General features: G+C 42.8%; 5 protein-coding genes across 6 annotated transcripts in view; 3 read left to right on the forward strand and 2 right to left on the reverse strand.

Annotated features, from left to right (window-relative positions):
* m6pr (mannose-6-phosphate receptor (cation dependent)) overlaps positions 1-8,379 on the reverse strand; it is an 8,544-nt gene extending 165 nt beyond the window's left edge. Inside the window, exons 1-7 of one of the 2 annotated variants that reach the window (XM_080768137.1) lie at positions 8,053-8,379; positions 5,889-6,061; positions 5,137-5,306; positions 4,391-4,500; positions 3,786-3,916; positions 3,209-3,335; positions 1-2,215 (exon numbers count right to left, since the gene is read on the reverse strand). The exon at positions 1-2,215 is cut by the window's left edge and continues 165 nt beyond it. In XM_080768137.1, coding sequence (XP_080624263.1) covers positions 2,093-2,215; positions 3,209-3,335; positions 3,786-3,916; positions 4,391-4,500; positions 5,137-5,306; positions 5,889-6,061; positions 8,053-8,058 — 840 coding nt within the window. In that variant the 5' untranslated portion in view covers positions 8,059-8,379 and the 3' untranslated portion in view covers positions 1-2,092. Of the gene's footprint in view, positions 2,216-3,208; positions 3,336-3,785; positions 3,917-4,390; positions 4,501-5,136; positions 5,307-5,888; positions 6,065-8,052 lie in introns of both variants that reach the window. The other variant, XM_080768136.1, reaches the window with a different exon arrangement.
* Positions 8,380-13,582: 5,203 nt separating this feature from the next.
* On the forward strand, positions 13,583-32,734 carry arhgef5 (Rho guanine nucleotide exchange factor (GEF) 5). The gene is made up of 15 exons (XM_080768111.1): positions 13,583-14,208; positions 16,504-19,550; positions 21,185-21,230; positions 21,735-21,784; positions 23,103-23,506; positions 24,722-24,882; positions 25,712-25,864; positions 26,466-26,595; positions 26,717-26,791; positions 26,930-27,019; positions 27,353-27,495; positions 27,877-28,020; positions 28,323-28,393; positions 28,631-28,735; positions 31,918-32,734. The coding sequence occupies exons 2-15, from the start codon at positions 16,526-16,528 to the stop codon at positions 32,058-32,060; spliced, it is 4,740 nt and encodes a 1,579-aa protein (XP_080624237.1). The 5' UTR covers positions 13,583-14,208; positions 16,504-16,525; the 3' UTR covers positions 32,061-32,734.
* A 1,194-nt stretch (positions 32,735-33,928) lies between these two features.
* On the forward strand, positions 33,929-40,086 carry LOC308318543 (gamma-aminobutyric acid receptor-associated protein-like 1). Its single transcript, XM_080768141.1, has 5 exons — positions 33,929-34,131; positions 36,329-36,418; positions 36,742-36,820; positions 38,224-38,342; positions 39,572-40,086. Exons 2-5 carry the CDS (start codon positions 36,329-36,331, stop codon positions 39,635-39,637), a joined length of 354 nt encoding a protein of 117 aa, XP_080624267.1. The 5' UTR covers positions 33,929-34,131; the 3' UTR covers positions 39,638-40,086.
* A 2,997-nt stretch (positions 40,087-43,083) lies between these two features.
* LOC308318541 (C-type lectin domain family 17, member A) lies at positions 43,084-48,280 on the forward strand. Its single transcript, XM_080768138.1, has 6 exons — positions 43,084-43,207; positions 43,742-43,843; positions 44,114-44,218; positions 45,087-45,244; positions 45,510-45,607; positions 47,239-48,280. The coding sequence occupies exons 1-6, from the start codon at positions 43,099-43,101 to the stop codon at positions 47,366-47,368; spliced, it is 702 nt and encodes a 233-aa protein (XP_080624264.1). The 5' UTR covers positions 43,084-43,098; the 3' UTR covers positions 47,369-48,280.
* A 43-nt stretch (positions 48,281-48,323) lies between these two features.
* trpv6 (transient receptor potential cation channel, subfamily V, member 6) lies at positions 48,324-60,639 on the reverse strand. Its single transcript, XM_080768124.1, has 17 exons — positions 60,395-60,639; positions 59,410-59,615; positions 57,984-58,081; positions 57,538-57,660; positions 56,518-56,658; positions 56,071-56,169; positions 55,129-55,304; positions 54,437-54,583; positions 53,790-53,869; positions 53,188-53,323; positions 52,877-52,963; positions 52,471-52,547; positions 51,695-51,860; positions 51,144-51,210; positions 50,411-50,679; positions 49,573-49,679; positions 48,324-49,109 (listed from the first exon to the last, which is right to left on the reverse strand). The coding sequence occupies exons 2-17, from the start codon at positions 59,538-59,540 to the stop codon at positions 48,848-48,850; spliced, it is 2,166 nt and encodes a 721-aa protein (XP_080624250.1). The 5' UTR covers positions 59,541-59,615; positions 60,395-60,639; the 3' UTR covers positions 48,324-48,847.
* Between the last annotated feature and the right edge of the window lie 690 nt (positions 60,640-61,329).

Here is a 61,329-nt window from a genome sequence, read left to right on the forward strand (position 1 = left end):
AGCAAGATCTGGGTGTAACAAGTGCAGTTTGTCATATTATTTGAACTGACCATAATAAATGCCAACATTTAAAATATATACCACAAAGAAGCAAATAAAGAGCCATTAAACAAACCAAAAATTAATTTTGTAATATAATCTTAGTAAGGTTACAGATTTTACTGTCCAAAAAGCTTACTTATTCCTAAGAAATCACAGCATTAATAATAACGTATAACTTAACATTGAGGTCAGCATCAAAGCATATTCTTACCATGTGGTTTAGGGCTGCACAATTTATCTTTATAAATTACTTTAGTTTCCTCAATGCCATGTCAATTAATTTAGAATGCCCATTGCAATTTAACCATCAATGTTTATATAATGCACAAAGAGTGTACTAAAAACCTTTGTGCTCAAAATAATTCATATGCACTTGTGAAAATGTATTGTGATCAAATATAACCAGGATTAACATTAATTCAATTGATCACCAGATTCACACATTAGCCAAGATGGAGTTTCCCCCAAGTACGACCTAAGAGCAAAATGGCCACCTTTATTGTAAATCTGGCCAATTGTGCAGCCCAACCAAGGCAAGGGTCAATTTAAGAGGCATATGGAAAACAAACTACTTCCCAAGTTCCCACAACTCTCTACAATCCTCAACAAGTAGCAGATAAGATTGTCACCTACTTTTGGTCAGAGCTCAGTCCAAATCGTACCCTATCCTACGCTAAGCATGGTGTGCGTGTGTGCACGCACGCACACCTAGCAGTGCACCCGTTATCTGGGTCAGTAATACATCAGTGTTAAGGACAGATACAGATCAGGGTTTTACCCATGTTTTTTATAATAGCCCGATTTATGAAAAGAAAAAAAAGAAAAAAGAAACAGCACATGTACGAGCTCAACGCATTGCACCGCAACACATTGTGAGCTTGGAGATCTGCCATTTCTGTGGCACGCCGACACCCATGCGCAACTAAGTATAACTGTTTTACGGATAGTGCGTGAGAGGTTATGAGTGTCTGTGATTTGGTAACGTTTGTGTATTCCGTTTACTAAAATACAACTACATACAAGACACAGAGTATATACGTACGCAGCATTCATTGAGATCACCTGAACAGATGCACAGACTATGTGTCACTGTGCATTAAGCATACATCACATAAGTGACATAAAAGGGAGGAAAACGACTAACTACGGTACTTCAACTTCTTAAGACACATTGTCCTGCTAGGTAGTGGACATGTTTGAACCCCAACCCTTCCTGAAAATGGTGTATGCATGTACGTTTCTGATAAAGGTAATTAACCAACTATGGTTAAAATAATTGTGTTATGGTATGCCACTATTGTAGTAAGGCTGAAATTACAGTCACAATAAAAGTACAACCTTTACAAAATGACCTCATATCAATGCACTGGCCTCTGCATTAAGCCAAGTATTGTAGACTCAGAGTGAAGCACGATAAACCAAATTCAATGGCTTTTCATGACATAGTACTTTAGAAGTATTATTGTTCACTTACAGTACTTTTCTACAGGTCAATACATTGAAATATGGCCACTGTAAAAGGTTGAGTGTTGCACTGTCTGCAATTGCTTAGTTAATGCACACTTTCGTTACATTAAGTCAAACTGGAATGACATCCGTATTACACAATATGATTCAACGGAAGTACCAGTGTTTCAAAATGTCTGTCTGTGTACTGTAAGGTGGTGTCCATCACTACGTCTCTCTTTTGTGCCAGAAATGTCACTTGTGTGTGTGTTCACTTTGTAATTTAGGACGAATCCATCGCCATGGAATTATATCACTGAATTACGGTTTAAGTGATGGACGGGTGGAGGGAGGTGGGGTCAGAGAATTCATCAACATGTCCTGGGCAGTAACAATTCAGCACAGAAGTTGCCTTTAGGCACCGGTCTAGGCTATGCATGTGTCGACAGGTCCAGACCTAAACCAGTAGGGAAGAACTGACCGTAGGCCGGTGTCTAGTGGCAACTTCATCGAATCTGGGACTTGGGCTGAAAACAGCGTCACACAGTGCAAAACTCTCTCTCTCTCTCTCCTCCACTTCTGGAGGGAGGGGGGGTCACCCAGATCACATGGGTAGTAGGTGGTCATCCCTCTCCTCTGGCCCCTCGTCCAGGGGCTCTGTAGGTGCACTCCTGTAGGCCGGTGCTTCCTCTCGACTCCGCGACCGGCACACAAAGTCACACCCATCCTGTGCGATAACCAGGGAGGACAATGTTACTTTAGGAATGAAAAGTCGAATGGATTAGTCTGTTACACTACAAATACTGTATGTTGTCTTACAAACAGAAAGGTGGATTTCTGGTTTACCCGGTCAGTGCATGGGGTTAAACCGGTTTGATTTCATGTGAACCAGCTGAACCGGTGTAAGTCATTATGAGAAGAACTATTTTTTAATAGCCAACACTAAAACCTAAAATGACACTGATGCTTTCCCCAGATTGAGTGGGTTAAAAATATCCTACAACAGCAACATGTTTGACAGCATCATATTTATATACGGATTGTGCTAAATCCGTCCAAGTGGAGCCATGCACTTGTGTAGATTGTAAAAGCTGGTGTACGTAGCAGTTTATCACGGATCATGTACTTTTTCTCTTTTTACTATTAAAAGCTCTCTCTCTCTCTGTGCACTGCTGGCCTAGCGGTTAAGCCACATACCACATATAGGCCATCAAATATCAACACGATTTACACCCAAAAGAATCAGGCAGGGAGGCGAGCGGGAGTCGGGGGAAACTCTTTCTATATTGACTTTCCTTCATATTATATAACTCTATGCTTTCTATACGTTGTTTGGTGGTATTCCGGTTATTCATGTCAAAGAATCGGGGCGTTTCGCGAATATTTTAAGGGTGCGTTATTTAAATGACGCTCGGTTTCACCCGTGACATTTATCAAAGCTCTGGCCAAATTGATGCTAGGATCGAATATTTAGGATCACACCAAAACCCACGCTCTAAGTTAAGGCAGAATTTACGCTCCATTGATAAATGAGGGCCATAGGCTCTATGACAGAAAGGTCCATGTTCGATCCCAGAGCCGAAGACCCTTGCTGCGTGTCACTCTTTGTCCCTCATCATGTTTCCTCTCTCTCACTACCGCAATCTAATAATACATTTATCTGCTATTTTCGGCACATGACATGGCGCAAACCTAGGTTTAAATCAGGCTAAAGCCTCACCGCTGACAGGTTGCCGACCTCCGCCCAGAAGGTGTAGTTTGGGAACTGCTCCATCCCTTTGGCTCCGACCACCAACCGCTGGTAGAGGAATCCTCCGATGAGATACACAGCAATGACACAGACTCCGCTGAAAGATACAAATCATGTCGAGTTATCATTTGCATATTATGTTTTAGACATTTAGCCAACACTCCCATCCAGAGCCAAGTGCAAAGGTCATTGTAGAAAAATGCAGAGAAGACAAGGAGTAAAATGCCTAAATGAGTGTTTTGGAAGAAAGGCATGATGGTGTACACAGTACACTAGACCTCTGTAGTGAACAATCCTGATTCTGGGGATAACAATCCTTGATAGCTTGATAGTTATATTCCGGACATTAAAAACAGCCTAAAGCTACAGTTTGTGTCCGGACCACGACGATATCTACAACAGTTCTCCGTCATGCTGCTTGTTTTTGGCACCGTGCCTTGAAATCAGCAGCAATTTCTGCGATTGCCTTCTGGGGGGTCTATTCAAACATAAGTGTGTGTAGAGAGGGGCTGCTTGGATATTGTTTTAACTGAGAGCCATTACGCACATTATGAGTAGAATGGAACCGGCGCCGAGATGTGACTCCACAGCTGGACATACAGCGCTCGAGTCCACCTCAAACAGGTAGAAACAGTCCTGTTGCCTATCCCTGTCCTCTAGTACGACCTCCAATGGTCCCTGGGGAAAGAGAGAGAGAGAGACAATGAGAGAGAGCAAGAGAGAGGGAAGAAGATAGAGTGAGAGAATGAGACAACAAGAGATGGACAGAAAGGTTTGAGAGACATAAAAGGATGGTAGGAGGAGGGGTGGGGGTACAAAGAGGACAAATTAGCGCTAGTGAGAGAGGGATAGGATACTAACAAACTTGATTTTGTTTTAAGAAAAGGGTCCCAAAGTGCTTTGTAAAACCAAGATAAACATAGTAAAAGTAAAAAAATAAAAGGCTACAGTGAATATCAAATAAACACAAAATGGAAAGCATCAATGGAGATGGGTATGGAGAGGTGGGGTGAGGGAGAAATGACATGCAAGTAACATCCAGTCATAGCGTTTAAAGAGGATAGTTTCAAGAAAAAGAGGCGAGAGAAGCTCAATGTGTCTTCCTCATCACACACATAAATCTTAGTGGGTCAAACCTGCCAAATGTCTTACCGGGTTTGCATTCCTGTCGCAAGAGATCATAATAATGGCTTTCCTCAGCTCTTTGTTACAGTGTTCATCGTATTTCTCACCGTTTTTGTAGATCAGCATAACCCAGTCACCTGCAGGGGGCAGCAGAGTGTCAGAGATAATGGCCAAAAGAAGGAACAAGCTGAATTCGGTTTGAAAATGAAACGGCTGATCCACTCTGGAGGTTTTTCTCCTGAGAAATAGATGGAATGCAATAGCATGCCTTGAGCTCACTGTACTCTGTGTGTCATTCAGCGGATGGAAAAACAACTTTGAAGTAGTTTCACGATAGTTTAACTGCTCAATGAACTGAACCAGATGTAGATATTTTAGGGCTCTATAACATGTTTTACATTTAAAAGGCCAGTCCACTCCACACCAATGCAACTAGTCACAACTCTGTGTAACATAACCGTTTTAACTTAAGGCCAGTCCACACCACTGTAACTCCTTGCAACATGCACCTACAACGAGTTGCATCAGTGTGCACTGGCTTTAAAACAGTTTTGTTGCAAGGAGTTGCGACTGCCATTGGGGATAGTTGCAACTAGTGGCATTGGTGCGGTCTGGCCTAGTCAGACCGCAAGGAGGTTGTTGCAAGGAGTTGCACCTTCACATTGGTGCGTGGACTTCCCTTAAGGTCAGAGAACATTATAAAACATAAAGGAACTTCAAATGACAATGCCGTAAATCAGAATGTGATCATTTGGCAAAAGGAAAATACTTACTTCCGCCAATGGCCTGTGTTGAGTTATACAAGCCAACTATGGTTGTCTTCTTCCCCTTTGCTTTGTTGTCCACCTGAATAACCCCAGCTCCCGGGACGCCCCCTGCATCACCACATATCTGCAGTGTGTAGGTGTAGCTCTCTTTGGCATCCGTCTTTTCTACGGTGAAGCTGTCAACCAGAAAACCAGGGCTGCTTAATAGGTTAAAAATCCATGTCGCCAGGCTGGCATAGCCGCCTGGGCACCTAGGCCGAAAATCCAGCCTGACAGTGTGTCGCAGGTTCGACTGCCGATCCCGGCGACTTTTGCTACATGTCACCCCCCCTCCATCTCTCTCTCTCTCTCATTTCATGTCAACCTACTGTAAATCTATCAATAAAAGGCATAATTTGCTATTCGCTGTGTGAAGTAATAGAAGTATATAGGGGCTTAAAGGAGAATTCCATACTAGAAGGCTTTCTTACCTTTATTTGTAGTCGTTATGTTCCCACCAAAGAGGTCAGGTGTTATTTTGTGCAAAAGCGCATTATTGGCTATTTCCCCTACCGTAAACCCTCAATGAATTGCATTGAATTGAATGGGGCTATGGGGTGTTGTGCTAATTCGCTTATTTCATTGCTCAAAAAACATTTTTCTTTTGTATATATCCTCTCACAAAATAACACCTGGAAAGCCTTCTAGTATGGAATTCTCCTTTAAGTGGTTAAGTTCCTGGATATCAAACAGGCCAGAACAGTGAATCAGGTTCTTACTTCCGATTGGTAAGTGGCTCCAGCCGACTGAGGACTTTGCGTTCTGACAGAGTTTCAACGGACAGTTTGCAGTTGCTGGTGACGTCGGTGGCATGTCCTCCACAGCTCAACAGCACCACGTGAACTGCCAGGATCAGCAGCAGTGAAGCCATTCTGCTGGGTCTGTATGATACCTGCTAAAGAACGTTAGTAAAATGAGGAACACATAAAAAAAAGACACGTGTACTACAGTAGGAGACTTTCAGTTATTTATAATCCTACAGTACAGTCATCAGACACATTTACAACTATCCCCATTTATTGCATTTTATGTCCATCCATCCATCTTCAACCGCTTATTCGGGGGACAACAGCAAATTGATTGATTGAAGTATTTATGTATTAACACTTAACAGTTTGCAGAATTACAGTACATTTCAAGCACAACTCAATACAAAAAACTGTTAGCGGTGAGTGGACGACCCAATAAAGCATTACACTTGTTTACAACTTACAAGAGGGTCCACCTTGTTCAACTCATCATAACATTTAGAGACATACAAATATACACTTCTATTATCCAAAACACCGAAAATCATCATCATAAAGGAGGTAAAAAGGGAAAAGAAAACATATACAGTGAGGGGGGAAAGGGGTGGGTGGGTGATTTAGATTTTTTTCCCCAGGTGTAAAGATAGTTTGTTGTCAGCGAGCCAGGTGCAGATTATACCGAGTTCAGAGCTGAGGGCCTTTTCAACCTGCAGTTTGTTCCTGTCCAAGACCAGCAGTGCTGAGTCATCTGCGAACAGGAACAAGTTGCAGTCACAAGCTGTGATATATCACAGCATATCGTTTACATATATTAGGAACAGTAAAGTCCCTGTATGCTTCCTTGTGGAACGCCACAGCTCACTGGGAGGGGGGACAGTGTTCCGTTCACCTCCACCATCTGCTCTCTCCCCTCCAGGTAGGATTGCGTCCAGCTCACTGATGTGCTATCAAAACAAATTGCTTTTAGCTTGTTAACGAGATAACTCCAGACTTTATTTATAGGTGAGGTGATGGTTAACCACTTCAACACTGGTGTCCCGATTCTGGGCATGACATTATAGGCGGAAATCTAAAAATGTCCAAATTCGAAACAATTTCAAGTTCACTTTAGATGCAAATGCAGCAAAGTATTGAAAACTGTGTGCTGTAATGATGGCTGACTGGATAGTTGTAATTAAAAAAAAGTTCGTAGCACTGCCAATGCCAAATTTTTATTGTGGACACGGAGACAAGACCAACATTTCGGACAGAAAAGCTGCCTTCGGGGTAGAAAGCAGTTTATTACAAGTGTTTATTGTTGACTGGCACCTCACAAGGACCAGTGTGCTGTGCACCTTTTGATAACCGTACGTGTTTGACTGGATACACCTAATCCTGTCTCCTCTCTGCCCTCAGTTTCCTGTCTCTTCCAACTTATCTCCTCTAATACAAATATAACCTAACCATCTTTTCAGACTGTATAATAACTTTTTTCGGAAGGAGAATGACATTTGCATATACGAAAGTAAAAGTCACTGTCAGACTAAAAGTCGAGAAAATACATCTATGATAGTCTTCATCCAAGTGTGTGTGTGTGTGTGTGTGTGTGTGTGTGTGTGTGTGTGTGTACAAAGGGAAAACAATCATTAAAAACGTATTGATTTTAGGTAATGATAAAAATAAATGTATAATGGCTCAATGAAAACAAGTCATGCAACATGCACACAATCGAGACTAAAGCAGGAAGTTGGAAGTAGCATCATGCAAAACCACAAGCCGTGTGCCAGAGAAGATCTCCACTACAGTATATACAAAACGCCTCACACAATGAAAATATGAAAACAATTAGACGATAGACTATAAGATAATAAATATTATGCGCGAAAAGAACTACAAGCTCCGCTTATACCATACGATCGATCGAGGTACAGTGGTGTCGCGCGGTTAAAAAAAGATCTACAAGCTCACAAGTGGTAGCAGCGGGAAGACTAGTGAGCTTGCGAATCTACTATTTTAGAAAAATAAATCATCATATGAACTTTTTTTAATGTTTGAAATGACATGCCCAGGTTGGAAAGAGGTTAAAACAATGTTAAAGTATAAATTAAAAGGCTTTTATATGTCGAAAGTTTGAATAACGTCACATTGGCCCTACCTTCATGAGTCCAGACACAAGAAGGGATGTTATTTAGATAACAGAACAGCATTCAGGACGAAGTTCGATGATGATAATGATGGACCACCTGACAACTGTTAGCTTATCTTGTCTGCTGACTTTAGCTGTAGTCCAGTGAGAGTGAGAGCAATGCTAGCGACAACGAACAGGGCCAGTGCGACTCCTACCGTAATAATGTACATACAACAGTGCAGCGATTTCTGGTGAAATATCCAATAAATGTGGGCTGCTGCGCTCAATTATGAAAAAACAGTTATCCTTAGATAATTGCATCCAGTGTGTTAGCAGATGCAGCTAGGAGGGCAGTTACTCAATGCGGAAGTGAAACTAAACACACACAAACCCACGTGACTGGCGTCCAAACGGATGGATCCTATGGATGTATCCCATAGCCCGGGGGGACGGGCTACAGTTGTTTTAATATGAGCCTGGCTGCCCTACAACACATTTGCATATTTCAATTGCCATGCTATTTTGATTAAAAATAATAATTTACTAATTACCAACTCAACATCCAAATGTGTTATTATCTCTAAACAAACAAACGTGACAAACAAACGTGTCCACAGTAATCTAATATTGTTAAAGTGCTGTGTAGTACGTGTTTGATCTGTAACCCATGGCAATGACATTGTCAGTGGAATTGCGTTGCCAGGGAACATGCAGCTTGGGTCCACCCGAACCTACTGATGTTCATGTTCATAAACACGACCTTTTTTTCCCTGCAAACTGTAAATAAAGTATTCAATCAATCAATTAATCAATCAAGTTCATTTGATCAAAATAGGCAAATGTTGCAGATAATTATAATAATAATTGTTATTGTTATTATTATTTTATTATTATGAGATTGTTTATGAGATTGTTGTTGTGTTGTTGCGTAATAATAATAATAATAATAATAATGATAATAATAATAATAATAATAATAATAATAATAATAATAATAATAATAATAGTAATAATAATAATTATTTTATTACAGGACAACCCTACACCAGCCAATCACAGATCAATGGTCTTGTCCTTCCAGGGTATGGGACTACATTTCACATTTCACTTTTCACACATGCTTCACAGCCGTTGTGTCAAAAATGAGGAATGACTGGAGAAGTGGAGTCTGTCTGAAGAAGAGAAATACGACCAGAAGTGTTTTCAGACCGCTTGTCTTCTTGAATCTTGAGGTATCATTTGGAAGTGGAACTCATCAGTGCATAATTTGTTCACAGTTTAAACTAAAGCATTCAATTCAGAGAGGGCAGTTGGACCCTGGACCCTGAGAGAGACACTGATATTTCAAAGTGCTGGAAAAGAAAATGAGAAAAGTATTTAATCTGATATTTGAATTATCTTGAAGTGCAGTGTGTGTGTGTGACAAAACTTGTTTTGGATTTGTGGACACAGGTTTTTAGTATAGACTTAAAACATGCAAATCAGTAAAGCCACTAAGCCAGTAACCCACCCTACCCACACCCACCCTTGAGCCGACTATTACTACTAAGGAGAAAGAGTAGTCAGAGTAACTGAGTAACTTAATAATGGGCGGTTTGGGGCACAACTTAATTAATATGACAAATTGCATTATGTTATTTCATGAAGACCACCAGAACCCCTGACTACAGTAGGCCTATGCCAATTACGCTTTAGATTATATATTTTTTTTTAAACCGTGAATAATGCTGATATCATATTACATTAAGTTTGAATCACTACAACTGGATTCAATCCTAGTCCCTGAAATGTATTTTTTTGTATTTTGTTTTTTTCTTCAAAACTTCTCTATTGTGTTTATAGTCAGATCACAAAGAGATGGCTATGGCTGACCGGAAAGCAACATATTCTGGGGTCATTTTGTATTTTACTTATCTGTTATTTATGTAATTGCAGCTTATAACTCTACAATAATATTTTGTTTATAAAGATCTTCATTTATGTGAACACAAAGGATTATCTTCGTGCCACCCAGCCATAACACTAACAGGCAGGCCAAAAGGTGCGTTTCGGGATCAGGACATGTACTGTAACAAAAAGAAGACAATGAATGTACTGGTCTGGAGCAGTTCTTTATTCTTCAGCCTCAGACTAACCTTTCAATTAGTACATCTTAATCAGAATCAAACAGACAGAACATTATATTTATACTAAGGCTGTTGTTAATCACCTACAGCTATGTCTGTGTTATCCACCAATAATCAATGTGGTTGGCACAATGCCACACACCACCACAATAGTGCAGCCATATAGAAAACACATTTATACACTGCAACATAAACATATACTGTGTACAGTGTACATACATACATAAAACATGGCAATGTTGCAACTCAAAACTTTAGACAAGAGGGCGTGTATTGTGGATCCTGTATGCTTCTATGCATAGTATTTTATCACATCCTCAAGGGAACAAAAATATATATCTGGAGATGAGAGATTATGTTAGATAGATAGATCTTTATTTGTCATTGCAACGTGTACAACGAAATTAAAAGTGCCAACCAATCAGTGCATCATATCACAAAACAACATACAAGCCAAAACAAAACACACATGACTTCTTGTTATTGCACAACCCCTGCAGCACTAATGCACAAACATGTAATTTTAGCTGTTATCGCACAACAAACCCTTATTGCACTTAAGATAGCAGAAAAAACTAAAATGTGTCGCAGCAACAGATCATTTTTTAGCAGCATTGAGTGCAACTACCGCTGTGGGATAGAAGCTGTTACTGAATCTGTTGGTCCCTGACTTGATCACTCTGTACCGTCTGCCTGATGGCAACAGTTCAAACAGTGAGTGACCGGGGTGGGAAGTGTCTTTCATAATGTTCAGAGTTTTTTATGACAGAGGTCTCTGTGTAGTTCTTCCAGTGTGGTGAGAGGGCAGCCAACGATCTTCTGTGCTGTATTTATCCTCTGTATTTATCCTCCTTTTTCCTCTGCGCCACTGTACAGCTGGTGTACCACACACATATACAGTATGTCAATATGCTCTCTATGGAGCACCGATAGAAGAACACCAGCAGTCTCTGTGTGATGTTGTTCCCCCTGAGCACCCTCAGGGAGTAGAGTCTCTGCTGGGCCTTCTTCAGCTCAGAGGTGTTAGTGCTCCAACCTATTGCTAAAAAGCCTATAAATAAATATAACATTTGTGTTACATACATTTTATCATCTACATTTGTAGCATTCTTTCTAATAAAAGTCACACGTTTGACCGTAAGGTTTGACTCGCAAGATCATTAAAAAATAAGATGGTAAAAATAGATATGCTTCATCAACCCCACAATGCTTTCAGTGACTGAGTCACAGCCAGTCAATATTATTTGTAACATCAACAGAGCACCCAGAGGCCGCCACCCCTCGTCTGTGTGTTGTCACCACCAGTGTGTGGCCGGTGATGATCAGGACACAGTGTGGACAGACAGACAGACACATGCCTACTGTTGACTTCTCTTTGTTTTTGTCTCCACACGGCTTTGATTACATTTAATGTTATCTTTTACAGGAAATGCTTGTGCAGCAGCAAGGGTCACGGACCACGGTACAGTTAAGAGTACATTGAGGCCTCACATGGATCACATTGCAATACAGACATTGTGATTAAAGATTACATTATAGGCTACATATCTGACAAATGTACATACAGTGTGTGTGATTAAGATCCTCTCTAGTGTTTTTGACGAGATAATTTTGCTTTGGCCAAGAAAAAGTCTCAACCACCCATTGTTAATTAACATAGTGTGACAAGATTAGCTTGGGTCAACAATTCACGAGAAGCCTGTTTGCTATCCTATTTGCAAGATTTATTTTGACTACACCCAGTATAGTTTTTAATAAGGCAGCAGTTGACCTAGTTGTGGCTACAGCACAATAGTTTAAAATGTAATTGTAGTATATCATATTTGTATATCATAGTTCCCAAAATTATCAATCATAAAAGCTTTTATTTTTCATTTAATTTAGAAATTAATCAAAACAAAAATCATAGGGTTCCCATTTGAGTCATAATCATGTAAGTATGTGCGTTACAGCCACGTGGCTGTATCTGGTGGACTTGCGCACGTGGAAGAAAATACAGTATTTCTGGTGGACTCTTGCTCAAGTGGAAGAAAATCTTTCCAAATGAGTACAAATGACACACATGGGAATTATGAGCAATTTACTTTAGTCATTGAGTCATTATTGTGCTCATTTTTAGTATGGTCCAGTTATAGCTCAGACTTCATTCCCTTATGGGAATTGAACTCTTTACCCTAAACTTAAGGAATGAATGCTGCACTCTAGAATAGGAATTCTCAAAAGCTTATGACCCTCTGGGTAAATAGTAAATACACAACATTATTCCAATGACTAATTGTGCCAGAGACTTAACTAATGGCTTCATACTGGGACCTGAATGTAACGTTTACCATCACGCTACTCTACTTAAAGTTGCTCTTAAAGCCACTGCACACTATTGGTTATTTTAGTAAAACATATTATTGTGGTGCAATATTGGGGGAAAAATCATCCTTGATCTGAAAAAACGAATACAGCACTTTCAGTCAGCAAAATGTCATTGCTGACGTGCAAGGTTGCACTGACTGGACATAGAGTAGGTTAGAAATGAATACAAAATATTAGAGATGTGTGACATTCTTCACCCCTGGTGTGTAAAAGCATTCAGTCCACAACGTAGCATCTCAGAACCTGTTTTTGGAGTCTGACGACGAGTGCGACCCACTAGTCTTATGTTCTCAGTTGCAGTGATTTGACTAATTTTTGTGTGATATATTTAAAGATGAAACTAACCTCTATATTAATTCTATAGAAAAAGTAACAAATAATTATATATACATTTTCATAATGACCCTACCATAACATTTTTGTATAAATGTAAACATTAATATTTAAATAAATATGGCCTTTAGTCTAAACCCTAGTTTGGGAACCACTAGCCTATGTCTGAGGAATGTGTAACTTTCTCTACCTGCTCTCATTCATCAGGGCCCAGCCAACAGAAAACTGTGAAAACAGCTCCTGTGATTAAATTAACCAGTATTACGTTACCCTGATATGGGGTAAGATCACGTACTGTACACACACGGCACAGTAGCTTTAGACTCCTCCTCTGCTCTCCATTTTTGTGCAATTGCCTCATACTGTTGTTTTTCCACGTCTTTCCCATATTTATTACTTCTCAGGGGAATGTCTGGGGGGAGTTTTTATAGGCCCCAGCGAAAGCTCAGTTAGCTCTCCAAAGTGGTGAGTGCACATTTCACATTTATATGTCCATTTGTGTGTGTGTGTGTGTGTGTGTGTGTGTGTGTGTGTGTGTGTGTGTGTGTGTGTTCTGCATCTCCCCTCCCCCACCACCACTGTGACTGTCCATTGTATAATCACAGCTCTTTACCTGGCTGTGTGCTGTGTGTACAGACACACCCTGCTACTCCGTATGGACCAATCATGTCTCAGGGAGGTGTTGCACTTCCAAGGAGGTGTTGCACTTCCTGCCTTTGGTTTGGTGAGAGAAGAATGGTGCAGGAGAGAAAAGAGAGACTTGTCTGTGTTTTTGCTGAGTGAGTAGGTCAAATGCAAGAAGTGATCACGTTGGCGTTAGGGGTGTGGAAAGGACAGTGATTTGTGGTCCTACTTGGCCGGCCTTTTGACTTGATTTGTGGCAGTTTGCCCTGTTCTGTAAACTGGGTCTGGTAGGCTGCAGGGAAGAAGACAGAGAGAGAAGCAGAGAGGAGGGGGAAGATAAGTGTCAATCTGTTGGAACTTGTTTGGGAATTCGAGGAGAGAAGGAGGGGAGGTGGGCGGGGGGAGCCAGAGAGAGAGAGAGAGAGAGAGAGAGAGAGCTAGACAGAGAGAAGTAAAAGCAATGAGTGCTAAGGCATAAACATTAGGCTTTTCCAGGGTGACACATTTGAGGTTAAAGCTATCGAACACGAGAGAGACAGAGCACCAGGATTACATGATTGAGGATCAACATTTTATTTTGATTTGTTTTGTTTTTTGTCTGAGACTGAATTCTAAGACTGAATTCGGTGAAGGAATGCTTGTGAGTTGTGCAATTTCATGCTTCCACCTTTGAGTCCAACAGGAGGGAGGGAGGGGAGGGGGGACTAGACCTCTCCAAGATTCTTCTATTCAGGTGAGTCTCTCAGGTTTACTTGTTTACTTCTTTACTGTTGGGTGTATTTCCAAGTCACACTGTTCTAGGCTCTTGTTGTCGACTTTGAACACAGATTGATTTTCTTTTTTTCTTTTTGTTATTGTGGTTTACATGTAACATGCCTTAAGTGTGTGTCATGAGCTCTGGCTCTCTGAGTCTACTCTGCATTTGGTATGCTGTTCGACCTAAGAACTATGCGATGCAGTCTTATAGATTGCTGTATTTTAATGTTTTGAATGTTTGCTCTGTCTGTGGACTGTGAACTCCAGCAGGGCACAAGCCTATACAAAGGGACAGTGGGACACACAGTGTGTGTTCACGAAAAGCTTTCCAATATTAAAGAAACAGGATGTTTATAATACTACAAAACATCCATTACGATATATCCCATATGTGTCCCATACATAGCTATTTTGAAACTGAAATACGTGGACTTTCCAGTTGTAGCAGTCAAGTCAGTTCTTTGACAGAGTTCTTTGGAGAAGCAATCAGATAAGCCCACTGCATATGAGAGGGCCAAAAAGGCTAAGCTAAATTAACCCAAACTAAAACCTCTTGGTTAGATTTTCCAGCTTCCTTTCGGCCAGTGATTTATTATTGACAATGCCAGTGATTCCTTATTTCAAGAATAATCTGAAAAATGGTGACTCAGCCAGACCATTTCCTATCTCTCTACACTGACTAGCCCCGCAAGCAGAACCCGAATGTAGTAAAGTTTCTGACACTTTTATGACTTTACTGCATTGGGTCCTGCTTCACGTGGGGCTGTCGCCAGTTACGCACAAACAAATACAATGTAAACACGCCATGAGACGGACTTCTGCGCGCTTTTACCATGGTTATTCATGTATTGACTTACGAATGTGCGAACTATAAGTACCTTACATACCATACCGACACATCTCCTGTGTCGCGGAAGCCGTATTTTTAATCCATGATTGATTAAAAATGTCGCTTCTTCCTACCTTGTTTATTGACACCTCATTGTACCGCCTATCTGGCTAGCTAGTGGTGCTACAGCTATGACGGAGCAGATCAAAGGTAGGGACGTAGCCCGCAAAGCCAACCGCACATCGGGAGGCGGTACAATAAACGGTAAATAAACAAGAAGAAATCAAAGCGACATTTTTTTTTTTTTAATACTGTTTTTATTAGGCATTTTTGAAAGACAATTTCAGATTTAGACAATGATAATAAGTAATTCAGTTAAATAAAAATGAAAAAAATAACAGGCAATGTAAATGTTCCACATACAGTATAATAAAAAAAGACATAAGTGTAAAACAAAGAAAAACAGTTAAACAATGACAAGTGTGAACAGACAAACAAAACAGACAACAGGACAGACACTCTTGCTCTCAAACTACCAACATGTTGTGAATTAAGTAAATTAGACATTCTTTTTTAAATAATAAAAAATAAAATAAAGAAAAAACACTCAGTTCCTTTTCTTTCAGTTCCTTTTCTTTCTTTCCAATTTTCTATTGTGCTATCTATTGTGTAGGAGGGGTTAGCGTGCACCTATTAAAATATTCAATGAAGGGTTGCCATGTCTGGTAGAACCTATCTTCACTCCCTCTCAATTCAAATTTAATCTTTTCCAATTGTAAGTAATGCATAACATCCTTCATAAGTGAAGTGTGAGTTGGAACATGTGCTTGTTTCCAATTCAACAGTATCAGTCTGCGAGCCAGTAGAGTCACATATTTTACCATGTTATATTGGAAAGTAGACAGTTTGACCCCGGGCCCTGTGACTCCCATAATTGCTGTTAGTGGATCCGGGTCAAAAGGTTTTTCAACAATGTCTGACAGTGATTTAAATATATTTTGCCAATATGATCTTAGTTTTGTGCAATGCCAGAACATATGAGCTAGAGTGGCCGGCGACTGGCCACATCTGTCAAAGCGACATTTTTAATCAAACATGGATTAAAAATACTTAACGGCTTCCGCGACACAGGAGATTTTATCAGAGGTATGTAAGGTACTTATAGTTCGCACATCCGTAATCAAACACAATACAAAGCGCGGTAATAGCGAGCAGATCGAAGAAAGGTTGAGTTTTTTATATCCGCGTTCCAACAATCGCATTGGAAAATCTTATCATGACCAGGGACCCTACGGGTCAGCCCGGTTCGGTTCGGATTGGGCTGACCCAGGGGGTTCCGAGAGGGGCTATACACTGACCTAATTTAAAAAATCCTAAAACAAATTACATATTATACATTTGAGACTATTTCTCTATTGACTCTTCTGAATCCCTGTCTTTCAGCTTCTCAAAAAATGACGTAATAATGGGTACCAAAAAGCACAGCTGGGCTCTGTTCGACACGCTATCTGCTCACATCTCCAGCGACCGTAGCCACAAGGCTGCTGGACGGAAATCCCGGGATCCCAGCCCTAGACCGGGAGCTGCTGCCCCCACGGAGCGAGAGAGGACCAGAGAGGAGGAATGGAGGGAAAGAGAAATGGAGAGGCTAAAGCAAGACAAGGCAAGAAGCAAAAGGAAAGACATGGACTCTTCTGAGAAAGAGGGGACTCCCACACCCAGAGCAAGACATGGGGAGAGAGACCGGAGAGACCGAGAGGGGAGACAAGAGGCAGAGGCACGGCCCAATGGAAGGCCTGTTTCGCACTTTGAGACAAGGGTCCTCGACAGAGAGGCGGAGAGGGCACGGAACAAAGGGGACACATTTCCCCGAATGAGAAAGGATGATGGCCAGAGGGACAGGAGGAGAGACCAGTTTGGCGAGAAAGACGCAGTCAGAGGTGACAGGAGGCAGATGGAACGGCAACCAAGAACAGCCACCGAGGATTTGGAAAGAGAAAGGGAGAGATTAGTGAGGAGCGAGAGGCAGGGAGATCGAGAGAGGCACAAGGAGAGAGACCGGGATAATAGAATAGAAGACAGGACAGTGAGGGGGAAGAGGGACAGACCGAGGGAAACTGATCGCGGCTCCCGGGAAAGGAGGAGAGAGAGAGACCCGGAGGTCAACGACCCATGTAACAGAGAGAGGGATAGACTGAAACCCAACATTGGAGAGAGGCAGGGCCCTCGTGGGGCCTCGCCACGCAGAAGACCAGAGAGGGACCTCTATTTGGACTACGAGGGCCAAGAAAGGGTAGAGAGGATGGCAGGAAAGCGGGGCACCAGGAGTGAAGGAGACAGCGATGAGGAGATGAGCAAGAAGACTCAGAGGGAGAGGGCGGAGAGCAACGAGCAGAAGGCGAGGCACAGCAAGAGCGAGGGAGATGACAAGGGGAGAGTGGCGAGAGACAGAGACGGACAGCGGCACAGGGAGGACGATAGACGGAGAGACACAGGGAGACACGTGAGGCAGGAGGAGGGCAGGGATAGGGATAGGGATAGGAGAAAAGAGAGGGAGGGTGAGAGACGGCGGGATGGCGAAGGGGCTACGAGCAACGACAGGCAGAGGGAAAGAGAGCCGTATAGAGACAGGGAGGCGGAGGAGAAGAGGAGGCGCAATAAGAGGACTGAGAGAGAGGCAGATCCTAGGAGGGACGAGGCGGCCGGCAGGGGTAGCCATGGGAGGGACCCGCCGCAAGGCCAGAGCAGTGGGGAGTGGAGCAGCGATGTGGAAAGCGACAGGCAGCGGCATAGGGCAAGGGAGGAGGACAGGGAGACCAGTAAAGAGAGCATGGCAGAGAGCAAGAGTGCCGGTGCTGGAAGGGGGGTGGGAGGAGGCACAGAGAGAGACCGCGTGGAGCGACGGAGAGAGGAGAGACCCGACAGGGAACGAGGGGAAGAGCGGGCAAGGCCGAGGAAGATGTGGCTGGAGCCAGGGAGAGGAAAGTACAGTCAAGGCTCCTCTTTAGAGGATGAAGTAGGAGAGGAGAGAACAGAGTCGGGCACAGGGAGTGGAAGGGAGACGCACAGAGAGAAAGGGGAACTAGAGGAAAGGTGCTCTGACCCGAGAGCGACCAGAGTTACATACTTAGAGCAGCCAGGGAGGGAGGAGAAGGAGGAGGAGGAGGGTGTGAGCGTAGATGGAGAGGAGGTGAGAGAGGCCTGGGCAGGGGAAGACAGAGGACGGGCTGAAGGAAGGCAACTGGGGGACGAGGGGGGGAGTTGCGACAGTAGCGAGTCCTCAGGTAGCGAAGGATGGAGTGGGACTGATGGGGAGAGGGATAAAATGCCGTCGGGGGAGGACGGTTTTGTCACTGCCTCCAGCGGCGGGGATGAGGAGGACGAGCGCTTGTACAGGGACTCCAGGGAATCCTGGGAAGGCGAGGCTAGCCATAAGGGGCATGGGGCGGAGAGGGACGTCCAGGAAGGATGGAGAGAGGAGAGTGAGGATAGGGTCCAAGAAGAGGGAGATGGTAGAGAAGGGAACAGACAGGTGACAGAGAAAAAACCCACCTTTGTCTTTTGTGTCATCGGGCAAACCCTGCCTCACTCTGATAGGCCCAGTAAGTCACCCGACTTGACTGTGGACACCAGGCAGTCACATTCAGGAAGTAGTGTGTGTGGTGACAACATCACGCTCCAACGACACAGTGACTCGCCTCCTATTCCTAGCAGAAGTGACAAATGTCCTGTCATCAACGTCAACGAAGACAGAGAGTGTGAGGCTGAGGGAGAAGGGGACAATCACAGTGTGCTGGACGATACTTCCAGAGAGATCAGGTACACGACAGAGCCAAATGACTCTGAGGCCGGTGGTGGAGCCAAGGGCAAGGCGGAGCACCCGTATGCCGAGATAGGTCCAATAAGGAAAAACTCAGAGACTGAAAAGCTCCTTGCGGCGTGGAGAGAGAGAGGGACATTGCTTACGGAGCAGAAGGAAAAAGAGAAGGAACGCATGGCAAGCCCCATCGATCCCTACGGCGCGGTTGGCTACCAGGGGGATTCTGCACCCATTTCAGCTCCCTCCCATGAAAACGGACACATAATTGTGCGCGCAGAAGAGGAGGCGGTGGCCATCCGCATCCGCATGAGCGGAGCGTGGAGCCTGGAAGAGGAGGCCAAGCGTCACTCCCAGGCCCCCCACCTCAAGTGGGCCAAAAACGTTATATGCGAGATCTTGGGCCGCTCTGAGGATCACGCCATCGATGACCCCCAGCTGAGGTCACAGGAAGGCCAGGAGGTCAATCAGCCTGACGAAATGCCAGAGGGAGAGCAACAGCAAGAAAAGCAGGAGGAAGAGGAGGAGGAAGAGGAGATGGTCGGGGAAGGGGCCGGAGAGGTGCCCATCTACGCCATGGTGCAGAAGCAGAAAGCAGGCAATCAGAACTCTGGGACTGACGTCTCGGAGGGCGAGGGGGAGGCCGAGCCACAGGAGATGGAGGAACTGAGAGGTACGGGGCAGAGCCAAACAGACATGCATTCTAACCAGGTCACAGACATGCATGATGACACACACACTGACACACTGTTAGACACAGGGCTGGAGGATGCGCAAAGCACTCCCACGGACACGACCACAGAGCCATCTAGTAGACAGCTGCATGTAGAGAAGGCAGCAGTGGGAGAGATGCAGGATAGTATTCAGGACGGGGGGAAGGCTGAGGAGATCATTGAAGAGAGGAAACGGGGATCAGAGGGGGCTGAGGAAGAGGAGAACAGAGCGAGAGAGGTGGAGATGTATCTCTCCGTGAGTAACACCCTGTACAAACCCAGCAGCTGCCCCAGTCTCAGCTATGACAATGAGGTCGCGCTTCCTGGTTCAGGCATAGCAGTCGGAGGTCAGGGGGGAGCCGAGGAGAGAATAGGGGACACTGAGGAAGAGGAGGGGGATGAGGAGGTATTTGAGAGTGGTTCTGGTGAGGAGTTGGGAATGAGGAGCCAGGGAGAGGAGGAGGAGGAGGAGGAGGTGGTGAAAGGGGAGAGCGCAGAGGGTGGGGAGGTGGCGGCAGAGGGGAAGGCAGTGTTGGTGAAGAGCAGCTTCAGTTTCCGAGATTTGGGCCCTGAGGCACGCTTTCGGAGAAGGGGGATCCGCAAAACCACAGAGAGACGAAAACGAGAGTCCTTAAACGAGGCTGAAGAAGAGGAAGGTCTTGCAGGCGATCGCAGAACCCGAATATTCACAGCACCAGGTAAAGCAAGAAGCAAAAATGGTGGACACAATCAGGTGGTTGGCTTCTCCAAACTGGTCCACTAATCCGTTTTGACCAAATAATCAACTCACAGCTTTGATAATCGCCTCAAAGCCACTAATAATTTTTTAACAAATCATTTCCAATCACCTAACTGGATCAACAATAACAAATAGGCTGCCACAGAGAGGAAATGACTGATTTGTTGATATCTTGTGCAGAATGTGCACTCTACTAAAACCCCAAAAACTCTTCATTTGTGTGGCCTCCTATAGTATGTATCCTTTTCAAATTTGGCCTTATGAAACAACAAGGTGTCTTTTGGCTCCTGTCCTGTCTTGCAGCCTATTATGTTTCCTCATGATATAGGGATAATTTCATCATACTCTTGACTTTACAGCTTTCCTCTAAACAAGCGTGTTTCTTGGAAGTGGGAGTGTGCTTCTGCAGTGTGTCAGTGACGGGTAGTGGATGATGGGTGGAGATCAGATAGCAAGAAAATCCCTCTAACCTGAGTCTATAACAGGTCTCTCACATCCTGTCTGGCAGCCAGAACACATTAATGACAGACAGACGCTCGGTCGCTAAACTGAGTAGTATAGTTTTGTTTCGATTTGCTTGCTTTATTTATTTACTAATGTATTTAATTTAATTATTAATACATTTCATTTATTTATTTATTTATTTAGCTATCTATTACATTTCTTCATATTGCCACATTTATTTAGTTTTGACTTTATTCTGCAAGCAGTCGTTCATTCTTTAGTTTCTTGCACATCATTGGTATAGTACGGCCATACCAGAGATGGGCGCGTTTGACCGAACCATGCTGCTGTGTGAAGAATGGATGAATACTTACGTTGTCAGCCGATATTACAGATATGTTGTTCTTACAGATGGGGAGGATTGTAGAAGTGACAGCTGGGGAGAGGTGGATCTGAGGTGAGTCCAGTAACCCGTTTCTGATACTTGCTTATTGCATTATTGTTTCTGATACATGCTTATTCTGTGTTTTTGTTGTGGCTTTCTCAAAGAACAGAACAGTGTGTCAGAAACACTGTTGTACTGTTTATAGGTTGATTATACTCACACTTGTCATAACTTGTCAACATCAGGTTAAAGGTTCAAGGTTGTACTTTATTGTTACATCTTGTGTACAGGTACATAAGAGTAAAACATATTTTAGTTTGTCTTCCTTCAGATAATGTAGAAGCATAGATAACATAACAATCACAGCAAGCAAAGAGATAGAATAAAGAGTGCAAGAAAGAGCAAACAACGAGTAAAAAATAAAAGAGTAACATATGTAACATGTGCATGTTTTCACTGTAGTAGCAAAGTTAGGTAAAGCTTATGTTCCATATATACAGTAAAATATAGTTTAGAAAGGTGCAATTCGAGGACAATTCTCAGACTTTGTGTCTTTGTCAATCTTCATCACTGCAGGAATGTTTTGGATAACATTGGAAGAAGAAAAAGAAACTCCAAGTTTTTCAGTGAGTATATCTATTATTTCCACTGTTAGAATTGTACTTCAAGTAACAGAAACAGAATCATATACTGCTTGCCACTATGGATAATAAATGTAAAATTGACAAGTGGTACTGGGTATTAAGGGCATTGCATATGGACAGCGTATATCTGTGTGGCATGGAGGTAGAACACTTCTACACTTCCACAGAGTCCTGGGTTTGTTTCCTGACAGCTGGTTGCTGCAGTGATAAGTAGTGGTTAGCAACCCTGTCTGTTTCAGGGTAGTCGTGTGGTTGTCTGCATCCTACCCAGGCCAACAGTGGAGGATTGACGGGGACCGCAGCACACATGGGGAATTATTAAATGACCACTTCCCCAATGTGCGTCTGAGTATTCCCATTCAGTATATGGACTCAGTCAGGACATGGCCTTTTAGGCTGCTACTGTACTCTGGTCTAGATCACTGTCGCCTATGACCTGGCACTGGGACATATTTTTATGCTGATTATAAACAATCTTTAGATGTATATGACAGTTCTGTCTCACTTCATGCATGATTTACATGTTCTTCTGAAATGTCAATTCATTGATTTATTTCCGTATAAAGTCATAACTTGACAGTTCACATTTAATTTAACCTTTAACATTTGTGGTCTACACATGTGGTGAATATGAATCATGTCATTTGAGGATAATCCCTTTAAAAACCAGATACAACATTTATGACTGGTCAACATAATAGCCTGGGACAGTGACATGTTTACAGATCTAATCTGGCTATCTGGTTTTGACTCGCTGTGGTTGGGGATTAATGGTGATTAAAGAGCATTTTCCTTGTATCGCTGTGTGTGATTCATCTGTGTGCGGCCACTGGCTCACTAGTTGTTTACGTGATACTTTGATTGTTGAAGGGAGATAGATACAGGCAGGAAACGGCTCCTTCTACAATCTTGTATTTTTAAAACGACCTAAAATGGCAGCAGCTCTCTGGCCCAATGAGTCACTGGGATATTGCGTGAAATTGGACAGACCCTGTGAGATTTGTTAGTCTGTGCTTTGTGCGTGTGCGTCTATGTACATATGCGCTCCAGGGCTTCAGACAGGTTTCTGCAGGTTTATTCATATCTCTTAACTGGCGGGGGGAAAAAAACAGCTGCTGCTGAAGACCTTGCATTCCGACAAGTACGTGTAAAGGGAATGTGGAACACAAACATAACCCTCTCGACTCAAAATCTCTTACCCTCTCTCTCTCTCTCTCTCCCTCCATTTACTCCCACTCATCCTCTTTCTCTCACCCTTCCTTCCTCCTTCCTTCCTTCCTTCCTTCCCTCTTCCTCTCAGATGCAGCCCAGCTCTACCAACAGTACAGCGAGGCGGCGCAGAACATCGAGATCCTGCGGCAGGCTCACTCCGACACCGTCTCCATCCCCGCCCCGCCGTCGTCCTTGTCGTCGTCTGCACCGTCGTCCCCGACCTCCTCCTCGTCGTCCCCGACCTCCTCGTCGCCCCCTCCCGCCTGCAGGCCCCTGCCTCCCTTACCGCCCGTCCCCCACCCGCACTCCCTCTCCACCGCCAGCATCAAGAGTCTGCCACTCCCGGAGCTGCCGGCGCCGTACGGGCGCAGGGCATCCTCGCCCCGCCTCTCCCTCGCCGCCAACACCCAGACGCTGTGGCAGGACCTGCCCGGGGTCAGGAACAGCACCGAGCTGGGCGAGTTCACGGAGGACCAGAGACGGCTGCAGGAGGTAACCTCCAGAGCCACTTACTGCAGGAGAAGAAGCGGTTGTTGTGCATCAGTTTTGTGTGCTGAATAGTATGAATCAAGCCTACATTTTTTAAAGCATGAATTAAGCCTAAAATGTACGGGTGCCTAGTAATTGCTTTGGTCCTAGAAATGACATGTTTGAGGGAAATAAGCGAACCACAAAAAGTACTAATAATGATATAATATTTTTTATTGACACAATTTGATTGTCACAATGAATCTTCTGCAGTTAGAAAAGGGTTGATGACTCATTGTTGTTACCCAAATCACTGGGACTGATTAATTGCATATTAATCATCATTTATGGCTATAATTGTACAGCTGTAATTAGGCAGTACTGGTATATAAATGACGGAAGGTGACGCACCACTTGCCAGAAATGACTGTTGCCACATTTCAAGTGAAATGTGTCCGACTGAAGGTATAGCTTGAAGGTATAGCTTGTTTTTTGCTACAGGTCATGCTACAGGTCATTCCGTGGAAGTTTAGTTCGATTTGGAAAATCCCAAAATCCCTTCGGTTCACAGCAAACTATATCTAGTCATCACTTCAAAGTCCCCCACTGACGGCCAAGTGCTTCTAGAGAAGTTCTTAGTCATCGTTCACCTCTCAATGACACAGTATGTTGTTGGTTTATGAACCGTTTCCCAGTTGTCTTTGGAGTTTCATTTTCTTGTATGATTGGATTCCAGAGAAGGAGAGGTCCTTTTCTGTCTTGTTAGTAATTAGACCCTGACATTTTAGGAATGTAGCCGACACTCCTGCCCTGTTCACATACAATAAGCACAAGCATAGAATGAGGTTGGATTACCAGTTCAGCATTACTGTGGCTCAGGTGATAGAGCAGGTCATCCAATGATCCCTGGGTCGGCGGTTCGAATCCTGGCTCCTCCTGTCCACATGTCGAAGTGTCCTTGGGCAAGACGCTGAACCCTACATTGCCTCCAATGAGTCGTCGGTCTGGGGCTCGCCACCATTGGTGTGTGAATGTGGGAAGTGAGGACGCTGGCGTTGACTGTTCGCCGCTTCACCTCCCAATGTATGAATGAATGAACCATTGTAAAGCTTTTTCCAGATCAATTAGTTGATCTTTCTCCATAATATGGGTGATATATTTACCTAAAAAGCTTGTTTAACGTTATTTTATTTATTATTTTCCATCCTTCCTTTTCCTTCTTTCTTTCCTTCCTGCCAGGTGAGATTTGAGGTGGTGACATCGGAGGCATCCTACTGCAGGAGTCTGGACATCGTGGTGGATAACTTTGTCAAGTCCAAACAGCTGGGGTCGCTGTTGGCCACTCAGGACAGGAACTGGCTGTTCTCTCGTCTGGCTGACGTCCGCGCCATCAGCCACAGGTCTGAATAATGTATATGTTTAGATTGCGTAAAAAGAGGCTCTACGCACACCAAAGTCCTTGTGGCGGTGCCGACGCACGGGAGAAAACTATACAGGAGGAGATCTTGAATGAACAAGAAGGTGGCCGCACACACCAATAGCCAGAGTACCAAAATTTATTCGGACAGCAGGTTAGACAACTTCCAACGTTTCGGCGGTTAAGCCTTCATCAGGGAATCTGCTATGTTTAGATTGCACCATCTAGTACAGCCATGTCTTTGCTAAAACTAAAATTGAGTAACCAAATTTGACTGAAGCACTGCCATTGGATTTTTTTGACTTTTCGTTTTTCTTCATGTCATATGAAAGCATAGCTTCAAATTGACATATTGGTTGTTCAGTTTGACCCACCAGTTTTGGAGATATGGCTTATAGAGTAATGTCTTGCAGAAAACAGCGAGTTGAGAAAACAGGCTTGAAAGGTTCACTTCTGTGGTCTCTAACATTACACCTAGCTACATGTTTAAGCATTTATTTCATATTTACATGTCGATTTCAGACATGCTCTAGTATGTGAAGAGTCTGCCTGTGCTATTAACTCATTTAAAAAAAAGAAAGAAAAAAAAAGATTTTCTCCTCTGGAATTTACGCGATGGCAGGCTCTCAGTCAAATCTGGTCACATACTGTATGTGCACGTTTGACGACTCGGCATGTGTTACATATCACATGTACTACCTTACCTGTGCCTCACCAGTATAATTTCTGCATGAGTAACTCATATACTGTACTTGGATGGATATATGGTTGGGCGGATGTTTGACACGCTTCTCCTGACCGTTTCATTTCAGTTTTCTGTCAAAGCTGGAGGAGAGGGTGGAGTCGGACATGATGCACTTTTCTGTGTGTGACATCATCGCTCGCCACTGTAAGCGCTTCAGAACGGTTTACGTGCCCTACCTCACCAACCAGTCGTATCAGGACGCCACCTACCAGAGACTCATGTGAGTCAACTTTGTATTGTTCTTCCTACATTTTATTATCTTCCTTTTATAGTGACTGGCAGTATGTACATTCTATTCATCTTCCTTTACTGATAGGCACTGGCAGTCGGACATTGCACTGTGCCATGTTGTGAGCTTGTTACTTTTGATGTGCCCCACATACACCCACACACACACACGCACAAATAAGAATAAATCAGGCTTTGAGTGCATTTTATTGGCACATCCAAAACTGACGTTTGAAGCTAATGTTCTTCTTCGTACTGAGTCACTTGTGGATGTGCCAGTAGATTTCACTTAAGGGAGCTATAGAGTGTGCAGATCTTCTTTCATGTCTTCTGTTGATCCAGCAGAGCACTTGCCTTGCACGGTATTTGGATGTGCTCGACTACTCCATATACTGTATGTATTATTAGACAGCATAGAGTAGACGTATAAGGAAACCTTTTCTGGTGGGATTTTATCCAGCAAATACTTGTTTGTATACCGCTGTACAAATATTTTTGTCTCTTTCTCTCTCACGCGCGCACGCACGCACACACACACACACACACACACACACACACACACACACTCACTCCTTTGTATTCTTGCCTCTCAGGAATGAGAATCCGAGGTTCAAGCTGGTTGTGGAGAAGTTAGAGAGGAGTCCCGTTTGTCAGAGGCTTCCTCTGCGCTCCTTCCTTATCCTCCCCTTCCAGAGGATTACACGCATTAAACTACTGGTCCAGGTGTGTGTGTATTACTGTATTTGTGTGTGTAGTGTACTTGATGATAACGTCCTGAATCTTCTAGTGTGCCATTTTCCCTGCTTGCGTTTATCTTACTTCCACACCGTTTCTTTCTGTCCAGAACATCGTGAAGAGAACGGCGCCTGGCACTGAGGAGGTGGTGCAGGCCATCAAAGCGTTGAGGATGCTAGAGAAGGTATACTGTTTGACCGTCTCCTTCTCTCTTCTGCCATGATGTTTTACGTCACTTCCCCGTAACCCTATCTCACATTTCTTCTCTTGTTCCCTTTTGTCTCTACTTCTCTCCCTGTGGTTCTCTTCCCCTGTTCCTCAGCTGATCCAGGAGAGCAATGACAGCATCACGCAGATGGAGAGTATAGAGTCCCTGGTCTCCCTCAGTGCCAAGGTCGACTTTGAATGCCGGGTAAGTACTAAGGACTCAATATACCTCAATAGTCCCTCTTGGGGGGTGATGTCACGGATCAACAAAAGAACACAAGTCTATCCAAATCTATAACAACCTGGTTGCATTTTCTACATGCCATTGCTCACATCTAACTCGCTTAATTAGACTCTACCTTGCTTACTTTACTCTGTGGTCACACTTGCGACTGACTAGTGACTAGAAGTTACTCTGCAATATAGGCAAATGCCTCTGTCAGCTAAATTCCTAACTGTATTGTGTCATGTGTGTGTGTGTGTGTGTGTGTGTGTGTGTGTGTGTGTGTGTGTGTGCGCGTGTGTGTGTATACTTCAGACTCTCCCCCTGGTGAGTCAGTCTCGGAGGATGGTGAGAAAGGGTCCAGTGACAGAGTTAATGGACTTCTCCCTAAAGGAGACTGAGAGAACCGTCTACTTGCACCTTTTCAATGACTACCTGCTGCTCTCGCTGCACAAAGAGTGAGTCTCTGCTGCTCACTGCTCATTTGAAAACAAATAATTTCATGTTGGGCACTGAACTGCTTGCTAATTCTCAGTGAATGTTTCTCTGCCTTCCTCTTTGTTATCTTAATATTATATCCTCTACGCTGTTAACAATACCTTCCCCATCTCTCACTGAAGTTCTCCCTTGCTCTATGCCCCTCTCTCTGAACATGCTCACTCATGAACACTAAATGTAGTTGTCCTATCTCTTGTTTACAAGAACCTTGCAATACTGCCAAATATGCTGTTAATAAATCCAACATAAAAGGGGAATACTAGACATCCCTTGTAAAGTAAAAAGAAAACAAAGCACTATCTAGATATATTTGATTTGACTTTATCTCCTTTTTGATCCAGAGGGGGCAGGTTCACAGTGATAGACCACTCTCCGGTATCAGACCTGCGTGCTGAGAACTGTCGCGTCAAGCTCCACTCCCTACAGAAGAATCTGTTCCGTCTCCATCTCTCAAACAAAGCCCTGCTGCTCAGGACAGACACACTGTAAGAGAACAAAGAGAGAGTGATGATGATTGACCTTTGAACTTGTGGCTCTCATCTACGGTCCTATGAACACAGACCCATGCCAGTTTCATACTTTACCACGACTTACTGTACCAATGCATTCAGCTGGTGTCACAAGTCTAAAGTAAAATATAAAATAAACAGAATAAAAGCAACTCTGGGTCCACAGGACTGGCGGTTGAGAACCATAATTCCAGAGGGCGTGTTCATCACAGTAAATGTCCCAACACAGGATTTATGGACGGTGGAAAGTCTTATGTGAACTTCCTTTCTGTTTTCAGGAGCGATAAGCTACGCTGGATATCGGCTGTGTCGCGGCCGCATCCCGAAATCGATTTTTCTGCTGCACAAGGTGAGAGCGCACATCCCACCTTAAGCTTAATTTATACTCACTCGGCTTCAGTTTTATATTTTTCAAGTTTTAATTTCATTTGTTCCCATTTCACTTTATCCTGTATAATTTCCAATTTGAATGAAATTGGTATCCCGACCCACTATTGCATGAATGTGCAGTGGGGAATGTGGCCAAAGTAAGAATTGGAGTGTCACCTATTGATCTGACCTGTTCTCTCTCTTCTTGTCCTCCCAGATTTCACGCAAATGCAATGCATCCGAGGCTTCGTTGCACAGCAACCAGATGAGCTGTCCTTAGAGAAGGCTGATATCATACTGGTGCACCAACAGAGCAGTGATGGTAAGCAGTGTTGTTTTTGGCAGCAAATTTATATTTTAGTTTAGTCATAGTTTTGGACTGAAACTTCATTTAGTTTTAGTCATTTTAGTCATCTGGAATGTCTTAGTGTTAGTCTAGTTTTAGTCGACTAAGTGTCATGCGAGTTTAGTCGACTAAATCTATGGCTGATTTAGTCGACTAATGTATTTTGGTGGGCCTTGATCATAGGCGGATCTAGAGATAAAGGGCCCCTGGGCCACCAACATGCAAATGGCCCCCCCTTGTTTTTGGAGACCTCCCTCTTAGTAAGGAATAAGAACCACTGACTGAGTAGATACAGTACTTTGCCACTAGAGGAGGCAGTTTGACAGCGATGTATTCAGCTTCAATCCTTGTCTAATGTCTGGGGTCCCAGATGCCTCTCTGGCCCCTTTTCCACCAGTTGGTTCCCAATGGGAACCGGTTCAGTTCTTTTTGGTTTTTAGTCCATGAGCCAGAGTTCCAAAATTGAAACGTTAATTATGAATTGAGTGTGCAAAACCATACCTATATTAGATTGTTATCACCATGGAACTTCTCCAATTGAGTACTTACACGAAGACAATGATTTATTGTATTACACATTTTACATTTTTAAATATGCAAATGAGGCATTATGTAGGAAAATGTGCAAGATAATAGAAAATATGAAAAAGCTACTACTGTGGAAGGGTTATCATGTATTAATTTACTTTATTGATCCTATAAACAATTTAATATAGGGTATAGTTTGCCCACCAATTTTGGAGCTCTGGCTCATGTACTAAAAACCAAAAAGAACTGAACCGGTTCCCATTGGGAAAGCAGGTCTCAGTGACGTGATGGCACAGAGTTGGGCAGAGGCAGAGCACAGAGTTGGGTTTTAGTGACCCCTAGAGTTGCAGAAGTGAGACCAAGCCGACAAAGGGCTTAGTAGTCTGTTCTCTCTGAGTGAACTCTCCCTCCAGGGTGGTCCCAGAACCACTGATGGCTCCAGGAGCATTAACTTATAAAAACAATTCTCTCCGCTTCAGCACCAAAAATGGCAAAAAGGCTCACGTTCTAAACTCGGGTTTGACAGGCCTGATTGAGGGGCTTAACTGGTAAGCTGATGGCTTGAACTCTTGTCAGATAAAACTGGATACAAACCGTAAAGTGAAGCTACAGTTGACATGTTAAAAACAGTTACTAAATTTGGTTTAAATCCAAATGGGAAAGTCTTAACACAAAAACTACTAACTTCAACCTCTTAAGGGATGACTTCACCCAATTTCAACCTATCTTCATATAATTTGTCCTCACTAATGTTCATTATAATATGGTAAATTAAAAAATCCTACATGGTTTGTGTCTCAGAGGAGGGCTATGGACAGTTCAGAAATCCACTAGTGGTAAGGCAGGTCACTTCAAACGAGATTTTAAATGTATTTCTTTCCTCTTATTGACGCAAGAATAATGGCTTCTATTATAGCATGCTAACTTTCCAGGAATTGAAAGTCTGCAGTATTATACTGTAGTAGGTTTAAAAGCTATAATGGTAAACATTTATTTATTGTAAACTTAACATTTATATCAAATCAAAAATTTATTTAGGCAGTAATCTTCGGTCTTCTTTCATTCCTGTAGATGGATGGAGAGAAAGAATAGGAGACGGAGAAAGAGAGAGAGAGTAAAATAGAGACAGACAGACACTAAGGGTGGGAATCCACTAACATTTAGGGGCTGTGTGTGTCCTCTCATCTTCATGTTGGACTTGCGTCACCTCCTGGTCAATTGGTTTCCCCAGTCCACTGGGACAGCTTTAGGATGACTCCATCCTTTAACACCCCCTCTATATAACTACGATTGTGTGAGGTCAGGGTCTTTTGTTATTCAAGGGGATTTCCAGGACTGGTCCAGATATCCTGGATCGACCATTTTGGTCACCTTTGGCCAGTTATAAATTTGCTGACCAGCAAAATAACCAACAAATGACCGCTCTCTGTGTAAACAAGGCAACGGATTCTGTTTCGTATCTCACCAAGCCACATGAGGTCGTAAACGTTCTCTTCTCACCCCTTCTGTGGGAAAATGGTTGTAGTGGAGCAGGATGCCTTTGTGTGTGACTTGCAGTATCAGTGGTTTCTCCCCTGAATGTTCCAGCAGTTACTTGCAACATGCGTATATATCCATATTTTGCATTGCATATAATATTCACAGATTCGCCCTTCATACGCTACAGTGCAGCTGTGCTTACTGGTTTTAATCTGCTGTACTTTTTAACCTGAATAGAATGCTCCATTAATGTTATGTACTCTGAATGAGAAAACTACTGCTGCACTTCCTTATGTTTCCATTACAAACAATTCTTCACCCAGTATTTCACCCAGAGAATTATTGTGAACAGAACTAGAGTTATACGTTTTCTCACTATTTGGTGCACTGAACACAGACAAACAAACTCAGCTAAAATGCACGCCTCGCTTTAATAGACAATTAAGTAATCTTCTATTCATTCAGGTACACATTGATTGCACTTAAACTCTTCAAGTAAAACCAGCTCCTGCAGTGCTTAATGATCAGCTTTGCAAATGTAATCAAACATGCCTTTTTATCTTGCAAACTTCCTGAAGTTCTGTCTATATTCCTCAGGAACCACCAGTTCATAGGCGATGTAATAATTGCCATATTAACACAATCCTAATTTTAAACTGTCCTCTAGAGGGAGTGCTTACCCCACATCTTGAGCTTTTCTATGTATGTATTCCCTTGTAGTAGCAACCACCAAACATGAAACATCCAATGGCCACTGAAGTGTAGAGGCGCTCATATGCACTAAAATATTAATCTACTTAAAACTCATGGAAAGAAGTGGCTTTCTGTTAAAATACTAGTCTTTAAACGTTTTTTGAAAAACATATGTTTCCATATCAGTGGTGCTCAAACCTTTTCATGTCATGACCCGCTTCTCAAAATATTTTGTTCCATACAGTAGAACACCATAAGCAAAAATCTGAGTTAAAAATGTTCACTTTAAAAATATATATATATTCAAATATTTGCACAACACATTCACGCTATGAGCTTGTATGTATATCTGCTATTTTCGAATAGCCAACCAATGCTATAGCTAAAATCCAAAATGACGAGGATGCTTTCCTGGTTTTAATGGGTTACAATAATCTGTCTCTCTTTTTTTCCCCCAGGTTGGGTGGAGGGGACCAGGCTGTCTGACCGTCACCGCGGCTGGACGCCCGAGTCTCACCTGGAGACCATAACTAACTCTATAGTTCAAGAGCGCAACCTCTCAGATGCCCTCAAACTTACAACCGCCACGGCTGCTGTGTGAATGTGAACATACAGACTAGTTGAGACTACAGAGATTAAAGCACCCCGGGGCGCCGTCCTTCGATTTGAACGTATCAGACCTGAAACGGAGATCTCTGCTATATACGAGCTGGTGCAGTTCTGGACAGTACGTGGATGATGGAATACCGGGAATGTGGATTCCCTTCTCCCATGTTAGAAAAGAGCACGAGTTAAATACTGTAAGGTTGCATGTAGCAGTGTTTGGTCATTCTTGGCCCTTATTCTGGCAGCAACCGTTGCTGAGGGACAGCGTATAGTGCCTGAATTGTTTTTGTTTGGGGCCTTGTGACTGAAAAGTAGGTTCAGACCGAGACAATCTATGAAAATTGTATTGAGATAATATAACTAGCCTAACACCATGTGTATGTGTCACTGGGCTGAGAAAATGTGTTTTAAGCTAGCTTTTTTGTGAGAAACATACGTTTTAGCTAAATGTTTTATTTTTTGTATATTGAATAGAACTTTTTTTGGTGGATTATATGTTGAGAAGAACACAGACGGCATACAAACTATACAACATCCCAAAAGTTGGATTGTGCAATTTCAAGATGTACAGACAATTATTGTAATATTATGCATACAGTGTTTAAAGAGATTTACGGTAAATGTATCAAATAAAAGCATGTGTTTGGACAGACACATGCATGATCTATTCGAAGTGAGCCTGAATAATTTATTTTAGGTATATATGAAATGTTTAATGTGTAAGTGAATCTGTGCTAACTTTGCTAAGCCAATGCAAAACACACAACTCTGGCATAGCCTACAAAGGGCAATGGAAGATGGGAAACATACAGCCTGTGGCTGTGCTGTGGTACACACTACACAGTTGCTATAGTGGCCAGTGCATCCTATAATATTTCCTTTTATTTTGAAAGGAAAATGCATGTGGTCTCCGAGGCTACCCCTACTGTATAATGACATGCCCAATAGGGACGCTGTCACGCCAGGTTATAAGTGGTTATTTATGAGATGGGCCCCTGGACCAGAGTATGTAAATAGATTTGTATAGTGTATTTACTTAAACAGCTAGCCTATTTTACACACCCAGCATTGCTTCTAGATTGCATCATTCAAGTAGGCCTATACAGTAACGGTATATCCCTTATCCCCCTGTTGCTATTCACAGTACAAATTGTACTACAGTCTACACAACAGTTCGTGCAGTACTCTTAATGGAACACCGAGTACAATCTATCACACAGTACATACATAGTATACACACACTCACATCTCATTTTCCAGGAACGCGCAACACGCACGTAATGTGTCTGTGCCCCTGGGGCGTGGCCCTAGGCTGGTTTGCCCCAGTTTCCTAGACCTGCCATTGGACCGCATGGCCGAAAGTGATGGAAAGTGGGACAAAAAGGGCGTGTGACGGTTAGATTGGTAGCTGTCAAGCCAATGTATGCATTGTAAACAAACAAAGATCCCGCCTCCGCTTCCGTCTGAATAGACAGATCAACCCCGCGTCACGAAGCATGGTTCCTTACTAATCAGTGCTCAGATAGATCCGGTGTAAAGCCCGCCTACTGCATCCGGCCATTTGCAAACAAGCATCCAATTCTATTAAATTAATACTAAAAGGCATGATGAAACAATAAACATACGTTTACATTATTGCCAAAGCAAGTGTCAAAATAGGCCTATAATAAACCATTACCGTGTCCGCTCTTAGGGTTTATAGGCCTATACCCTCTTATATTTATGCTCTAAAACCCAGACCGGATCAGCAACGCCATAAGTGGATCAGGATCAGCCCAGTCTGGACAGAATGGACCGCCTGCCTGACTCATGATTCGCCCAAATTGTGTGGAGGCAGGGGAGGGCTCAACTGACTGTATTTGTTGTTGTTTCTGTACAGAGCAAGAGAAGAAATATAGAAACTCCAGTCGACATCTTAGGCTTCTGCCTGGGCGATGGCCGTTAAAAGTAAAAGTAATTGACCATAACGGGAGTTTTACAATAAAGCGGACCCACTGGCATATAGCGGGACTTGCGCGGACATTCGCAAATATTAATTTGTTTCTTTCTTTGGGTTTTCTTTAAAGGTGAGTGATCGTGTAATAAATGTGTTTTTTACTTGGCTCGGTTGGTTGGCTGACTGGCCGTGTCTGGCTGCTGCAGGGGCTAACGTTGCCGTTACTAGCTCGTTCGCGAACCTTACCTCACCCTCCCCTGCTGTTTAGGGCGAGGTTCCAAACGGCGCTAATAACAGGCAGGGGCCGCAGGACATTACAATAATAAATAAGCAAACAATATTGATTAGTGCCAAATCTGGTTCGTTTTGGACTCACGGAACAACGGCCATAACATTGTTCGTTCAATCGTTTTTAAAAACCATTCGTATCTATTTATCATAGTAGGCTTGTAGTACGTTAATGTAATGTTATCTTATGTATGTATCGACACACAGTACAGTACGCAGCCAGGTATAGATTTAGTGTAGTGTAGTAATTTTCCAGTTTAGCTAGCCTAGTTGTATGCCTTGATGCAAATAAGGTTTTGAACTTGGGGGGTGCGAAGGAATCCAAGGCCTGCATTGTTGTGGGAAATGACGTCGGCGACGGTGGCGTCACCTCAACTCGTGATGATGGCTCCGTTATTACCAGAGCCATTATCCAATTTATCCATAATAGCTGAGCGAGAGCTGCGCCATTGAGGGGTGACAGGAACTGTTGCAGCCTTGGAGACAGTGACAGTGTGACAAGCTGGAGTTTGAAATACATTGTTTTCAACGAGGGCGTTGTTATCAGCAGGCATGTGTGCAACATGACAACTGTTACTGTTTAGGTGTAGTGAAATAAAAAATATTTTTTTCCCACACTTTTAGTACAAATCCTTGGTCATCCTATGGGCATACCTAGCCATAGAACGGCTCTTGTTGTTACATACAGTATGTACAGTATTTACGAAGTATAATTAAATGATCACAGGCATTCTAGGTCTAGGGCATACCTAAAGATGTAAAAAAAAGTGAAAAAATGCTTTGTTTGAGTATTTTTACATCAAAAGTACAGACTTATTGCACAGTGACAACTAAAGTAGGCTATCTCAATGTTTATGTTTTTGCGACCACAGTTCCCGTCATTCACGTCATATATAGATATTAAGCCCATGAAGATCCCTGATGTCATCAATATTGGCCAGCAACTCTACATCTCAGACTCACTTCAAACCGGCTCAAACCCTTAGATCTCCATACAGTATTATGGAGCAGCTGACCTGTTCTGACATTCCATATGTTGATCCTTCCCCATCCATCCTTCCTTTTCGATGTCTCCCTTTTGACTGATAACTGTCCATTTAAACTCTAGACGGGCCTGCCCCAAAGTTATTAGTGCAGCCGCGCCCGGCAGCCGGCGAAAACTAGAGTTCTCAACAGGCCCGAAAATTAAGGCCCGGCCCTACCTGGGCCCTCATCAAACCCTGTACACTCAAGACATGCTCCATCCATATATGCATGGCCAGTACAGAATTCATTCCATATGTTGATCTGACCCCCCATGCCAAAGCGCCAGCGCTCACCCAGCAGTCTGCTGTCACCCAGGCGGATGCGTACTATTACTACTATTACTAAAAACGATCTAAAATAAAGGAAATGAAGATGATTAAAGCTGGGCTGTTGCCTGAGTCCAGTGCATTCTGCCAACTTCCGGTCCAGGCCTTGTCACTCTTGTCACACGCCTAGCACATCGCCAATATAAGTCTATAAGAGGCCTTGGACTGGCCCCATGAAGTGAACGGAGGTATCATACCTCCGTCGTATTTCAATGGCTCTGCTCCGTAGTCCGTATGACCAACATAATAATGTCATCAGAAAATTATGTCATATTCCCTGTTCACTGCTGCTTAGTAGCCCTCACATTTAGTTTGTTATCATGAGTCATGACGGCCATGTAAACAAAAAATAGTAATACATAAAACCTGCAGGAAACATCCATAATAACAGGTTAGATACTGTGTTATAATTATAGGCTGCATGTACTGTAGATCTGTTAGCCCTAGAATAGCTGTGATATTACATACATTACAGTACATTCCAGTGTCTATTATCACAGCCATTCTAGGGTTTGTAAACTTTGTACAGATCTGTATACTTTGGCTCTCAACTCAAGCCATGAGTTGAATTTGACTGGATGCACTGACATGCAAATGCTATTGAATCTTTTCCCTGTGGCTTTAACTTTAGAAATAATGTTATTTTAACATACCAATCTTAATATTTGTTTTTAATGTGTTTTTAAGATGGGCAGTCAATACCAACGCTCAGTACCCCTAGAGGTTAGGAGGGCAGAGGGGGAGAGAGTGCGTGCCAAGCATCCTGACAAAATACCAGTGAGTACATACATCCAAACTGCTACCGTAACCTAACACACTCACAACACTGTTGCTGGACTTCATTCAACAACAAGGATGCATGTACCCTTGATATTGTTAACAAAAACCTGTCACCAGCATTATCATTTTATTAAGTGTAATCATTTCATTTGGGAGCTGTCAGTATTTAAATATTTATTTATTTATAAATACAAATATAAATAAATATGAATACAACTTTTAACTCATTGATAACATCACTCAGTTACGGGCAGGTGACATACGTTGGTGGGTAATGAATGGATGCATGGTTTTTCACTTGTGTGTTAATTGTAACTCAGATCATTGTGGAGAGAGCAGCGAGGTCAAGAGCTCCTGACTTGGACAAGAAGAAATACCTTGTGCCTGCAGACCTGACAGGTGACTGACACACACACACACACACACACACACACACACACACACACACACACACACACACACACACTAGCGGTTTCAAGAGAAAATCAACCGATAATCACCAGTAGGTTACTTATCAAGACAATCTTATCGACCTAATGCACATGACTTCAGGAGTTAACTTTTTACTCTTTTATTTATTTGCTTTCAGGGGCCAGGGTAGCAATTCTGTTTATTTCTGTCTGTATTAACGTTTCAAGTCAATTCCTTGTGGTCCTCTTCTTACTCTTATATTGCGTACAAATACCATGCATTTAGGCATTTAGGAGACACTTTTATCATACAGCAACTTACAAGTGCGAGATTGGAGTAAGCAGTGTAAGCATGAACCCTAGTAGTCAACAAACAAACAAACAGTCTCAATAATCACAATAGAGTGCAAAGAGAACAATGTAGTTGTGCCTCAAAGAAACTAGGATACAGGTAAACGTTGAGCCTATAGCAGCTGTCCAAATAACATGCTTTGTTTTCTTTATTCAATGTTTTCAAATTTCTCTAAGCAAAAACATACAACTAAAATAAAAGTAAAATATCGAGGGGCGAGATGGTTTAGCGGCGACCGTACCTGATACCCTGTGTCCAGCCATGCACCAGACCCCACGGGGGGCAGCAAATCCAGAGGCCTCCGACCCGCCACAATGTGACTAGCCACAGGCCCCCAGATCCCCCTCCCCCCAGCACGCAACCAGCTACAGACCAAGGATCTGCGACTCTTTTACGATACTATCAGTCAACAACCCTGTTTACACGACAATATACTGTAACACAGGTCCATACAACATGCTTTCTGGCCTGGGCGGTTAGCTCAACTGTCAGGGCACCTCGGCTGCCAAGCCAGCCGGACGGTGTGCCGTGGGTTCGACTCCCGAACCTGACGGCCTTTTCTGCGTATCACTCCCCATCTCTCTCCCCCTTTCCTGTCTAATTGCACCCTATCAATAAAGGCAAAAAAAAAAAAGCTTTCTGTAGTAAAGTAAACTAGTATCCATCGAAAAAAGAGGATAAAAAGGATTACAAAGAGACGAGAGGTCATCTTTCTGACTACGGTGGAAAATTGCAAGTGAGTCTGCAGTTCTGGCGCTCTTTCCCAGTGTGAGTCACATCGCTTGTATTATTAAAGAACCGGGGTTACATCTGTAACCTATAGTTCTGGTTGCAAGGGAGAGTTTTTTCCACAGCTTGCGTACCATTTAACTTTCTTTTTCTTGTCTCTGCGTATTTCGCAAGACGTCTCTTCCTCACACTTTTGTTCCACTTCAGATGAAATGAAAGCGTGTTTTATTGTTAAGTCAGAAATGTCACCGACAATCTCTGTCTCCTTGTCTCTCTCTCTGTTCCGTTTCCCTCATTCCGTTCCTTCTCAGTGGGTCAGTTGTGCTTCCTCATCCGGCAACGAGTGTCAATGCGGCCCGAGGAGGCACTCTTCTTCTTCGTCAACAACTCTCTCCCTCCGTCCAGCTCCCCTCTTTCTGCTGTTTATGAGGTAAGAACACATGTCTCCTCCAGAGTTGGAGACATGTTAACACATACATTCACACGTGCTGCTGTGGCATCTCCACACACACACACACACACACACACACACACACACACACACACACACACACACACACACACACACACACACATCTCTTCAGGAACACCCGCCCCGCCCCCAAACCAACATAAACATGAACATACCGGTATGTCTCCTATATCTCCTGCACTCTCAGGATGTTTCAAGCTATAGTTAACCTCACACACACATTCTTTACCCCACACCCAGCAACCCGGGCACTGTACCAAAATTCACGTGGACGAGGATGTTGCTTCACTATTTATAGAAATATTTAAATAGCATGCCAGTAAGTCAATAGACCAGACAAAAAGAAAAACATTCCATCTGTAAAGGGGCGGTGCCTAATGATTGTAATTTTGCTGAAGCACCATCGCTGCTCTGTTTGCTTTTGTTTTCCTGGTGCTTTGGTGGATTGAATCATAGATTAGAAGGAGACTCACTCTGACAGCTAAGAATGAGTTTCACAGTGTTTTGCAGACATAAATAGTCGTTTGCACTCACGTACTTTAAAAACAAAATCTGTGTGAAGAAAGCATTTTTTAAATCAAGTCATGACAGGTCTCTCTGTTGCCATCAGATGACTGACTGACATTACTGATTACATCATTGATAGCCTGTCCTTTTGTATATCATGAAAAACACGTGCATTTAGTGTATCTAATTATACAGTAAGTCATGCAGTAAGAGACTTGCTGCAAGCCAAGTCTCCCTATTTAAACCGATAAGGATATGAACTTGAACCGAGGGAAACCCAAGCCTTCATTGTGGGAAAATGACATGATAGAAGATTAGAAGATTATGTAATTAACCGGGCTCACTAGTGTTTAGTAGCCTGTTTTTTTGTTTTGTTATCGTGACGTGACATTTAATCCATTTAAACCCATTATACTTTGTTGACCATTGTGACAGCGTCCCCCAAGGGTCTATACTAGCCCTACTTTTTGCCCTCTGTAACAAATCTCTTAGCCAATAAAAGTCAATCTACAAAAGTTTGCTCACATCTGCTAGAAACGAAAGCCGTCAGTTGAATTTGACTGGATCTACTGATTGCAGTCATCAGTCAACCAGACTTGTACTTAATGTGTGTTTAAATTATAACCTTTAGTATAATGATGGTAAATGGTGTCTTTTTCCTCTGTCTTCCTCTTGTCTAGCAACACCACGAGGAAGACCTGTTTCTCTATATGACCTATAGCAATGAGAGCGTCTACGGTGCCTGAGATGAGACAAAAGAGAGGAGTGTGTGCGTGGAGAGAGACAGTGAGGAAGAGAGAGCAAGGAAATGACTAGAGAGAGAGAGAGGCTGAGTGAAAAGCTAAGGGTGTTTTGTATTGCTGTACTACCTTTTTATTCCTTATGTTATTAGTCTTGTTAAGATAAGATGCGGGGTTAAAAGCAGGTTGCACAAGGGTTGTGCGCAGGGGCTACGGCTACGTCTGTCAGTATTTTGGGGTGAGCATTATGTGTTTAAGGATGCTTTGATAATATGCAGAGTCGTTATCATTACAGTGGAATGAGGAAGGGCAAAAGAAAAGAAAGAAAGTTACTTAAGCTCTCTTCATTGTCATTGTTCTCTCTCAATTATCTGTATTTAATGCAAATAGTTATTTTTTTTGTAAATTAATATCATGATACTTTTGTGGAAAATAAAAATGAAATGGCATGAATACATATTAGTTTTGTTTTTTCTACACGGTGGGCCTGATTTGTTTGTAAATTAACATAGTTTATGTTTCAATACCTAAAAATCTCCCCATTGTCATCATCTAAAATGTGACTCCGCAAGGGCTGGGTTTGACAAAATGCCACCTCCTGACAGGAAATCAAACAGAAAGGAGAAATCATCATAGGGAAGTGTTCCGACATCAAATTAGAAGATTGCTAAATGCTGGACAGTTTGCGGACGTTTTGAGCAAATTAGTTTTTCAATTTAATTTGGGGAATTAAACATTGTATTTGTAGTTCTGACCTAATTGGAATTTGCGTACGGTCTAGTGAGGAACAAATACGTTATATAAGAGGTGTTAGCGGACTTGAAAGACTTTCCCGGGAAACAGAAAGTTAGACAGAAGAAAGGGTCTCTGCAGTCATGATGGAGATGCAGGATATCACCAGAGCCCAGGAAGAAGAACCACTTTATGAGGGAACAATTGAACAAACGGCCGAGACTGGGACTGCAGGTACGCACAAAGAAATCTTGATATTGATGTGAGACCACTGCACAGTGCACAGTAAAATCAATGTCCATTTGGGTCCTTTTCAATGCTCTCAGATTTAAATTGCCACAGAGGATTTTACTTTGTAGGAATAAGTATGATGTGGTCACAAAATGAGTAATTTTCTTCGAATATTGTTTGTATTGTCCTTTTTCCACCATATTGCTCATCAGCAATAAAAGAAACACTGCCCAACTTGCACAGTGTTTCAGTCTGGTGAAATATTTCACATACCAAAAAGAATGCAGTGTATCGAGTAGACATCTAGACCTACTGTACATGTAAAGAGAGCTGCTACTTTTAAACAATTTTTTTTTTCTTTCTTTTGTATACTATTTAAATAGTTTTGAGGAGAAATGCTGCTATTTGTCCCAAAATGACTGCAAAAGATGGTGCTATTCATCTCAAAAAGCTTTATGTGCTGTATATAACATGTATATCATTGCTGTCGGGAGGAAACCTCATAACTCCCTTTTTGAGGTTTTTGATTTTTTTTCTCATAAATCGATGTTATTGAACACCCTTTTAATATGTCTGTGTGTTGTTATGAACATATTGCATCAAATGTATCAAAAAGCGCTTCTGAATGAACCTCTGAACTCCATTAGATCCTCAAACTGTCAGTAGAAACACTTAACTCCATTGCTCTGTGGGGGCACTGACTGTACCTCAGCCTCAGAGCCGCTCTCTCTCTCTGTGTGTGTGTGTGTGTGTGTGTGTGTGTGTGTGTGTGTGTGTGTGTGTGTGTGTGTGTGTGTGTGTGTGTGTGTGTGTGTGTGTGTATACTGTATGTATGTGTGATACTCAAACTTGGAGATCCGTTTTCAGTGGAGCTAAGAGGCCCTCAGGTTTTGTCCTCTCCATTTGAGCTGTATTCGGGGAAAGTGGTGATAATATAATGACACATGCAAGTATCTGATAATATACAAAGTCACTATACCAACTTTGATGAGGCAGTATTGCTTTGTTTAAAAAATATAAGGTTTTCTTCAATTTCTGAAAAATGAAGATTTGGGCGTTAAGAGGTTTCCTCCCGACAGCAGAGATATATAACAATGCAATGTGAAATAGTAGCTCTGTTTACTCAATGCTGTACCCTCTCCCAATTGTATACCTGTTTAATTATATTTTGACACTTGCTTTGGCAATGTAAACGTATGTTTTCTCATGCCAATAAAGCTCCTTTGAATTGAATTGAATTTAAATGTATAAAAATGTATTAGTGGATTATTTTTCATTTTGTTTTACTGTACGGTCTCAGAGGCAACAGAACCAGACATCTACACCAGCATGCAGGGTCCATCTGAGGACATCTATGCACAGGCTATTCCTGACACATCTTTGCCTACATGTAACTGTAAGTCATGTATAGGTCTGAGTGCATTGTATAATTAATTGTTCTTGTTGACCAAGAGGAAATGAGAGCACGTGAAAAGGCTTGTTTTGATGCCTGCGTTCATGTAGTAATGCAGTAATTTCATTGGCCAGAAATAGAATAGGACCAAATGAGCTTTGGTGTCATCTTCTCTATTTAGTACAGTATGTGGTTCGCGTGTATTATTGCAGTCTGAGAATGCTCTTGCTCATCCTTCGTTGAAAGTGCTGAGGAGAGGAAAAGAGAAACACGGTTGTCACAATGTACTGTATCATATGGCACTACATTTGCTAATAGGAAAGCGTGACCCGCAATTTGTGGTTATCGTTGATTTCCTGTATTTGAGTGCAGCAGTGGGCTGTCTGCTAGCTGGCCTATTGGCCTCCAAATGTCACACAATGAATGCTGCCTACTGTATTACACTTCTCAGACGTTCTCTCTGTTTTAGAGACACATTTGGCCTGAAGAGACTGCACTTGTTTTGGAGCAATATTTACTGCTTTACAAGGTCTTAATAACACACACACACACACACACACACACACACACACACACACACACACACACACACACACACACACACACACACACACACACACACACACACACACACACACACACACACACACACAAACATATAATTCAGAAAATAAAGTGGAATGGTAGTCCAATCTGTTGTGGAATACAGTGTACTGCTTTTCAGGGTCAATCGGTCCTTCAGCCATGAAGACGCACACACGAACGCATGCACGCACGCACACATACGCACACACACATTCAGAAAGAGAATAGTGAAAAATAGTGAAATTGTCATACACACACTTAAACCGGAGAAAGACAATCAGACACACATTCTGAGAGACAGACAAGGCAGACAGACAGAGAGATACAGTAGATATTTGGGAATTCAAGGGCAACCCAAGGAACATCCCCTCATAAATAATTCAGTAAAACCACAGGTTGCTATAGAGACCGTCTCAGAGCTGTCTGTGACCCAGCCAGTGGTGAACTAATAGCCAGCTACACTGGAAGTCCGAATGGGACGTCGTATACACACACACATCCACCACGAACCCACTTACAGGGAGGAATGTACATACAATTCTGCCGCAGTTATGACGTGGATAAGCCATCCGATGAGGCAGACAGAAAGCTGCAACCTGAGTCCAAGCTATTGGTTGAGCTGAAGCAGGATGAAGGTAGGTCAGAATGTTTTGTAGGCTGCACTGCAGAGAGGAGAAAGAGGTTATAGTCTCCAGTGCCAGGCTGAAAGCATGGGGAGAGTATGTTTTGCACTCTGTCCGTGTGTGTGTGTGTGTGTGTGTGTGTGTGTGTGTGTGTGTGTGTGTGTGTGTGTGTGTGTGTGTGTGTGTGTGTGTGTGTGTGTGTGTGTTTGTGTCCGAGTCCATCTGTGAACAGCAAATCGGTTCACAGTCTCTCTAGCCATGAAATGATTTTTACTCCATCCTGATTGACAAACAATGCACTCCCACAACAAACATTCCTGACCTGGTGGAGACCTGTGCTCAGAAGAGCACTTTTTCTAGTTATGCACATGGACATGGTAGAAGGCTATCTGTCTGTACTTGTTGCCTTTATGTTGAAATGTCATTAATTTTACTGTGGACATTATGGACCATGTACCAATGTTTGGAAATATCTCTGTCTGTCTTAATCTCTCTCTCTCTCTCTCTCTCTCTCTCTCCCCCCCTCTCTCTTTCTCTCCTGCCCAGGGGACAAGCTCGCCAGGAGTGTGCGTGTTTATCAGGCTGTGTGTGTGTTCCTCAGCATAATATGTTTGACTCTGTTCATAATCGTTTTCCAGTCTAAGAAGGGTGGGTATCGGCATCTGTCATTACATTTGGATTTAAACACAGTGAAAACAACCGACTATGGATAATAGATTATGCATGGATTAGGGATTATGCCTGCCAAACCCAAATGGATTATTAATTGAAATGTATAGGTCCATGATCTTTTGCACATTTTCAGTACATTGTGACAGCAGACATTGATGTGGCCGGTGTGAAAATGTACGTATGCCACAGGGGTGGGTGTGAAAATGTCTGGTGATCTCTCACCTCTACACCCTCCTTCCTCTCCAGTTGAGACCGATGGAGCTTTATTGGGGACCATTAAAGAGGTGAACGCCACGCAAAGTCAAGTGTGCAACTATGAGACATGCCAGGCCACGTTCCCGGCACTTCCACGTGGGTTTTTTTTGTTCAATACAAAACAACACCATCTCATTTTATTATTATAGTAGGCCTATGTAGCTTTCTGTTACCCACAATTTAATTAAATTCACTTTTTTGAGTCAGTATCTATAGTTTCACCATATAAATAAGATCTGCGCTGCCAAGTCAAAACACATCAATGTGGGAGAGGAGCGGTTTGGGGAAATAATGTTCATAAGTGAATGTATGTACTGAAGATATCTAGATAAACGACCTCAGATGGTCACCACTCACCAGGTGAAATGGGATCATGGGACATAGATGTTAACCTGAAGCATGCTGTTCATTACATATACAGTGTAGGAACCACATGATGACCTGTAGTGTTTCTGACCCCTCATTGACACACTGACAACCTTTCACTGTATATATTACTGTATGTTCGTCCATGTGTGGGAGAGGAGCGGTTTGGGGAAATAATGTTCATAAGTGAATGTATGTACTGAAGATATCTAGATAAACGACCTCAGATGGTCACCACTCACCAGGTGAAATGGGATCATGGGACATAGATGTTAACCTGAAGCATGCTGTTCATTACATATACAGTGTAGGAACCACATGATGACCTGTAGTGTTTCTGACCCCTCATTGACACACTGACAACCTTTCACTGTATATATTACTGTATGTTCGTCCATGATAGCGAGTACTGCATGGGAAGTATTATATATGTAATTAAGTTCCTGCCTGAATGTGAGAGAGCAGGGAGGGACATGCATGCACACTAAAAGTCTGGATAGAGGAGGGAAATGCTTCCGTCTTCACAGACGCTATCATCAGTGCATGGCTATTTGTGACACATTCAGGATAGTTAAAATGCCCCCGATCTCCTCCGCAGTGTGTCGGCAGTACTCAGGGCACTGTGCTAAAGGTTGGTTGCACTCGGAGGGCTCCTGTTTCTATCTGTCCAGAGACCGACGCAACTGGAACCAGAGCAACACCAGGTGTCAGGAGTTAGGAGGACACCTGGCTGTCGTCACCAACCAGAGAGTTCAGGTAGGCCTATAGGGTCAAACCAATCCCTTTCCTTCTTTCCTCTAGTTCTTCATTCATGATTAGAAATTTAGGTTGACGATTATTGTCACACAAACGATTTAATTGTTTTTCTTTTGAAATAATTTATTTTTGTATTTCTGTTGCACAAGGCAGATATGACAAATAACTTAAACGTACAAAGAAATACAGTGAAATCACTGACAGATTAAAACTTTTAAATAATTGATAGTTGCTTTTATTCTCATCCTACTTGTATTTCTTACAGAATTTCCTGTCTGAAAATGTGTTGTCGGTTTACTGGATTGGGCTGAGGCAACAAGGAAGTCATTGGACCTGGGTGGACAACACTGGGCTGGGACAGAGGTGAGAGAGTATACGCTATTAAATAATAATAAATAAAATAAGCTGTTTCCCAGTTCTCTAAATGGCACAGAATTCAGCTGCCAGCCTGTTACATGGTGCATTTATATAGCGATTCTATCCAAACCGCTTTACATAGATTGTGCATTACATTCACCCATTCACACACCGATGGCGGCGGAAACCATGCACGGCATCAACCTGCACATATAGGGAGCAATTTGGGTTCAGAGTCTTGCTCAAGGACACTTTGAGACTTTTGCAGTCCAGGGAGTTTGGAATGCCCTGCCAGAGGAACTGGGGCTAGCTAAATCAGTGTGTTCTTTTAAATCACTTCTGACAACTTATTCATTATTATTCATTGTTTTTTCTCTTCTCTGTTATCTTCCTTTTAATTATGTTATGATTTTATGTTATTGTCACGGGGCAACCCGTGCCCTATATACAAACACACATGAAACTGTTTCCTTTAACATGCCAGGACTATGGTTTTAAACTTTATTGAGATTGTAATCACTGATTGGTTAGTTGTCTCTCCTGCACGGCTGGTGGCATTTCCCTTGAGGAGGAAGGGGCCAAGTGCAATGCAGGAGAGGGGTGTTCCTCCTTATGCTTTGAGTATTTGTCATTGAGTTCATGCTTATTTATACTTGTTTAATTGTAACACATTATTGAGAATGTTTAGGTTACTGTTTATTCAAGGTGTTGTTGATGGAAGTATTTATATTAGTGAAGTATTTGAGAAGAAATGTGCTAATTGAGTCTGTGCCCAGTGGTAGGATCCACTCCTATTTAAAGGAGGCTGCAGGGACAGGCTAGTTAGTTAGATGTGAGCAATGACACAGGTAACATCCCTGAGAGAGAGAGAGAGAGAGAGCTACAGGGCCTTGTGTGATCAAGGTACAGCCTGAAGAGAGCTCTTATCCAGTTGGGTTTTGTTCAGTAGTGTTTGCTCAAGTGTTTATTTCGTTTTGTCATTTTTCAGTATTGTTATTGTCCTGTTGAACTTTGGTGGAGGAGTTTTGGGGGAGAAATAAATACCCTCAAACGGCATTTCTGACTGTTCTTGGAGCCTTGGCCGTTCGTGCAACTTCACAGTTCTCTTGTGGGTATCATGCTTTGTTTGTTAGATTTTGTTCTCTAAAGCACTTTAATTGTAACCTTGTGTGGAAAAGCGCTATACAAACAAATTAATTATCATTACTACTCGTAACCTTAGTGTCGTGTCGACATCTTTGTGGCCTATCGGAGTGAAGCACACCATTGCTTCTGTAGCCGTCTGTCTGTAATGCCTGGCCCGGGGTTGATTGACTCCCATGAGAGCTGTGTCTCTCAGCTACTGTAAGCCGAAAGTCCAAGAAATACAAAAGGGAGAGTGGACCACTCCCTCCTTTAACATAAAAACAACTATAATGTGATCATAGAGGAACAGGAATAACTTGTACAACAAAAGGTCTTTACTGAGCAGTGCTACAGTATAAGATAAGAAAGATTTTAAGTGTTCTGGCCTCCAGCTTGCAGTTCATAGTCCTTAAATGTGGTTTAATTTCACTCAGCATAGTGCAATTTATCAATAAATATGTAAATCAATAAATAAGTCTGAGTTTCAAAGCATTTTCCTCTGTCGTTGGCAGTTATTGGGACGAGGACAACCACTCCAATGGCGACTGTGTGATGTTGGTTAAGGGGCAGCCAACAGACAAGAACTGGAGAAGTTTTGACTGCACTGGCATGACCTACTACATCTGCCAGAAGACACCGTGACAACATCCAGTGGTACAAAGACGCCGCAACATTTTCATTTAAAGTCTGACGATCATTTCCAGTCAAAACTAAAATAATAATGTTCCTTGTGATTACACACATACGCTGTATATCAATCAATTTACACTTGTGTAGCTGACACTATGTTCTAATGAATTTAATACATTTTCACTAATTGACTTCAATAAAGTAGTTTCATGGTTTTATTATCATATAAAAATGTAATACACATTATACAGTATATACACACACACAGTATAGTATACATATTATAAATATATGCATATAAAGTTAGACTAATTCTTTCTCTATATTCTGTATTAGCATAGACAGTCCTATACAAAATAATACACTTTTCTCTGCATAATACTGCATAAATAATTGCACCATGGTCTACCCTGCAGTATATACATACAGACATTACCAGTTGAGCAATTATCTCGCCTAGCATGTGCTACATACAACATTGCACTCTGACAAAGCGTGGTTCAGTGCATTTAACCACTTAAACCCCCTATTCTTAGTTGGCTGGGGTCCCCCAGGTCTCTATACTTGGTTGGTCTGCTCCTCCTTTCTCTCCCTCCCCTTTACAAGCTTACAAGTGCTACATGTTCTGAGCTTAGTAGATATTGTATTTTCACTGAATGTTCACTTTTTATGACATGCCCAGAACAGGGACGCTAGGGTTCAAGTGGTTAACGTAGCAAAGATAACACATAACATAAGAAGACGAGACCAGTATAGTTGCAGAATGATCGTGGCGACACCTCCCTTCAAAGTGTCCATGGTCAAGGCACGTATCCATTCACTGGTCCAGTGACGTTGCATTGGTGTCCACAACACTATAGTATAGCACTGAGCAAGTAACTGCATGGTCTATATGTTCAGACATATCAGCCCAGCTCAGATTAATGGAATCAGATGGGGTTTTTTAGCCTAAAAAACATGGAAACTGATTTAAACCACATTCCTAGGTGATTAGAAATGCGAAACTTATTTCTAAAGATGTGTTCCACACTCGGATACTGAAGGCAGATTCATACTTTGCCGTGCACCATGGCGTCACGTTGCCTTCTTGTCGATCTTCTATTTTTGGCAAGCGACATCGTCGTATGAATGCTCACGCCTATGTCGTGATGTCGTCACCACAGCGACCAATGCAGATGGGTCGCCGATGTTTGAATGAATACACAGATCCGATCTGAGAACAGTGTGGAGACTGGACAGTTTGTCCTAATGGTCATATTTCAGAAACAAATCCGATTTGCCTGCAGTCTGAACAAATCCAAAGACTGCGTATAACATGGCAATGTTGCTAAAGGGCTTACTTTCGTGCTCAGTCAATTGATGGATAAAGCTTTTCTAGACATATCTGATGTCCTGGTCATCCTCTAGTGGCACTGTTGTTAAAGAGCATACGGTGTGTGCTCGGTCAATGGGATGGATGAAGCTTTGTTGTTTTTTAAAACAGGACGGTTTCTAGACATATCTGATGTCCTGGTCATCCTCTAGTGCATCCTGCTGCTCCATGTCCACCCCTAAAGCGCTGTTACGAATCATCTGCCAGCCCGCCAGAGACTTCCTGTTCAGGTTGAGTCCACCCCTGTGCTTGGGTCTGAGCGTCAGGGAGCCCGTCCCCTTCTCGGGGTCCTCCTTCTCTTTACCGCCGTCGTCTTCTCTGGCGAAGGCCTTCACGTAGCGGCGCATCTTCTGAAACATCGGGTCGTTGCGGTCCTCAACCCTGTGAAAATTGCGTTTCGTTTATTATTTGCGTTGTGATGAAACACGCGAGCGGTGTTTGATAGCGCACAGAAATTGAAGAGAAACTACTAGACTGAGTAGCAAAGATTTCAGTTAAAAACGTACATTGTCAAGATTTTTCAAAAATATCAGATCTACAAGCTCGTAGCGCGGTACTCCGCTATGAGCTTGTAGATCTGATATTTTCAATAGCTAAAGTATAACATAATGCTTAAAACACCAAAAGGGGTTCCCGTCTAGAATGGGTTAAGCATCTCACTTCACATGGTTAAGGTTAGGTACAGGAAAACAAGATGTCAAGTAAAGTCCCAGCTGAATAGTCTAAAGAATAAAATGTAACAATTAAGGCATAGAGTTACAAGTAAATAAATATAGAAATAAATAAGCCAGAAGTTATGGTGCTCTGTGAGTGTGTGTGTGTGTCTGTGTCTAAAGGTGCTTACCGCAGGTACCAGCGTTCCTTCAGCCCATAGCTGAGGCCACACAACCCCAGCCGAGGCCACAGGCAGCGGGGAAGCCTCCTCTCCAACATCAGGGTAGTGGCTACAACCTGCGGAACCACATATATAGACCTGACCGTTAGACCTCACTGCTGCAGACAGCTAGGCGGGGACGTGACGGGATGTTACAGATGCAGGCGCAGAAATTCCCTAAAAGTGCACTTTTGGCCAAAAATATCTCAATATGCGTTGAGTTTGTAGATCAGCTATTTCTGGGGCATAAACTCGCACTCTTTAGCTACTGAAGATTCTGTGTACGACATGGATTTCTACACTGAGGACAAATTCTTGCAGCGCAAAATGCTCCGTTCAGGTTCAGGTCAGGAGAGTTCGGAAAAGGGCAATTCTCCTGAATGCTTCGAGTACGGCATTTGCATCTCTTCCACCATAGTAATTGCTGCATTCATGGACAGACGGGTAAAAGGGCACGGGCTGAAGCCCCCTTTGATGTTTATGTTTGCATGTGCCTGAGGGGAGGAACAGTTTAATTGATTATGCAAAATACTAATAGATTAATAACCAGGCCCTATTTTGGGTATGGCATTGTAGGCATTTTCTTTCAGAGCTCAAATTCAAATCTGCTTCTGGGGGGTCCCTGGAACAACATATTTTCAGATGGGGGTCGGCGGCCAATTACATATAATCTTGGGGGCCCTTGACATGAAAGTGTTTGAGAGCCACTGACATAGAAACATGGGTTTTTCCCATGTTACAAACACCATACCGGTCTGTGCTCCTGTGATTTGGTGTGTGAACGATGGAGGAGCGCACGGTACAGTACCTGAGTCCTCCAGAGCTCGTCTCTCTCCTGCGCCACCCTCCAGTGCGTGTCGCTCATCATGGCGATGAGCAGGTTGAGCAGCAGGATGTAGGAGACCACGGAGAAGGAGCAGTGCAGCACGTGCACGATGGGCGGCGTGTAGATGGTGTGGTCCACGGGCAGGTCGATGAGGCCCACGCTCAGCTCGAACTGGGAGAAGAGGGTGATGGGGAAGGAGCGATAGGACGGGATGGACTCTGGGTCCTGGGTCATGTACACCATCCACAGAGCTGCGAGGCCACAAGATGGAGACAGAGGGAAGGGGAGCGGGGCAACAGGGACAAATGTTTTTGATGTCTATATGCTGTACACACAGCAGTGAGCGCTATAACTATATCGTTCACAATTGTATTTTTTTTTATAGTTGGTGTGAACTCTGCCATCCACTTTAAACTATATTTTTATAGTGCTCAGTGTGAATGGCCCTTTATTTTGGTTTGTATTTGTGTCTTTGTCCATTTTTACAATAGATTTCTTACAGTTAAGACAACATTTTTGGCATACTACACATTTAGCATTGTTACTTGACTAACAGATGATGGGAAACGGGTAGAGCGGTAACAGAACAAACACCAACGTTTCGATATCTCATTTGGCTTTTTCCCCATCTCGTGAGAAGGACAGAGCAGGAACGGATGGAACGTGGGATTTTTCATTTCCACAGAACAACACAATGTCCAGAATATATACTCACAGGTGGAGAAGCCGATGAGGACGATGAAACTCAGCCACATAAACTTTGTCAGGTCCCCAAATATAATCTAGGAGGAAACGAGAGAACACAACGTGGTGTCTGAGAATCTAACTAGGTTGACCACAATGCAGAGCAAAACAAAAAAATGTGTGTACAGGTGTGTCAGTACTAGTGGTGCAAACAATCTATGCCTTGCACTTAGTATGTTGAAGCATGTGCTGCTAACTATTATAAGAATTTGAATGCTGAAGGCTGGTTATTAGCTGAAATGCATCTGTTGGTTGTCCCGGTGAGGCAGATACATTTTTGAGAGGTCAATGCTCTCTCTTCACGTTACATTCCTTGGCCGTGCACCTGAAGAATCTTTATTTGGGGAGTGTTGTGGTGCATTCAGGTCAGGTTCCTCTAACTATTTCCAGCCCTAGGGCTGACACGACCTATTTCCCTCTTGGTCCTTTTATCACTCACCTCACCTAAGGTGCCGGTAAACGCTATTATTCAGAACACTAAAGTGCACAAACTAGGAATCAGAGCATCTCCTTTACAAGTACCTTTTGGATCATGATGACGTACGGCCCCAGCATCTGAAAGCCCCTGGCGAAGAACATGACGTTGCTCCACCCCAGGACCAGACACAGAGCCATCAGCACGGCCTCCCCATCCAGACTGCTGGCCCTGAAAATACACAGCAGCACCACCAGGCACGCGTAGCTGATGCTGGAAGCAACCACACACCATCAACCAGGGTTAGCAAAACAGCTTGTCCGTGTCTTTAGTATATGGTATTATAATACTGTATAGTGTGTTATAAAGGTTATAAATAGTGTTTGTGATATTCCTGTGGGACAATAGCCTCAGGAGACCTTTTATTGCAAAACTAGTGAAGAGTAGAGGTGCGGGAGAAGATGTACAAAATGTGTGAAAACAAAACAAGACTGACATTTTAATGAGACACTATGTACTTGTACAGTGCTTTGATGTTTGGTAGCAATTAGTTGTGGGAGTTCATGTGCTGCATGACCAAAAACCTTGTTTTCGTAAAACTAGAACAGGGCCCGTTGGGCACGTACCAGCCTACTCGTGAATGATTGGAAATGCATGGCACACACACACAGTTATGCAATGATTTCTTTATGCGGACTCGACACTGGGTACTGCACTCTCCCTGTGGTGGTGTGGAACGCGTGTGTCAAAGTCGTTGGGGCGAACGGACAGACATACTGTACATACATTATACACATGTACAGATACTTGGTGCGTTTATAGATAGATGGCTTAGATCACACATCCCAGCACTATGCGGTCAGTGCAATCCTTTTGAACTTACAGGATGACATGGAAGGGGCCTCCCAGAGCCGTCTGGCCAAAGTAGCGCCTGGCCCCGACTCTAATTATATCAGGGATCTGTGGGATTGGCAAAAAGACAGAGTTTTTGTTTCATTTAGTTTCATTTGCTTTGATGTGAAAAGTATACTTGGGTCAACTGTTTCTCATTTTAACATAAAAATATATATTCTATTATGCTTTTTATCATGATCCACTACATTTCTAAAATTCTACCCCCCCTGGGGGTCCTTGACATTAAACAGGTTGAGAATCACTGCTAGAGCCGTAAAACTCTTTTCTTTATATGGGGTCCCCAGTGGCATATCTTTTCAAATGGGGGTCCGCGGGCTAATTACTAATTATAGTAAATGAAAACCTGGGTATCGAGGCTATATAGTGACTCTGACCTCCAGCAGTAGAATGACCAAAGCTCCCAGGACACTGATAACTTCTCCTCCCAGCCTCAGGTTGTCTTCGTACGTCACATAACTCTCCTGGGTTGTGGGCGGAGAGGAAAACACTTGCATATTAATACAGTACAGTACAGTACACCCTATGAGAAGGGTATTTATACAAATTGAATTAACAGTGCGATTTGGTCGAGAAAATAAAACCCCTCACAGTACGATTTGGTAGAGAAAATAAAACCGCCTCACGACATGAACAATGTTGTACGTTCATAACTGTCTCAGTCTGAGTCTGTCTGTGACTCACTCACATCAAGTGTTTTCTGAACACGAATGGTTTTGTCCATTGCTGAGTCGCTGTAGTTCTCCGGAGCGTCCTTCAGGGGGCGAAATACACAACATAGTGTGAAGGTCCCGATGTACAGGAGATAGACAAGCATCAGCAGTCTGAGGAAAGACAACTTGCACCAGTTACACTCGAAATGTTTCACAGATATTTACATGAATCCTTCTATCCCTCTCTTTTTACAGTAGCCTATAACGCTTGGCTCACATTTCTTCACAGTATAGTGTGCAAGATTTACAATGGAATTAATGCTTTTGCTGTTTTGGATAAATTAAGAAAATATGCTTTTTTTCCAGAAACATTTTATGATAACACATTTTGCTTAGGAAAATAATATCCATGAATCAACACACATCTTGCAATTTGTGAGCCACACAAACAATTGTATACATATCTTTTTTTAAATCACGTTAACATAGTCCACAAAATGTGGACTATGTTAACCATAGATTTTTAGGGGGAAAAAACAATGTAAATCAGCAAGCTTGCTATAATACTGTAAGTCACTTCAAGGTTCAACAGTTAGTGTATTCTATGGTTTAACTTTTAATAGATTGTTGTGTTTACCTGAAGTAATGTTTTCCATACAGATTCCACTTAAGGGTGACCAGCTGTCTAACAGGAGTGACCTCTAGTATTCTTCTAGCCTGAAGAATAGAGCGAATCAAAATGTTTAATTCAAAACTGTATCCATGTTTTCATCTGACAAACTACAGTACAATTCTTTCAAAACCACAGATTATTCTGTCATCAAAAACATGTTGTGGTAAATGTGGCAGATGGCTTTGATGAGCACACAGCAGAAGACATTCATGGCATTTTTATCTTTAACCCGTTTAGGATTCTAAAAATCCTAAACTGAAAAACTTATTACAAAATGACACAAAATGTATGTTGCTATACACTGTATAGCTATATATAGCACTGTACGAAAAAGGGTTCCCGCCCTGAAAGGTATAGTTACAAAAAGAGGTTCCCATCCTTAACCTTGAAAAATGACTTTTCCTTGTGATAAACAGGAACTTAAAGTATACCATGTTTATGAAAATGCATGCCGAATGGCTGCCCACAGTGTTGAGAGGTGGTCAGATCAGATGTGTGGGCCGCAAACGCCTTTGATATGTTCAAGTGGGCCCTGCTCGAGGACAGTTTGGGAACCACTGGTATAATTAAAGCATAGTTCTCCTCTGCTCCACACTGTCATGGTACTGTACCTCTCTTTGGTGGCTGCCTACGATGAGCTCCAGCACTGACATGTCGTCAGCCCACGAGTCAATCTCCGTCAGGTCGTAGAGGTTAGAGGTCAAGGGCCCCAGACTCCACTGAACCACTTTCCTTTTATTAACGAGGTGCTGGAAGGCCTGCATGGGAACACAGGACCACAGGTTTCATAAGATTTCACACACACAGGCTCAGAGAAGCAATATTCTCCCCCTGTCTCTGGTGAGTGTGTGTGAGTGAGTGTGTGTGTGTGCGAAATTATGTCTGTGATGATTGGAGGAGGCGATGCTTCCTGTACTGTACTGCCTACCCGTGATCTGTATCCTGAAACACGTCTTGTTAAGTTTTAAGTGTGTGCATCTACTATTGTTTGTGTTCAAGAATTTCTTGTTAAATGTGAACGCAAATGACGATGTTAAATGTCTGTGCATGTGTGTGTGCGTGTGCTTGAGTGTGTGTTTATGTGACCTTCTCAATTAAGGGTAATTTATACATTATAGTTGCGTCAACTTGCGTGCCCGTGTCACTCACCAAAAATAGCCAATCTACAACCTCACACCACGTCTCACTGTGACACGTTATGACCTCATAGACCGGCTACTTTCAGACAGCGGTGAGACCTGACACAACCAAGTATGAATCTGACATTTTGTTTTGAACCAGCGCGTCCCGTCATCTGCCTCACCACTGCGTTTCCCTCCCTGGCGGCCAGCTTAAAAGGCGTCAGGCCGCGGTAGTTGGGCACCATGTCCAGTGACACCGCCTGGTCCAGCTCGGCATCACGGATCAGAATCTGTTCCATGGCCTGGCACGCTATCGACTTGTTGGGCTGCAGGACCAGGACGTGAAGCACTGTGTTACCTAGGAGGGAGGGAGGGAGGGAGGAAGGAAGGAGAGAAGAGGGTGTAAGTGTAAAAAGCATCGGGAGAAATGAATATGACAAATTATCTGCAGTGTAGAAATAGGACGGCACGCCATTAGAATATATAATTTGTTTATTACGTAAACTGATTTGATGTTTTATTGTCCTTTATGTGAAGACAAGTTGAGCAATTTATAGGCGAGGTATCTCCTTCTCTGAATATGTGATTGTTTTTTTAAATTGTACCACTACAATATGTAAGACATGTGACAGCAAAGGCAGATTCATGTCCATGCAGTACTTCACTCCATACACATCAGTTTGTAGCCTGACAAAATACACCACCCAAGCTTGTCTGGGGACATGTTTACAGCACAGTTCTCCATTTTCCCCACCCCTCCCACAGTAAAATGCAGCTAGAATGGTAGAAAGCTAGTTGTCTTCATTTTAATGCAGTATATTTCAGTAGCTCCAAACGTTATTTTCTCTTCATTCACACAGAACCCAGGGCCGGGCCTTGATTTTCAAGCCCGTTGAGAACTCTATATCGCTGGGTTCTGTATGAACGGCAGGTCGACTCGAGGGTGACAAATGGTGCATGTGTGTGAGTACCAGGACACTATTAATAATTAATATACAGGCTAATTAGTGTCAATTTGGGGGTCCTTGACATGAAAAAGTTTGGGCACCATTGCTATATGGGACCCTGGTCAATAATGGGGAACTGTTCTAGCGAGGGGGAAGGAATGAAGTGGAATTCCATACCACGGGAGTCCTGGACTCTGGTGCTAGCGCCTGCATCCATCACCATGGAGATAATCTCCTCATTCCCAGCACAGGCAGCAAACGTCAGGATGTGCTCACCTGCAGGGCAAAATGTCAAGAAATATGAACGGGAAGCATTCCAGGGCACAGTTACACACACTAGATTAAACACATACGGTATACACTCAGAAACTGCTGTGTAAAACAGTGATGAACCTGCTGTCTGAGAAGCATTGGTTTAAAGCACACACACACACACACACACACACACACACACACACACACACACACACACACACACACACACACACACACACACACACACACACACACACACACACACACACACACACACACACACACACACACACACACACACACACACACACACACACACACACACACACACACACACACACACACACACACACACACACACACACACACCATAGTATATGAGTCCTCCTATCCTCTTCCTGAAATAGAGTCCAGTGACTCGGGGAGAGACCACGTCACCGCCTCTGCTGATGAGATGTCTGGCCAGGTTGACATTCTGATTGACCACTGCAATGTGGAGAGGAGTCATACCTGAGAGAGAGAGAGAGAGAGAGAGAGAGAGAGAGAGAGAGAGAGAGAGAGAGAGAGAGAGAGAGAGAGAGAGAGAGAATGAGATGGAGAGAGTTTAGATGCTATAGAGGTTATAGGTAAAGGTTAACACCACTTCCATCCACCTGGCATCTCTGTTTTGAGCGTGTCATTATATTAAAAATGTTCACAATGCTTGTGTACAGTGGTTAACCTTTAGCCTTTTACCTTTAGGACTTAAGGTTAATTAAGCCACTTAACCCATGTAGGAGTGACACCAGATTCTACAAATGTCTTCTAAATCCTGAGAGTTTTCTGAAAACCTATGTTTCTATGTCAGTGGTGCTCAACCTTCTTAATTTCAAGGACCCCCAGAACTACCGGTATCTGTATTTGGCCGAGGACACTCATATCAAATAACTACAAAGATCTACAAGCTCATAGCGCGGCATAAAACCGCCGCGCTATGAGCTTGAATAATATCTGAATTTTTTCAATAGCTAAAGCAATAGCAAAAGGGGTTCCTGTCCTTAACTATGACCTATTTTATCATTTCAAAAATAGAGATGCCAGGTTAAAAGTGGTTACAGAGATGTTTTGTTGGAATGAACAGCACACACACACACACACACACACACACACACACACACACACACACGGTAGTTCTGTTTTTGAGGACATCCATGTTTGTCAAAATGTTGACCGATGAATCACAGGCGTCATTATTTTAGTTTTGAGTGTTTTGAGTGAGTGTGTGTGTGTGAGAGAGTGCGATTGCGAGTGTGAGTGCAGTGAGTGTGCGTGTGTGTGTGTGTGAATCATTGCTTAAATAACAGACTTTTACTTTGACCACAACAATTGGGCGTGGATGTGGCGTTCTACCTTGGAAGAGTTCAGAGGTCATGGGTTCGTTGATAAGTTCCGGTGCACCTTCCATCAGCGCCACGGCAGCGTCTACATTGTCGTTCATCACGGCTATGTGCAGCGCTGTCTCTCCCAGAGCACCTGCAAGACGCGTACATTACATTCAACACTGTAGTAATGTTATGTTTACCAAAATAATTGACAAAATATTTTCGAGTTTTTGAGTGGGCCATACGATCCAGAAACGATTGAGAACCACTGGTTTAGCTGATAAACATATTCAAGGCCACAATTGACCATATATGCAGACCGCGTCCATCTCGCCAGCAAAGGAGTTTGGACGTGCTTGTTGGATATCATAAATAAGTGTTTAAGTGGTCAAAAACATAAGACTTTTGCAATGGAGTTTTAAATTAAATTAAAGATAGATTTACAATGGTGCTTTATAAACCGGCTGCACTAACCTCTCTCGAAGATATTTGTGGACGCACAGCTCAGGAGTTTCTTGATGCATCCCACACTATCCTTTTTAGCCGCGAAGAAGAGAGGAATATTATTTGATCTGAAGGAGGGAAGAGAAAAACAGGTAAACAAATCAGGCATAATTTTGATAAAAATGTCCACCACAAGCCAACATGGCAGTGACCCCTGCTCTAAAGCAATGAGCACTATCAGAATATAGAGCTATTAGCACTTGTTTTAACCTAAGAACATAACAGGAAGTGATGTACCAGGAAAGGTTATGAAAGTACCAGGAAGTGAGGCAGCCAGCCAGGCTTCCATTTTGTCCATGAAAGATTGTTTGGTGTGGTGGTTTGTCAGAGACTACATTGTGATCCAAATAAGAAGTTTAAACCATTGAATAGCGTGTTGGATAAACTTTAAGACCTGAAGGGATGTTTTGTCAAATCTAAGAAGATGTTCTGATGGTGGATATTTTGAACTGAAACAGATTGAAGAAACAGGAATCTCCTGGAGCCTCGCGATCCTGACATAGAGGTATTGCTATTTAATTTTTGGGATTTTGATGATTACCTGGTTTTTGGACAGACTGAAGATGTTTGTTTTTTGTTGGATATTACTGGATTATGTAGGCATGTATTTTCATTGGAGTCACTTGGAAGGTTGGCAGTTTGTGGAGTTCTTTTTCTGTCTATTTGGACCCTTGGAAGGTTGACAGTTTGTGGAGATATATTTTCTGTCTATTTGGACTCTTGGAAGGTTGACAGTATGTGGAGATAATTTCTATAATTCTATTAGGACCCTAATATCTAACCAGTCTTAAATATTTATGATTACACATGTTCAATTTGAGAATCATGATGTCTATGAATGATAATGTTAGGAGTACTGCTAGTTTACGTAAGAGTTGTTTTTAAAATAACCTTGTGGTTTTAGATGTATAACTGCAAGGCTTCAAAGGCAAAAATGTAAATGTGCGGTTAAATTGGATTTCTGTTGTTTTTTATGTTTGCTATACAAGCGTATACAGGAGTAAATGAAGAAAGATCTCCCTGTGCTCATACATGCACATTGCACAAGTGTAATTGTTTAGTCAAGTGTTATACCTTTCATTTAATTTATGCCTATTTTGTGTACCTGCAACACTTCCCCATCGGCCTATCGCCTGAGGTTAGGGTTAAGTTGGGTAGAAAAGGCAACAAGAGAAGGAAATAATTAAGTAGCACACCTATGAACTGCATTGTGCTGTGCCATGCACCCAAAATAGCTTAAATACAGTCTCACAACACGTCAGGCCTGTTGGATTGGCTATTTTCGGTGCATGACCCCTGCAGTATAAATCAGGCCTCGGCATGCCTATGAGGTGTTCTGTGTTGAGGAACTTGAGGTTTGCTGTTTGATGTCGCATGTGGTCAGCAGGACACTCACTGTTTGGTCTGCAGCAGGAACGTCTCGTCCAACATCTCGTTCCACCCTTTCTTGTTCTGGAGGCGGAACCTCAGCTTGCTCCACCAGTGGTTGAGCTCGCTCGGAGCGGATCTGGCCAGAGCCGGCGACATCGGGGACCGATAATGTGACTGATTATGGGAGACGGTACTAGGAGGAGATGTAGGGGCGATGGAAAAATAACCACCCTGATCAAACAAAAGTGAAATGTTCAGTCAATTCTCAAGTTGTTAAGGACAAAACCCACCTAACCATATCATTTGAAAACCAAGAGTTATGATTTTGATATCAGTTGGGGCACAAACCTTGGAAGGAAGGATCTGATTTAACTATACTGCTTGTTTCAGTGACAATGAGGGCCTGTGTAAACACCTACTGTAGTTCTAGGTGATAGCGTTTAACCACATGAACTCTATAGTGTACGACTGTTCGTACTCTGGCTGGACGAACAGTCCAAATAGCAGATCTACAATCTCACAAAGTGTCCCATTGCAATGGTATTCATAATGTATACCCCTGGGCGTCGACAAAGTAGGGTTTACAGTAAGTGGTTAAGGAGGGTGGGTGTTAATGTATACATACATTAACACCCACCCTCCTTAACCACTTACTGTGTACATATTAATTAATTAATGAATTATTTAAATGATTAATGATTAGCTGATGCCAATGGCACCAAGTCTTCCTGTGTCCGAAATCCATACATTATTCATCATACATACAGTACAGTAGGAATTTACATCAATGGACTTCAGATATTTCATTGACGGGCTCAATAGTTTTCTATTTTATTCTCTTTGTGATGTAGCCTTAATAAAAACACATTGAACCCGGTTAAATTCAACTTTAACTATTATATAGATTACACTATCAACAAGGCTTTGCTAAACAAACGCAGAATAAGTTATAGGCATTATTCATGAAAATAACCTATAATGAAATGACCTTTAATTGTCATCATGCTTACCTTTTAAAACGCAGGGCAGCGGATCAGGGCCTCTGTTGCTCAGTCATTACACGCGGTTGAAGACGGCATACAGTCTCACATTAAAGAATATCCCACTGATGTCCTGAGGAGAAGTGAAACCTTTTAGCCTATGTATGGCAGCAGCAGTGCAAGGGAGGGGACAGGTGGAGTGGCCAGAGGGAACACACTGATGTCCTGAGGAGAAGTGAACCTTTTAGCCTATGTATGGCAGCAGCAGTGCAAGGGAGGGGACAGGTGGAGTGGCCAGAGGGAACACAGTCTGACATACTGGTAGAGGTGGGACGGACAGGTAGGAGAGATGGGCGTGGCCTACTTTCACCAGGAGTGGTCAGACATCGCCACAGGAAAAGTCTGCCTTTGAGGTTTAATCCACTGTTACACCAGACATTATTATTATCAGGCAGATATCAATTAATTCCCTAGTATTGTGTCACCTTAGAGTGAGGTGTCGCTTGTTTGGCCCTTAGTTATAACTCATACTGTCCATGCCGGGAGATTAGGACCAGACCATGACATCACCCCTGTTTAAGTGGGGTGCTTCTTTTTTCTTTTCCTTTTTTCCATTTTTAAATACTCATCTTTAAAGGGGGGGTGCGCTAGCTAGTCCAACACGTGGCCTTGTGTGCCTCCCATGACATCATGTGAGGTCCTGAGTGCCGAAAAATCTTTATTTTAAAAATGTTTTAGAACAATTAGCAAGGATGTTGCAAAGGTTTCTATGCATACAGTATAACATGGCAAAGCCCTTTTTGTACGATTTGTGCCAACAAAAGCTTTTCCTTGCCCCCCTTCGATCTTCTTCAATAGAGCTATAAATATATTAACATATGCCATATATGGCACGTATATGCAGAATATAGCCTATGCTGCATATATATGCCATATTCAGGTTCCTATATGTGCATATACAGTAC

Source organism: Protomyctophum bolini (assembly GCF_963924005.1).
Source record: "Protomyctophum bolini genome assembly, chromosome: 7".
NCBI classification, from domain to species: domain Eukaryota; kingdom Metazoa; phylum Chordata; class Actinopteri; order Myctophiformes; family Myctophidae; genus Protomyctophum; species Protomyctophum bolini.

Bases quoted from the DNA above. Each gene is read 5' to 3' on its own strand.
- trpv6 (XM_080768124.1), bottom strand. From the start codon at position 59,540: ATGTCGCCGGCTCTGGCCAGATCCGCTCCGAGCGAGCTCAACCACTGG. The intron at 53,870-54,436 runs GTACAGTACCAT...TCTATTCTTCAG, and splicing joins TAGGCAGCCACCAAAGAGAG to GCTAGAAGAATACTAGAGGT. The intron at 52,964-53,187 runs GTGAGTGAGTCA...CCCACAACCCAG, and splicing joins GTGTTCAGAAAACACTTGAT to GAGAGTTATGTGACGTACGA.
- arhgef5 (XM_080768111.1), top strand. From the start codon at position 16,526: ATGGGTACCAAAAAGCACAGCTGGGCTCTGTTCGACACGCTATCTGCT. The intron at 21,231-21,734 runs GTGAGTCCAGTA...TCATCACTGCAG, and splicing joins TGGGGAGAGGTGGATCTGAG to GAATGTTTTGGATAACATTG. The intron at 28,736-31,917 runs GTAAGCAGTGTT...TTTTTCCCCCAG, and splicing joins GCACCAACAGAGCAGTGATG to GTTGGGTGGAGGGGACCAGG.
- LOC308318541 (XM_080768138.1), top strand. From the start codon at position 43,099: ATGTACATACAATTCTGCCGCAGTTATGACGTGGATAAGCCATCCGAT. The intron at 43,208-43,741 runs GTAGGTCAGAAT...TCTCCTGCCCAG, and splicing joins TGAGCTGAAGCAGGATGAAG to GGGACAAGCTCGCCAGGAGT. The intron at 45,608-47,238 runs GTGAGAGAGTAT...TGTCGTTGGCAG, and splicing joins AACACTGGGCTGGGACAGAG to TTATTGGGACGAGGACAACC.
- LOC308318543 (XM_080768141.1), top strand. From the start codon at position 36,329: ATGGGCAGTCAATACCAACGCTCAGTACCCCTAGAGGTTAGGAGGGCA. The intron at 36,821-38,223 runs GTGACTGACACA...GTTCCTTCTCAG, and splicing joins TGTGCCTGCAGACCTGACAG to TGGGTCAGTTGTGCTTCCTC. The intron at 38,343-39,571 runs GTAAGAACACAT...CCTCTTGTCTAG, and splicing joins CTCTTTCTGCTGTTTATGAG to CAACACCACGAGGAAGACCT.